This window comes from Fringilla coelebs (genome assembly GCF_963513975.1).
Source record: "Fringilla coelebs genome assembly, chromosome: 19".
Classification (NCBI taxonomy): domain Eukaryota; kingdom Metazoa; phylum Chordata; class Aves; order Passeriformes; family Fringillidae; genus Fringilla; species Fringilla coelebs.
The window spans coordinates 2779210-2844522 of NC_140045.1; the positions used below are offsets into that span (position 1 = coordinate 2779210).

General features: G+C 49.3%; 1 protein-coding gene across 1 annotated transcript; it reads right to left on the bottom strand.

The window, feature by feature from the left end:
* Positions 1-35531: 35531 nt before the first annotated feature.
* AXIN2 (axin 2) lies at positions 35532-60256 on the bottom strand. Its single transcript, XM_084218394.1, has 11 exons — positions 60193-60256; positions 58275-59205; positions 52254-52394; positions 46820-46922; positions 44808-44948; positions 44169-44656; positions 43873-44052; positions 43370-43588; positions 42733-42828; positions 41244-41411; positions 35532-37171 (listed from the first exon to the last, which is right to left on the bottom strand). The coding sequence occupies exons 2-11, from the start codon at positions 59096-59098 to the stop codon at positions 37045-37047; spliced, it is 2487 nt and encodes an 828-aa protein (XP_084074520.1). The 5' UTR covers positions 59099-59205; positions 60193-60256; the 3' UTR covers positions 35532-37044.
* Between the last annotated feature and the right edge of the window lie 5057 nt (positions 60257-65313).

A 65313-nucleotide genomic window follows, 5' to 3' on the forward strand; every position in this document is an offset into this window, starting at 1 on the left:
CAGCCAGAGAATTGCTGGAGATCAGGAAAGCCCACAGTCACTGAGGCCACCGGTGGAGAGCAGGAGGTGACATTTTAGAGTCACCGTGACAGCCAGGCCAAGAGGGGACCATCGGTGACTGCAGCATCCTCTTCCTCACCCCACCAAACAAGGCACACTGGGGCTCACCTGCCCATCCACCAGGGCTGAACGTGATGGTGTGTTCAGAAGTGCCAGCTGTGATCCAGCTGTGGCGTTCCAGAGGGTCACTGCAGTGCCAGGGGGCTCCCATGGACATGTTGCTCTGGACCAGTCTGACTCACAGCGTGTTCCCTGCAGGTGGCCCAGGCAGCAAAGCTGGGCTTCCTCACTGTCCACACTGGCTGTCACCCACCAATCAAACCTGCACTCTGAGGGAGAGGAAGGAGCTGGTTATCTGCCTCCTTATCAGCACTGCTCTGCAAACCCATCCTGTGGCAATGACAGACCAAAAAGCTGCTCTGAGGACAGGATGGAATGAAAGCAGAGCCCGGTGATCAGGAGCTGCCCAGCAGTGCCATTGCCAGGCTGTAAAGCTCTGAGCCACCTCATTTACAGGTGCCTTTACCTTGACATTGGCTGTTATTAAGCTGCATTATGAGAACAACACTTTGTGATCCTCCCTGACTCACCATCTTGTGACATCCTGGCAAGGAGCACCCTTGGCTCCCGTGCTGGGGAGGCTCTTGGAAGGAGCCGTTATTGCAGGGAGTGTCTGGCCTGCATCACAGCTGCCTCTTGGGCCACTTGAGCCGGGCAGGGATGGATTCTTCTGCCTTGGACCCATGGAGACCTGTGGGTGGTTCCAAGGACAACAGCAGGGGGATGTCAAGGACCTCCAAGAAAGACCAATCCCTTTGGCTTGGAGGACACCACACAATTTCTTCTCGTCGCCTTTCTTCGCTCCTTTTTATTTGGGTTAGAATATGAGCTCAGCGTGAGCCTTGCATGTATTTGAGTTAAATCATCTGAAATTTGTGGAAAACCTTATGCAGGCGTGAGCTGATTTCATGAGTCATGCTCATTGCCGTGAATGCTCCATGGCATATGGTAAAGCACTGGAATGGGACACATTCCCCAAGCAGCTGGCTGGAGTCGTGCAAATCCTGTTACTGGCTGGCACGAAGACCAATGAGCAAAGGTCCTGCAGAAAGAAGTCCTGATAATCACCATTTCTTAGGGACTAATCCTAAATGCCTCCGCTCCCTGTCACCGCTTGCGGTAATAACAGCAGGTGCCCATGCAGAAATCCTTTTCCCACTACCTCCTTCATGTCTTTGCTTTCCAAGAGGGAAGTTGAAAGCCTTTCTGACAAGGATACAGAAAAAACACTATCAATTTTTTAAAAGTCTTTTTCTCTTGAATTGTCAACTGTTTGTGATTTTCTTTCTTTCTTTTTTTTTTCTTTGCAGCTGTTAAAAAAGTAATTTTGTCACTCAATTCACTTTCAATCCAGTAAATTGTAGGAGAAGGCAATTGCACTGGAGGCCTAGCTGGAAGGAAGGAGAGATATTTGCTTAATACATGCTTAACTGGCAATCATCTTGGCAGTGTCTTAGCCCTGCTGCAGTCAAGGTGGCTTTCATCACTGGAGGTATAATTTGTCTCTGCCTTTCCAACTGCTCCTTCCTCTCATCTCCTGCTCCAGTTTACCTGAACTCATAAAACTCCAGCTCCTGCCCCAAACTTATGAAGTGCACAGAGACAAGGAGCAGTGCCCTGGGCTGATCAGATTGGTGGCAACTGGTCCACGCTGGTGCCTACTGGTCCGAGCTGGTGGCAGCAGAGCTCTGCCTCTGTCCCAGGCTGGCTGTGATCTTTGTGCCTTCAGGGCTCCTTGGGACAGCCACCCACAGTCAATTGTTCCATTGATTTCAGCGAGTATCAGATGAGATCTTTGGTTCCTGAGGGCAGGATTATCAGCCTGGGGTATTTAAGGTGAGGACTCAGCTGCTCTGAAAGGTGCATAGATAAGGGACTGGATTTTTGGCAGGGTGAGTTCAGGTATTCAGAGTCATTGCAAATTCTTGTTTACAAATTTAGGTAGGGAAATCCTCCTCCACAGGTGTTACACACCGGCCTCAGGTGTGTAACTTGGATCCCCCACTTTGGAAAATACAAAATTATTATCTCTGTGTCTGTCTACAGAAAGCACCTTCTGTAAGGCAAAGAGTAAATCTTTGTCACACTTCTGCGAAGTCACCACAGCACACCTGGCACGTGCCACCTCCACCAGAGCCCAGATCTTGTGCCACCACTCTGTGTATGATGGAAGAGTGTTTTTGCAAACACAGCTCAAGGAATATTATGATGATTTTCATACAGATACAGAAATTGTATACTTTAACTTAGACCTTGTCATGCAAAGCACGCTGAAAAGTCCTAAAAAAGTGCCTTTGAAGAGTGGCTGGTGAAAACCCCCATGCCCTTGATGCTCTTCCTCACCCCTCTATCATCCCAACACCCTGGTCCTTATTTTCTAGGTCATCCAGGCATGGCTTTCTCTCCTGTGAAAATGCTCAGGTCATTTGTTAGTGACAACAGGAGACAGATCTTTTGGTGATGTAAATCAATGTCACTTCAAAGCTTCCATGGAGCAATACTTATTTATACCTTCAGATACCAGATCCTTATGTTTTGCTTTTATGTATGTCAAAGTTTGGTTTTTTTTTTTCTGAAAAGTAACATTTTATTGCAAATTTCTATAATTAATCAACCTCATTTCTATGGCAATAGACAGTATACAAATTAATAAAATAAATATTCCAGCACAGTTTAATTCTGGCAAAGCCATGCTAAAAACCTTTCCATCATTCCTCATTACGAAGGCAGCAAAACGTGCTTAACAGAATATCTTATCAAAATTAGTGAAAACATTAAACTTCCCAAAAAAACCTTCTTTTGAAAAGTTGTTCTAAGCAAGTTTCTAAAATCTCAGAAGTATTAAATCCTCATTAATATAAGCTCAATGTATTTATGGTGTCAAAAATGTGTTTTATAAAAGCCAAAAGCAGAGTTGCACAAGTTGCCTCATTATCAATAATCTAGCATCGTCCCTTTTATGTGTCATTTCTTTACACAATATACTATCATTTATGACTTTTAGCAAATACATCATGGCAAAGGATTACTCTCATCAGAGGCAGTCTTTGAAAAGGATATGCTAATTTCTAGAGAGCAAGAAAACATCAAAACAGTGCCAGCAAATAGCCAAGGGACTTTCATGTCTTAATATCCTTCAGAAGTGCTTTATCTCCTAGTGCAACGTGTATCATAGTATAAACAGGAAATGAAACAGCCAAGGCATCAAAGAACCACCAGTGCATGGCTGTAATTTTAGATCAGGTTTAATAAAGGTTATCTGCAGCAGGCTAATCAAACAAAAGGGTGTATGTTTTAAAGCGCCATTTGATAATTTTCATTTAAGGCTCCCGATCAAAGAGATCCTAACAATGTCTTACTGACTCCAGATAGATCCCTTTGCCTCACTTTTCAAAGTAGCTTCGTTTATTGCTGGTAAAACTGGTTTTGATGTTCTAATTTTTTAGGTGGAGGAGAGATCAGAAACTGCTCTGGTTTCCTGTGCACCTTAATTTGAAAAGCAATAGAAAGAGAGCTGAGAAGGAAATGAGCAAACACAGCGAGGGTCAGGAAGATCTCAGGGTGACTTTTGTGAGCTCTCCATGGACCTTGATGCCCAGGCAGCAGCTTCCATCCCCAACAGGATGCAAAGAGAGGAGACAAACCTGGCCAAGACTGAGCTAGGCCACTGACCAGTTAATGAGAAGGCAAAATACCCTGAAAGTGAGAGACTGAGGGGATGAAAAAAGTAGCTTGATCTGGTTGCTGGGGAAAGGCAGGAGGAGCCAGTTTTTGTGACACTTCTCCACCTTGGCCAGCAGGAGAAGCTCCACTGGCACCATCCACACACCACTGAGGAAGGGAAAATGGCAATTTGACTGTCCTACCCTAGGACAAAACCTGCAGAGCTTTTGCCTTGTGTTTTGTGACTGATTCCTGGATTGCACTTTCAGGCCAAATCTGATTCAAGTTCCTGGAAAAAAAGGGGCTGTTTGCTGATTTCTGAATGTGGAGTAGTCCCACTAGGAGAGACTGAGAGAATCTACTCTCTTGTAGCAAGGGAGAGGCTTCTTTGGGATGCCAGTGCTTCTGTATTCCTGGTTTATTAATTATTCTGTTTGGGGAGCAAAGAGGGAGATGAGAAATTTCTCCAAATGAGAGCTTATCAAAATAGTTTTATTTCTGGCAAGGCTGATATATCCAAGGAGCTAAACATATTTCTAATATTTTGTCAAAGCTTTCTGCACCATTCGAGCCCAGGGATGTTTCAAACTGATTTCCACACAAAGGAGATGTTTCCCATTAAATAGGAATGCTTGTCTTGAAAATAAATATCTCCCTGCCATGGGAGAGTTATGGTGGGATGGCTCATGGAAGAGCAGGAAAAGCTTACAACTATCCCAGTTATCAGGCGCAGGCAGGTGTGACTCTTTGGGGGAGAGGTCTCAGCTTTTTGGGACCCTCAGCTGTGTCCAGAGGCAGGGGCAGGGCAGGCTCAGCACCTTCTTTGCATCACTGGCAGGGAGGGGGCTTGAAATTTGTATGTTTGTAAAATTTGTTGTTATTTTTCATGTTCAGAAATCCAAAGCTCTGTAGGGGGGGAAGTTCTGAAGAAAAACCCAAATAAATAAAAAATTCACCCTTGGGTGCACTTAATGGGGTTGGTAAGAAATGTGCTGACTCCCAAACATTCTCCTTCCCACACACTTCACGAAATGCTAGTTTTGTTCATATACATGTGTTTATACCTCCTGCTGATGCTCTCCTAAATATTTCAAAGTCTCCTTATGAACCAATACACTTTTATCATGGTATTTGTAGGAGCACAAGACCTTGGTTGTACCCATCCAGCCTCAGTTTGCTTCTTTTCCCTTTCAAGTCAATTTTAAATTACCAAAGAAGTGCTGATAGTCACAAAAATCTAGTTATTGGCCATGAAAACTCAACCATAAGTAATCTCCCCAAAACCAGTCCCATGAAATATTCATGCTCTGGGAGCTCCATTCCAGGCAGGGTGGTTGCTTCCGACAGCAAATGCTTTGGGAGAAGAGAAATGGTGATTCCTCTGCTTGCAGAAATGAGGATGCTGCCAAACTGCTCGGCAGGATAATCTGCTAAAAAACAAGAGAATCAGGGCTGGTTTGTTAAAATACCCACAGCAAGTGTTAGGGTCCCACCAGGAGCAGCAGGGAGAGCAGTGCCAGCATCCCGTCAGCAGCTCCGTATCGATCCCGACCTATCTGCAGCCACCCTGGATCCCTCCCTGTGCTGGATTAGTGCCTCCAGCACAGACACCAATCAATAGTGACTGAAGACTGGTAATGACCAAATGTCAGGCACTTTTCAGCAGCTTTTTTGAACTAATATTGGTGCTTCCTAATCCCGTTATCAAAGGATACCATGAAAAACACCATGACGGTGGGTACGAGTTGCCAACCTTTCACAGATTCATAGACTTGAGACCAGAAGAAACCACTCAATAATCTTTTTTTCTGCTGACCTTTATTTCGTGGGCCATTAGATTTCACCCGTATCAAGTGCAATAACTGGCGTCTGACTGAGGTACAACTTGTGCTTGGCAGAAGCATATCTTCAAAGGAGAAAACCGGTCCTGATTGAAGACATTGGAGCTGGACACTTCACCACCCCTTGGCAGTTTCACTTGGTGGTTATGACAGTTTATTTCTGGGCACTCTTCTGCCTGAGGAAGTTAACTCAGGGCGAGGGAATGTGTGTGAGTAAAGACAACAATCCCTTTCTACTTAACCGTCTGCAGACACGAGCACAGGCACAACAGCCCTTCACAAACACTCCACAATGACTGCTGTGTCTACAGGTTTTATTTTGACTTTGTCTGCCTCGGGTTTCATCTCCTGGTCCTTTTCAGAGTGTTCTCCTCCTAAGCAGGGAGCTGTGATTTACACTGACACGCTTTCTCCCGCCTCATCCCCATCTTCTGCTTGGTTATAACCCCCAGAAACACACATGATTCCTCATGGCCCCTCCAAATCTTACCTGTCCATTCTGCCATGGCCAAACCAGAGAGTGGCTAAAGCCTTGGCCCAACTTTAATCAGAGTAATGACATGTTGGAGGTTGGACTTGATGATTTTGGAGGTGTTTTCCAACCCTGCTGATTCCATGATTCTAAATCTTTAGGCTCAAACCTTGCTTGCCTGTCAATGCACTGAGCTTGGAGGGGTTCTGCATCATCAGCCAGACCTTATCACACAGTGGCAAAGTTACTCACAGGTGTCCCTGTGTGCAGGGCTGGGGCTTTCACTGTCCCTGGAAATGTTATTTAAGGAGCTGTGCTTGCCTTGTGTGTGGGTGCTTGAGCTGTGCACCTCCAGCACAGGGGTGGGCCAGAGCTCAAGGTTTTTCCCAGGATTTGTCCTGGACCTCTTTCCTGGACTTTGGGGAAATGTGGACACGAGCTGGCAGGTGGCAAATAAAATATACACAGTGCAAAACATGCCTGAGCTCAGCAAAGAGGGTGCCTTAGTCCTAAAATTATCCAAGACAGTCTCCATAATTTTTATGGGAGAAAATGAAGTCTTCAAAGCAAGCAGGAATTTGAACTATTCCCGGTTCAAAGAAAATTGCCACATGTCGACAAACATTAAGAATGATAATATTTTGCTAAAGCCCCAGTAAATCTTTGTGTGGTTTCTCTGCATTTCCTTTCCCATTGCTGTTTGTTGCTCATACATCCACATTCACACTGGGAGGTGAAGGAGGAAAAACTCCCTATTGAAAAGAGAAGAAAAAAGTCATTTCAATCTGCTGCAGTGCCCTGGCATTGACTGAGTAACTCTGAGTCCTGGGCAGGATGCTGCTTCCAAGCATTTGCTGGGTACCAGAACATCCCAGGAGCTGTCAAACATCTAATCAATCTGTCATACTAACAGCTGTAATTAAAAGCCTTAAGCAAATGCACCAAGGGCTGCTCTGGAAGGGTGCTAACACCTGTGTTTGCCTCAGTGTTAAATTGCTTCAATTGCAGTTTTAGGTCATTAAATATCTGTGTGTGCTCAGGGAACATGAAGAAAAATTAAGACCTGAGAAATGAATTTTGGTGGCGTGTTTTGAAGTACAACAGCTCAACTTTCAGTGCTGCCTTAGCAGTAAAGGAAGAAGGTGGAGGTGATGAGAAAGGAGCTTGCAGTGCCTGTGGGGACAAACACATCTCATCGACACAAGTCTGGAGGCAAAATTAAATGCTGTCCCCTCTCTCTACAGAATTATCTTTCCCCAAGCAGTTTCAGGATGAAGCAAATTTCTGAATGACTTCCTGAAGCAGGACAGAAAGGGGAGACCCATCCCATAACTCCAGCATCTTCACATCCACCAGTTGTGACTTTGGGGTGCCTGGAGGCACCATTTTACATCTGTTTATTAACTGAGAAGTGGATAAGTCTAAACCAGAGCATGTGATGCAAACTCCCCCTCCACACACCCCTCCGTGCATCTTTTCCAGAAGGCTGGAGCTCCTCCCATCCACAGCTTGACCATGTATGTGTGAAAAGGATCCAGGCTTGGAAACCTCAGCTGGAGCAGCCTGGGGGTGGTGTTTGCCTCCCAAGGAAGGGTCTGACTCCAGCAGCAAGGAAGGACCTGCCTCTATTCAAACTCTTCCTCACTCCAATGATTTCCTGGATAAAACGTTCTAGCCCCCGGGCTCGTAGCCCTCCCAAAGTGCTGCACAAACCCGAGCCCTGATTTTAATCCAGAACCAAATTCTGATTCTCTGCCCTCCAAGCAGAGGCTGTGCACACATGCAGCAACTGACAGTGGTTAATGGTTACCACGAGGTTACCACGGGGTTACCACGGGTTGTAAAAGTAACAGTCACAGAGGGATGAGCACAGGGCAGCTGAGCCTGCCCCAGCAGTGCCCTGCTCCCAAAGCTGCTCCAGGGACAGAAAATCAGGAATGCTGGCTCCCATTACCCAGCTTGCCCTGAAGGAGCTTGGCTGCTTTGGCAGTGCAGATGACATTAAACAGATGAAGCACAAAAATGGCTCAAATATGATTATAATACATGTGTGTAGCTGTCTCACACCCCCCATCCCCCTTTCAACTTGCACCATATGAAAATAACCTCATCAAAACAGAAAGGCTTTTAGGGACGAGGTTAATTGCAAAAAATAGCTCTAAATAAAATAATCACGAGGTCCCAAATGTTGTTATTAGTGTGAGCCAGCAGCTTGCTCCCAAATTTACAGAACAAAAAGTTTGCTCTGCACTTGCAAACCTAAATGCCATGAAATAGATAAATCAGAACTGGATAATAGATAAATCATAACTGGAAACAAACATGGAGCTGGGTTTTGATATGCACCAGGTTATTTCCTGCACCAAAACTTCTGTCACTCACGAGTCTGAAGTCAAGCCCCAGATCATCCTTTGACTGCTCAGCACCAGGGAAAGGGGGCACATCTGGACCCAACATTAGGCCCCCCTAAATGCTTCTTCCAGACTGTGCTGGCCAAAATCCCTGCTCTGACCATCTCCTCTCAACTTCCCAAAGGACAGAAGGTGGAGCTGGGTGTTACCTCTCTGTTAGAGCCCTCACCAGAAATCTTCCTACTGGGCTGCACAGGGCTGTGCTGAGTCTTCATCACAAGGCTTAAAATCCACAAGAGGACTCCTGTGAGGAGAGCAGTCTGTGTGTGAGGAGAGCAGACACCTTCAGGGAAATCTGTGGCCCTCGCAAGCACCTCGTGTGGGATTTGCCATCCCCCTGATGGGAACACGGAGCTGGACGAGACTCAGAACTTCTGACAGAGCTTTGCTTTCAAAGTTGGGTTTGTTTAAGTGACTCCAAGGGGTGCTGAGCCACCTGGATGGGAGCCAAAGAAAATGTTGATGCAAATCCTGCAAAGTAAACCTACCCCCTCCTGCAGTCACGTGCCATTTAATTGTTTCGCATTTTATTTCATACAACGGCCCCGATCCATCAGCCTGCCAAGCAACATGGCTCATGTGGCAGCATGGAAATCCTTCTGATTTGCTTTCCATCTCTGGCTCTCCCCTGCCAAATGCCTCATGCTGCAATTTTAGGAAGGTTATTAAAAAGTTTAGGAACTGAATCAGCTTCAAGGCCAGATGTCCCCAAATACCAAAGCAGTTTGTGTTTGTTGCTCCATGTATGACTCAAGTCCCTGATGTTTGACTTGAGAATCCTCTGAATTTCCCATCCCCCAGCCCAAGACAGCTGTAGCTCATCACAGCATCTCTCCATGCAGGCTATCCCCCTAAATCCACTCTCCTTCCCACACTTCCTTAGAAAGACATGGAAGCAAGGGAGTGATCAGTGGGTGTTGTCCTCTCTTTCTTTTCCTTTTTTATTATACCAAAATTTGCTTTCCCATCACAGCTAATTGATTCCTCAGCACTCCAATGTCAAGCTGTGGTGGTTGCCCGTTGGAATCTAAATCTGCTCACAAGAAAAGACAATGATCAGCACCAAGTGATGCAGAGGCCAACACAACCTCACTGAGCATCTCCCCTCGAGCTACAGAGCATCTTCTGGAAGCAGCTCAGTTTCTGGCTGTGACAGCATTCATGGGATTCAGTTTCATCCTTCCAGGATGAAATTCTCTCCCCTGATGAGGGCTCAGCATTGTGTTTGCAGGCTGCTTCCTTCCAACACTTTTATTTGGGAATAGTCCATAGGATTAAGCTGGCATTTGGTTTCCTAGTCAGATTTTTGGGATGTTGTGCTATTAGATGGTCAGGGGGAGGTGGGAAACATAGGAAGCCCATTAAAGATAGGAGAAAAAGGCTCTGGGAAGTGATAAAATAACTCCAGTCTTCACTCAGGCTGCTTATCAGAGAATGGAAGTGCCACCAGCAGCACAAGAACCTCACTCTTCCCACTCCAACATGGGAGGAGGTGGCAGGGAAAAACCAGTTCTCCTGTGAACCCCTCATTGCTGCTCAGCCCCCCCTGGGCAGGGGCAGGCAGGTTTGATGTCAGCCCTCCAGGAGGAGCAGGGGGCAGAAATGCCTCTCTCAGCCCCATGAGGGTTTGTTAATTAAGGTAAATGCTCCCAGAGGGGAGGCAATGAGCACTGCTGGGGCTGCCTTGGGACTTCAGGCAGGGAAACTCCTCTGGCACCTGAAACAGCTGGTCTTGCAGCTCTCTGGGGATTTTCTAGAAGGTAAGATCCTAAATTTGTTCTCTGCTTTAATGAAATTTGGTGCTCCGAGGTGGGGAGTGAGTTCTACCCTTGATGTCCCCATCTTTTTGCTGCTGGATTTGGAGGGAGATTGTGGCTTTTCTGGATCTTGCAGGAGCTGGAGCTCATGGCTGCTGCTTGTTGTTTCCAGTGGGAGTTGATGCAAATAAATCCTGCTGTTCTGATCCACGTGGGTGACAGCAGCCCTGGAGGTTTGAAATAATGGTAAGAACAAACTTCATTAAATTTGCTGTGTGTCATGTGGCCTTCATGCATAAAAAACCTTCTGCCAGCATCCACAATCTGAGCTCTCCCAAACCCAGGGGCTCCATGGTGAATCCATGTTGGGCTTGGAGATTTTTTGGGTTTCATTGCCAGTCATTAGGGTTTTTTTTGCACAAGTGTTGCACACATAGGTAAGTGTAGTTTTTACAAGCCATCCAAACTGAAGTGCCAGGCCTTTTGAAGTTTGTGCAGCAGATTAATTCAAGATTTTTAGGATCTACTTGATAGGGTGCAGGAGGAGGAGACTGGGAACCATCGCTGGGTTGTTCAGAGACACAGGATGTGCAGTGGTTGGTGAAATGAGCTGTGTTGTCTGGGAGTGAGAGGCTGAAGTACGTTTCAAGAGCTGTAAAGAATCTTACAGAAAGATTGGAGTCCAGGGCCTTGGACAGAAGAGATTAAAAATGGTTTTGTGGGTTTGGTAGATTAAGGACGCATTTTGTTTTAATTGAATTTGCTCCTAAATTTGTCTCTCAGTGGTACCTGAAGCATGAAACACACCTGTGGTCTGCGTGAATCAGCTGAGGAGGGCTGAAATGCATTTTGCCAACCCCGATCCCACAGAGTACGTGCATGTTTTGGCTGCTGGGTTATGACAACAGAGGGGGCATTTGAGAGCCATTACTGACATCAGCAGCCTCGCAGGAATGTGTCAGATAGTTAATTATTGTGTTGAACTGTAATTCTATCACACCAGAACATAAGTAGTTTGTTTGGGTACTCTTTCCTCCCCCCCTCCCCCTTTGCTGAAGATAAAGGAGTGAAGTTTAATCATTAAATCTCCATCTTGATCCATGTAGGTCACGCACCGAACCAAAGCCAGATAACGCAGCATTTAGCAACCTTATCTCCTTTACAATAAAGAGCAAGCAGGAAGCCGACTTTGTTGTCTGTTCTATTTTTTAATATACGTTTATTTAAAGAAAAGCCATCTCGAAAATGGGGAGGGGGGATGAGATCTTCCAAACAGCAGCTTCTGTAAACAGGATGAAATCAGATAAAGAAATTACTGTAAAAATATTGCCTCATCTCTAAAGCTCAGAACTTTTTTTTTTCTTTTGCTCTTTTTTATCTTTGAGAAAGATAATGAAAGAGGAAGCTTGAAACCACATTTCCATTGATGTTTGAATACACAACTGCTGGATTTAAGAACTAAAAGAGATCAAAGAGAATGGTTTTCATTCCGATAAAATTATAGCAGTTCTGGTATAGGGTGATGGGCTCATTTATGAACTCTACGACACAAATAGTTGTTCAGGCACCTTTTTTTTCCCTTTCCTCTGCTAAGAACTAAATGAAAAATGCCTGGAATTCCTAAGGATTAATTAGGAGTGTGGCTAATAATGTTATAATAGATACATACTAAGAGCGTACGTCTCTCTTTAGGATATTCTCTGGGAGCACAAAACATCTGTACAATTCAAAGGGAATGGGAATGCCTGTTCCTTGCTACTGTACATTGCAGCTCACATGACATGAAAACTTAGCAGCGTTAGGTTACCAAAGTGTGTATCCTGACACTGCTCTCTGGTGATTTAATTTTTTATTAACACATATTTTGACATTCATTACTGAGCTCAAGCTGTGAGTTAAAGCCATTCATGGATGCAGAGTTAACACAATTATTTATTACATGTTATATTATGTTCTTAAACTGTGCAGCAGAAGTTATCAGGGTCTGTAAAAGGCAGGAGTGATACAGCTGGGATTGAATGGGAGATCTGAGGCTGTGATCTTGTGGAATATCCTTGAGGGCTTCCTGTGCCTGTGGAAGGATCTGTTGACCTGGGATGGCTGTGCTTTAGCTCTTGGGGGTTTCTTAGGTTTGGGTTTGGATTTTTTTTTTTTTTTTGAGAGCTGAGGATTATATCAGGGCTGGTGTCAGCTGCAGCATGGTAACCTCACATTTGCATGCCCTGGGGATGTGAATGTGCTTTAGCACAGTTCATGCAGAAATTAATTTGTCCATGCCAGCCATACAGCCCAGCTTGGCACAGAATCCAGTTTGGTGGATATTGATCCATTTTTTCTTACATTTCCAAATTTGAAGTTTCAGAAAAATCCTATTCCAGGTCGGTCACAGTTCAGTAGGAAAAATATAAACTTTGAAAGTGGGGGGTTTTTTTCTGGTTTGTTTGGGGTGGGTCTCTTGTTTGTTTAAATGTTGAGTTTGGAATTTTGGTGTCTGAAGGAGGTCATGCTCCCTCCAGATGAGGAATGAGGGCAGAGTGCTGGGGGGTGCCTGTCCCTACAGGTCTCAATCCCCATGGAAATCCAGGTCTGAAAGGGTTGGTTTTGATCAGGGGAGGAGAACTCTTACCCCAAGAGGCTGAGTGCTGAGAACAGATTTGATTTATTCATGCTGATGATGCAGAGGGAGAAGTTGCTTTGCCCTGGAGGCACAAGCCAGCTCCAAAGGTGGTGGCCAAGTGCTTGACTAGTGTAGAATCATCATAAATCCATAGAATGGGTTGGAAGGGGCCTTAAACATTATCCTGTTCCAGCCCCCCTGAGAAGGGCAGGGACACCTCCCACCTTCCAATATTTCCTGCTTCAGATTTAGTTCTAAACCTGCTCTCTTGGCAGGAGAGCATCACTTCTCTCCTGCCAGACCCAGCCAAGGGGCTTGATTTGCCCATCCTGGAAAACACCTTGGGGCTCAGAGAGATGGAAAGATGGGGGAATTTTCAGCAGGGCAATGTGGTGTTTGCTCCTGCTTGTGCCACTCTTGTAGGATGGGCACAGACACTCATTACAGGATTGCTGTAAAAGGATTTTTTGGGGTATTTTGTTGAAGCAGACAGAGCCTGATGCAGTCTGTCAGCTGAGCCCCATCTCACCTCCTTTCTCCTTTAGCCTTTTTATTTGAACCTTTAGCAGAATGTGGTTCTTGTGGCCTCATTTCTGCCTTATCAGATGTGGCTTGTACCTCAAAGCAGGACAGAAATGGGTGAGCTCTTACCCTGAATCATTTTATTTAGGGTTTGTGTTTTTTTTCTGGCAGGCTGCCCTGTGTGATGATGCCCAGTGGAAAGGATAATGTTGCTTCAACTTAAAAATAGCCTGTGTTTTCAGGGTGGGCACAGAGGATAGCTTGTGCAATTAAAATGGTGATTACTGAAGTCATGCCTAATAAAGTCATCTGTGACTTGCTGAACTCAAGTTAATGACCATGAAATCCATCCTTAATAACAGGACAGCCATTAGTGGGATGGGTGATGTGCCAAAGGTAGCCAATGGAAGGCAATAAAAATATCAAAAGTTAATGTTTGACAGCTTAAACTGTCACTTGAATATTTTGTCCCCATGGTGACTGTTTGAAGTTTGTATTTTAGTTTTAAATGCCTTTTAAGAGCTTCTTGATAGCTTTAACTTTCCAGCAAGACTCACCTTGTATTTGGAGTTGAGTGCTGGGATTGCTCAGTGGTGCTTGAACCCTTGTGTGTGTTTATGTTCAGTTTTGGAGCTGGCTGAAAATTATCAAAGCACCACCAGGTCTCCATCCTGCTCAGCAGGAACTGGAGGGAAGAGTGGAATTGGGGGCAGAGCAGTAAATTGGGTAAAATGCACTTTGGAAGAGCAGGCATCATGAAAAATCATGATGGGGAGAGGTTAGGATGTGTTCTGACTGTCATTGCTGTGAAATGCTCCAGGAATTGTTGGAGAAATGCACAAATTCACTTTGCAGATGTAGGATGAAATGTAGTATATGTTGTAGGGAGACCAAATCCTTAAATATCTTTCCAAACAGAGCCAGTTAGGAGAAATACAGTCTGGGTAAAAACCAGAGCTTTGAAAGGGCTGGATGTGGTTCCAGTGGTGAGATGGGATCTGGTCCTGTTCTCCAGCTGAGTAATGCTGATACTCATGGCAGTAAAGGAGTAGTAAGGGAGTAGTAAGTGCACTTGCAGGACTTGAATTTTGAACATTTCTGCCTTAAAAGTGATGGGGCTGTTAGAGAAAACACAATGCTGCAAAACAGCTTTAAATTCCTCTTGAAAAGATGATTTGTTTATGACTTCTCAAAATGTGTCAGTCTAGCACAGGAGTGCCAACCACTTCATAAATATTGTAGTGACACTTGGCAATGAAGCTACAGCACATAACAATAGCTGGTGCTCCTCAGATATTCCAAATTACCTGGGATCCCAATCTCTGGGACATCCTGGCAGAGATGCAGGTGTTTCCCAAACCCTTCCATGCTGCTGGCCTAGATCTTGTTTAAATCACAGGAAACAAATTCAGAAAAAAATGCCAATGTGGAAGGAAAGTGGGAAAACTCTTGTGGCTGCTTCTCCTGCAGTGGCAGTGAGGGATGCCATGGCTCCAAGGTTTCTGCTGCCCCTCAGGGACAGGGGGAGGTGTTGAGAGGAGGGCACCACGGCAGGGTAAAGCTCCAGCATAGCAAACCTGAGCTTCCTGAACCCAGGAAAGAAGGTTAATTCCTTCAGGCTTTGCACAAAACAACACTTTTCACCCCGTGGCATGCCAACTACTCTTTCCAAGGATTGGGCTGGTCAGGAATGGGATTCCTGCAGGTACCATGGGTGCTGATGGCTTATGTGAGGCAATGGTCAGAGACATCCTGGCACTGGGGCTGGTTTAGCTTCATTTCCACTGGCATCCCTTGAAACTGTTGTAATCCAAAAACAGTGTTTCCTTCTGGCTGAAAAAATTCAGAACAACATTTCTGGAAACGCTGAGGAAAAATACTGTTCTACAAAATAGAAAAAATAAAAAAGCCAAGGTTATTTAAGTCATGCAGAAGTTACTGACCTAAATAAATACATAACACTGAATAATATAATATCTATTTTATTCCAGGTCAAAGTAATCTATACCTTTTTTCTTTTCCCTGGGAATAAAGTTCATCTCCTTACAAACCAAACCCTGGTGGAGCCATTAAGCAGTCATTAATTATTTTGGTTGTAGGTGGCTGGAATATCATGGTGAATATGCATTTCCTCATGCTTGCAGAGTCATGGCTTTGTGTTCCTCACGTAGGCAGCCCAGGTTTGCCTGCAGAGGGTGGCAGGCATGTTGTCTGTTTGGAAAATGGAGCTCTGGTTTGGCTTTTGGGTTGTGTTCATGCATATTAACACAGTTCACTTCCCCTGGGAGGAGTTCCTGGCGCATGGGGAGGAGGAAGAGGAGGGCAGCAGTTCCCAACAGGCTCGGGTGCCATGGAGTCAGGTTCACCAGGCAGCTCCAAAAACCCAAGGGCAGAGCAACCCCATAAAACCCCAGGAGTGCCCATGCTGGTTCCAGGTGGGACTGAACCCTGCTGTGATGCCCAGGGTGGAGCAGGGCACTGCTGACAGCCCCGGGCATTGTGGCTCCCGTGGCTGTGCTGGATGTGCCCCCCAGGCAAGGCTTGTCCAGCCCTGTGGTGCTGTGCCACCACTCCCAGCTCGGAGATCAGCCTCCAGCACAGTCTCCAGCCCCTGTACAGGACCTGCCACATCCCAAACTTTCCCCTCCCACCCTGGGGCAGGAGCTGCACCAAGCCCAGAATGAGAACCTTGTGCGTTCCCTGGCTCCTCGTTCTCCAGCGCTTCTCCTCTGGCTGTCCCATCCCAGGAACTCTGCAGCTCTGTCATCTCCAAGGTTTTGAAGGGGCTCAGGATGAAGGGGAGATCCAGGGTCTGCTGTGTGAGCTTCTTGTGCCCTGCAGGAGCTGCACAAAGTCAAGCACAAACCTTGCACGTGGGCACTGCCGCTGCTGCTCCCCGTGTCCCCTTCCAGAGGACATCCAGGCACCCAGCTCCTCTCCATCCTCTCCCCTTGCAGGCTCCCAACAAATCCCTCAGGGGAAACAGATGCACAGACTGAGGAGCTGCTGGAGGAGGAGGAGCACAGCCAAGTCCCTGTGTGATCTCCTGTTGCTCTATCTCCATGCTGAAGTGCTCGTGGCACTCTCTCAGAAGCATATTTTCCATATAGATTGTCCACCTGAGGATATGGGATCCCTTTGTAGGCATTAGCTGGTTTAATTGAGTTTCACTGTACTTCTCTGAGGCAGGGAAATGATGCTCCCTGGGTTTTTACACCTATGTAAACTGAGGCATGGAGAGGTTATACATTTTGTAGGAAGGTCCAGAGGCACTTTTGCAAGAGATCTGGTTTGGGGGGTAGTGGTTCATCAGCAAAGGAAAAAAGAGAAGTCCTAAAAATCAGGAGGGAAAAATCCAAAGCCAGAAAAGCCTCAGAATAGGGGGAATAATTTTTCAGAATGCTACACATTGAAGCAATTTTAAATAAAGCATTTGGAAACAAAGCACAGCTCTTAGTATAAAATTAAAATCTTCTGGTGGGGAATGGGTTCTGCTTCAAACACCACAGTCTTAAACACAGGTCAGCCCTCAGTTTAAGAAGGAGCAGGAGGATTTTCAGTGCTAAATTAGAATTGCCAAAGGGGTGAGCAGCACAAACAAGAAGAGAGGGGAAGGATTCTGGGAGCAAGTCAGAGCTGCGGACAAGGAGGCGCAGAGCCTGTGAGAATCCCTCAGCCTGGCTGAGAAAACCAGTTTTGTTTAGCTAAGCCCCAACTCAAACACACTTGAAAACTCAGAGTTTTACCAGGCTGCCATCGAGCTGTGAACAAGTCCCTATTGTCTGGGTCAAGAATGGCTCTCCTGTCACCCAGGTTTTGGGGATGCTGGGGCACGAGTCTGGCTCCTTGGGGTGAAGCAGGCACAGTGTAGGCTTGGAGTGAACTGGAAATATCAACAGCTGTATGTGTAGTGGGCAATGGCAATCCTTGCTCTTGCTCTGCCTGCTCCTCTTCCCACCAGGGATCCTCCCTGTGACCCCCAAAAGGAAGGGATGGCCGCTGGCTGGTGTCCAGCAGGGTGCAAGTCTGGCTCCTTGGGGCAAAGCAGGCACGGTGTAGGCTTGGAGTGAACTGGAAATACCAACAGCTGTATGTGTAGTGGGCAATGGCAATCCTTGCTCTTGCTCTGCCTGCTCCTCTTCCCACCAGGGATCCTCCCTGTGACCCCCAAAAGGAGGGGATGGCCGCTGGCTGGTGTCTGGCACATCCCACACGCCCTGGGATGGGAATGGTCGTGCCATGGTGTGGAAAGGGCTTTTCCCTGCTGAGGAGCTGGGAAATCACAGCTGCCCCCAGCCTGTGCTCAATCCCTGTGCTGCAGAGGGCTCACCCAGCAGGGCAAGGCTGGGTTTTGGCAGCTCCCTTTTCCTGCACGAGCCAGGAGAAGGGAGAATGAAGAGATGAAATTGTGGTGCCACGAGCCCCTGAGCCTCACCTGGGGACTGTGGTGCTCAGTGTGGCTGTGGAATCAGGGGCATCAGAGCTGCAAATGATGTTGGTCACCACTTTGCAGAGCAGGGGGTTTATCTGTGGGCAATTCATGTCCCACAGAAGCTGGGGAAAAGAAAGCAATAATTGGAGCTCGTGCCCATTTAAAATACCTTACATCAGAACTGAAGAACTGAAGCCTGTTTTTTTCCATTGCAGAAATTATTTGGCCTTGAACCATCCAGACCTCACTTGCTATTCTGCAATTGAATAGAGCCTTTTGTGAGGATTTTTAAAAATAATTACTACAAAGCACTTCAAGAGGAATTCTGATTGTCGTCTAGTTTTCATTTCATGCTTTCATGACATTTTTGTTCAAGGATGAATCTTTTATGAAATGTCTGTTTTAGGTTACACCCTCCAGAACCTTATTATTTGCCTTAAAAATTCCATCAGGGGCAGGAGCATATTCTTTAAGCTCTCCCATTAGTATAACTAAATTCATCAGAGTAATATTACTATTCATGCAAAATAGGTGTCGTCTTTCTTTAAACCTCTTGGCAAGTGGTTAAACTGATTTTAACAAGTATGCAGTGCCAACTTCTTAAAGCTTTGAAAAGTCTGAAGATTCCCAGGCTGCAAAGGACTATTTACATGGTTAAAATTATACACATATCCCCTCTACTTAAAACTGTCCCCTCATCACTTAAGACCCTTGCAAATCCATTCTGACTTCAAAAGAAGGAAAAGTTCCTCTTCCAAGAATTTTTTTTCTCCCTCTTAGCACAGTCTAGGCTTTCCAGGTTGTGAGAGCCACCGGGTTTAGCTCGAGGGCCAAACTGAGCTTGGAGTTTCATGGGTGCTTCTGCCATGAGGAGAGAGGAAATTAATGGAAGGTCTTGTATTTTTAAAGTCTATTGAAAATGTAATTGGAGAGAGAAAAGATTTTGGAGCTGCCATTGCCCACTCTTGTAATACATCCCTACAACGCAAGTGATGCCAGGAAATCCTGAGGGACACTTTCTCCCAAGCTGATTATCAGGTGTAGAAATTGCACCTTGGCTCCTTGGCTGTCCCCACCCATCCAAAACCTGATTTCATTCCTCAGCCTCTGCAATGAGTGACTCTGAATGACCCCAGTGCTCACAAAAGGAGCGCTTCAAAGTTGTATCCGTGATGAATTCATGGGAACTAATTGTTTTAATTCATAGAAATGTCAAGGGTGGAGCATTTGCAAGTGTATTCAGGCAAGGAGCAGGAGCCCAGGGCTGTGGGTAGCAGGGGCAGGTGGAGCTACAGGGGCAGAACTCACCCAAAGAATCTGAAACCTCTCCACAGAGCAGTAAATTTGAAATGCCATTAAAAGAGTAAAAGGATTGTTCTCATCTGAGATCTGTAAGTTATTGGACTGCGCTCAGGGAGCTGCTCTGGCCTGAATTATGGATCTTTATTACTTTCCCTCCTGGCCTGGAAACCTCTTGATGAATTCATTGAAATTCTGATTTTCCCATGAAGGTATCCCAGTAATGTCAGGGAATCCTGTATTTGCTCAGGGTCCTGTCTCATCTCCAGTCTCAAGCCTGAGGAAGTTACTGTGCTGATCCCAGCAGGAAAAATGTAGGATTTGATAAAGTGCTCTGGCATGGGAACCACACAAGCTACATGTGTTCCTACTGTGCTTTATTTTATTTTCTAACTGTTCTGAGCTGGGCTAATCTGCAAAATGGAGTGATATTTTCAGGAAAATGCTGCAAGTCATATGCTAGGCACGTTTGTGGAAGTCCTCTGATTTTTACAAACATAAGTCAAAAAACTGAGATGCCAACAAATTGCCTGGAGGTCAAAAGTTGCTCCCATCTCATGTTTTCATCTGGGTCATTGTTGAAAAAATAAAGATATATATATATATATGTAATAGGATGGGGGAGAGGGGTAAATGGTCAACCACAATGCCCAGATGCAGATTGGGATCTAAATACCTTTAAAGTTCAGGAGTGCTCTGTGTCCTGGGAGCAGGTTCAAAGCCTTCTCTGGATTACAAGCCTGCTGCACTTGTTGTTGTACCTGTCTGACTCGCAGAGCGACCAGGGGAATATCTTTCTGGAAAGCCTCTCATTAGAGAAAATATGAATTACAGAAAGTAACTCAGTGGCTCCTTGCCATACTGCTTTCCCACTTTCTTCAAAGGAAAGTTAGCCTGTATTTCGTGTGGATTGAAATCAACACACAAAGGAAAAGATGCACGTTTCTGAGGCCAGCCATCAGCTGGGGATCTGCACTGAGGGAGATGGAGAGAGCCTGACTGCAACAGAGTTGGGTCAAAAAGTCTCCAACTTGATTTGCTGCTAATATTTTCAAGGTCAAATATTATTTGAGTTAAAAAAAAAAAAGTAGGAATTTTATGGAGCACTTGTCTGGCTGTGAAAGGTGTGCAGGCTGATGGGATGGCTTTTACTGGACTTCATGGAGGGTGATGGAGGGTGATGGAGGGTGATGGAGGGTGATGGAGGTGATGGAGGGTGATGGAGGGTGATGGAGGGTGAAGGAGGGTGATGGAGGTGATGGAGGGTGATGGAGGTGATGGAGGGTGATGGAGCTCGGGGCTGGAGCTGTTTTATGGTCCCATCCCACAGCACAACCCCAGCCCCGGGACTCTTCTCAGGTGCTTTTGTAACACACACAAACACTGGGGAGAGTCAGAACTGCCCGTGTGCCTCTGCAAACAGGTGCTGTGAGGTCTCCAGAGCTGAATGACTTTTGTGTGTGTGGCTGAGCAGCCTCTGGGCTGGCCAGCAGAGCAGGATCCGCGCCGGCCCCGCGTTATTGTGTGCGGCACCTCGGGATACCTGGGGGCTGAAAGGAAACTCTTTTATAACAAATCAATCTCTAAAGCTCCCTGCATTTATTTGCAAGGCTTCTGAGGTGTGTTTCATGGCTTGAATGGGGCCATTAGGAGAATCCCCAGGAGCTGCTGGCAGCTGCAGCTGAGGCAGGGCAGGAATCCTTCCCCAGGATGTGCAGGGAGTGAATAGCTGAGCTCCTCTGCCCCACTCCCAGCCTGGAGTGACCAGCTCATGACAGCACTAATTAAGAAGCAGACAACTCTCACCTTCAAAGCAAAGCTGCTGTCAGCAGGAGAAGGGAGAAATCCCTTTCCCTTGGTGGGAGGTTGGTTAGTGGGACAACCACCGGACAAAACCGGGGAAGCACAAAGAGCTCAGCCTGGCTCCCTCCACACAATGGGACCTGGATCTTTGAAATGCAAAAGTTACCTTCCCAAAGAGGAGAGAAGTGGTGAAGAGAAGAACCAAATTGCTCTGCTCTGATCTTTTATTTTTTTTTATAAGGCTGTTTAAGGATCTTTTGATCTGACTGAGGTATTTATTATCGTGGACTATTTGTCTAACGCTAAGCCAGGTGGGACCAGGTGAAGTTCAGGTTGGGTATGAGGAAAAATTCCTTCACTGGAAGAGTGGTTGAGCATTGGAACAGGCTCCCCAGGGAAACAGTGGAGTCACCATCCCTGGGAGTGCTCAGAAGTTAAGTAGACCTGGCACCCTGTGATGTGGTTTAGTGGCCATGGTGGTATTTGGTCCAAGGTAGGACTGGTGATATTGGAGGCTTTTCCCAGCCTTAATGTTTCTGTGAGTCTATGAATGGTGGCATCACTGAGATTTAAAGAGAATTCCCTCTGTGCTGCAGGACCCTGGGGGTTTTGGTGTGAGAGTGGAGGGTGCAGGCACCCATCAGAGGTGAAGGACCATGAGTGGTGTGGAATGTCACTCTTGATAGCGTGGCACTGGGATGGGGCTCCCCAGGACATGGCTCTGCCTCAGCTGAAGGCAAAGCTCTGCTCAGCAAATTAAGTTTTGGTGCAGAAGAGATTTTCCCCTGTTCTCTGGTCTCTCTTGGGGACACCACAAAGGAGCTGAGGTTACCTAGAGCTGTGCTGGCTGTAAGGGCCAAGGACAGAACAAGACCTCCCCAGGAACCTCGGGCTGGAGGGGCTTTGTCCCAGACCTGCTGCTGCACAAAGTGAGGTTTAGGTGGGGTTTCAATGTGTGGTTCAAATTCTTGCCTGGATTTTCTGGAGCATGGAATGCTGCTGAGCCAAATCCCTGCCCTGTGTGCAGGATCAGCCTCTGAGGGTCCTGGGGGGGACAGGAGCACCAGTCCTCCCCAGACAGGTCAAAGCTGAGTTTGCAGGCACCTGGGATCCCATGTTCACCATCCCAAGGGATGTCAGTGGGTCCATCTCCTCCTGCAGCACCAGCCTGTCCTGTGACCTGTGTGCAGCTAATCAGAGAGGGAGGCTCTGTTAATTAACCTCTTAACATGCCACCAGGCAAATTTCACCTGGGATATCCATCCCCTGAGCACCTAAAAACAGAACAATGTCAACAAATTGGGCGGGATTCAGAGAAGAGCAATAAAAATGATGAAAGGGCTGGGCTGATTTATGAGGAAGGATTAAAAGAGTTACATCTGTTCAGCTTGGCAAAATGATGACTCAGGGTGGGATATGGTGTCTGTCTGCAAGTGTCAGAGGGGTGGACATACCCCAGGAGGATGGGAATTGTTGAGCCTGGTTCAAATGGGAGTCGTGAGATTAAATAAAGGAAATAATCTTTGTGGCTGGGTAGAGGGAAGAGTGTTTCAAAGTCAGAGCCCAGTTCCTGTGTGGAATAATCTCCCTAAGGAAATAGGTGAGGCTGAATTGTTAGAGGGGCGTTTGGGGAGCAGAGGAGCAGGGAAAACAGCACAGGAGGTGGAAATGCCAATTCCTGTGATTCCAGCACTGCCATGAGAGCAGTTAGGACACTCACATCCAGCCAGCAGCCAATGCTTTGATGTGGGCAAGAAAAGAGAGGGAACAGAGGGGGAAAAAAACCCAACCAACCCCCCCAAAATTGTACAAATTTTCTACATGCTTAGAACTGTGAATTCAAAAGGGAAAAAATTCAAACCATTAGTGCAAGCTTCCCAAAGAGTGCCACTGCCAGGGAAGGGTTGTGAAATCCCATCCTGGGGAAGGATGGGGGAAGGAGTGACCTTGTTCATCCCATGGTGCTGTGAACCCAGCTCAGGATGGGGTGGGAACAAAAATAAAGCCATTAGCAGGCTCCTGGTTACCCTAATGGCTTCTGATTTGCACAGGGCCTTGGCTAACAGTAATTAAAAGAAAAAAATATTTTCCCCCTGTAATTTGTGAAAAGAAGTAAGGGGGGAAAAAGGTAATAATATGAAGAGAGCAACTCCATGTTACAAACAAGAACCATATGTTGACTTATCATGGGAAATATGTAAATACAGGCTGGAGCTGATCTGGAGCACATGTTGTTAGTCATGAAGCAGCTATTTAAAATTCCATGGCTGGATCATTAACTTCACAGTATCCTTTATGGAGGACAACAGAGGGCAAATAATCAGAGTGGCACTGAAAATAGCCTTTTTCTGAAGGAATCTCCTTTAGCTGGGTTTTATGGGAAGGGTTAAATAGGATCCTTAGTGATCTGTGCCCTGTGCTGGTGAACTGGGATGGATTTCTGCTGTGCCACTGAGGTATCCTGGCTCAGAAATTCCCTGTGGAGCCTCAGGAATGGTCCATTCTCATCCCACCTGGGAGAGAACAGCCACAGGAGGCTCTGACTGATGCCTCAGCCCTGGGTCCTCCTTGGAATGTGCTTCACCTGGAGGGAGGTGGTGACTGCTCACACAGAGGAGGGCTTGTCCTGAGCTCTCTCTGAGGCTGTGGCTGTGCAGAGCTGCTGCTCACTCTTTGCTTTGCTGTGTATTTTCTTAGTCATCCTGGGCAGGTCACTCCTGCCTCTCATCTCTTTCTTTCCTCAGTCGATCCAGACAAGACGAGCTCTCTCTGGGGCCAGCTGTGATCAAAGGAGGGCCAGATTGAAAGAGATTCCATAATTAGGGAAAAAACTCATAAAATGCAAGAAAGAGATCCTGGACCCCAGAGAAGGCTCTGCCTTAAGCAAACGCTTTAGAGCAGTGAAAGGATGGATTTGGACTCGCTCAGTCACTGGGATCAGCATTGCCTCGTCCCTCCTGGGCTGCACAAGGACAAAAACCTCCCAGAGGCTGTGCTGTGCCCCTCTTTTGGTGGTTTTGTGCAGCAGCATCTGCTGAGAGGCTGGGCAGAGGCAGGCTGAGAGGCTGAGCAGGCTGCAGGGGTTAAAGGCATTCCCATAAATTGGGACCAAACCCATCAGCATCCTCAGTTTCCATCCCAGAGCTCCGGCAGGAGGCAAAGTCCTGATTTGCACATGCTTGGGTATTGCTCAATGGTTTGAAAAAATAATTTAAAAAAAAATAAATCTGTTTCTGTGTCACTGTGGACAGAATTCAGAGCCCTAGAGCTCAGCAGTGGCCAGTGTGAGCCCCATCCCAGCAGGGAGGGGGCCCAGGGACAGCCCCAAACAGGGGTCTGGGTTCTGGCTGCTCTCTGGGAGATGCTGAGTTAGTGCTCCATGGGATGAGCTCCTCTTGGTGATAAAAAAGGGCTCAGGAGCAGCTCAGGCCTCCTCACAGCCCGGGGGGTGTGAGCAGTGCCAGCAGGACTGGCACAAGAGACACCCCCTGGTACTGGGAATGACCTGGATCCCTCTCTGCTGGGACAGCAGCTCCTGGGCTGGTGTGGCTTGGCCAGGACACTTCAGATCTGGGGCTGGCATCTCCAGTGAGCGCCCTGACATCCCCAGAGCTGCCCCAGCATCACTCCCAGCCCCTCATCCCAGCTGCCAAACCCTCACCCAGAGCCCCTGAGCCTTCGTCCCCTGCACGGGCCAAGTGCCAGCGATGCCATCGCGGGCAAGGCTGGGATCAGAGCAGACAAGCAGCACGAGGGCAGGGCAAGAAAGGAGGCTGGAGGAATCAAAACCATCAAAAAGTTGTTGGAAAAAGGGAGAGCTAAAGGAGAAGCTTAGAGGAAGCCATTAATATTAATTCAGGGAGATAACAGGAGTTCAATGGCCTCATGAAAGAGCAGAGGAATCACAACTGTGACTGCAGGAGCCACTGAGGAAGAGATGGGAGCTGCTCTGAGATGCTCCACACTGAGCAAACTCTGCTGTTGTAAAGCTGGAGAGCTGTTTTTCAGTTCTGTTATTGGGCCTGTTTTCTGTTCAGCCCTGTCAGCTACCCCAAAAGAAGCATTGTTCCTGTTGTTATCATCATTATTATTATAATTATTATTGATTCGATCTATATATATTTATATATTTATTGATTATATATATAATATATTATATTATATATAATTTTATTTTATTTTATTTCATTTTATTTCATTTCATTTCATTTCATTTCATTTCATTTCATTTCAATTTTATTTATTTATTTCCTGTGCTCATGTAAAAGTCCAGGTGGGGTTTGGAGGAATGATGAATGGATCTGCAGGAGAGGATTTGCCAGGCTGGGGACCAGGCTCTGGTTGGTGATGCTGTCAGGAGAATGTCCCCACATTGTCCCCACATTGTCCCCAGCCTGTGCCAGGCAGTGCACCCACCCTGTGGCCACACCAGCCCAGGCTGGATCACAGCTGGTGTCTGGCTTTATTTTTCTCTCTGTGCACATTCAGTTTAGGTGGGAATCATAAAACTGGCATCTTCTGTCTTGCCAGTGCTGAATTGGCAGCCTAAGCCTGGCTTATTTTATGCCTTTTATTAAATAACTTGAGAGGAACTTTGTTAAAATCTGTTTATATCCAGCACACAAATGCAGAATTCCCCAGTTAGGCAGTGCTGGCAGGGTTCCCATTGTCCCTTCTGCAGCAAAATCCCATGGAAAATGCAGAAAGTTCACAAACATGAACCTTTGGGTGGGTTAGCAAGAGCAGGCAGCCCCAGCAGGGTGCTGCTGTGGGGCAGGACATGTCAGGGTGTCCCTCCAGCCCCAGGTGACAGCAGAGGGTGGCTGGAGTGGTGATGGGGTTGAGATGACCCAGGGGTGATGTGGGGCTGGAATTTGCATGGCAGCCCAACTTTCAGGGGCCTGTGGGGCACAGGAGCAGTGGATGAGCAGGCAGGAAGCTGGAATTGAACCTTTGGGGTCTCCTGATAACAGAGTTTGTTTAAACTTCCATGATATTTTGAGAGGAAGCAATATTTGCTCTTTTGTTGGGGTTGTTTTTTTTTTTTTTTCCTTCTTGTGTTTTGACAGTTTTGTTTCACTGGGGCACTTTTATGAGGAGCTTTTTATTATTTTACTGTGTTATTCATCTGCATTTTAATTGCACACAATAAAACTTGAAAGCTCCCAGCAGAGAAAATCCTATAGTACTTCCCATCCTGTCCCACTGGGGATGAATTGCTGGGGTCACATCGTTTGTCAACAAACAGGGCTGAGTCCTTTCTAAGAAACACTGATTTTCCTGAACTATAAAAGTGATGACTTTTAATTGGTGCTGTCAAATGGTTTAACCTGCCTTCATTTTGGGATGGGGCTGGTATTGTCTGGAGGCAGGATGAGAGGGACCAAGAGCACCAAGAGTTTTTGGTGAAATGTGGCACCCCAAAATCCCAGATCTTGGTGAAATGTGCTACCCCAAAATCCCTGATCTTGGTGAAATGTGTCACCCCAAAATCCCTGATCTTGGTGAAATGTGTCACCCCAAAATCCCAGATCATGGTGAAATGTGTCACATCAAAATCTCTGATCTTGGTGAAATGTGTCACCCCAAAATCCCTGATCATGGTGAAATGTGTCACCCCAAAATCCCTGATCTTGGTGAAATGTGTCACATCAAAATCCCTGATCTTGGTGAAATGTGTCACCCCACAATCCCAGATCTTGGTGAAAAGTGTCACCTCAAAATCCGTGATCTTGGTGAAATGTGTCATCCCACAATCCCTGATCTTGGTGAAACCTGTCACCCCACAATCCCAGATCTTGGTGAAATGTGTCACCCCAAAATCCCTGATCATGGTGAAACGTGTCACCCCACAATCCCTGATCCTGGTGTAATGTGTTACTCCAAAATCCCTGATCTTGGTGAAACCTGTCACCCCAAAATCCCTGATCTTGGTGAAACATGTCACCCCACAATCCCTGATCTTGTTGAAATGTGTCACCCCACAATCCCTGATAAATCCTGGCACCATTGTGCCAAGGGAGGATCCTGCACCAGCTCCACTCTGCATCCTGTGTCCTGCACCAGCAGCACTGCTGCAGAGAATCGTCTAAAGCCCTTTCACACTCACCTGATCACACTCACTTGTTCTCTGACCTCCAAACCCCAAAATTCCCATCTAAATCCTTCTGGGTAAATCCCTGCAAAGCTCCCCAGTGAAGTTCTGGGGGGATTGGAGAGAATTCCCCAGGGGCTGAGCCCACCCTGAGCCTGGTTCCTCACCCACCCAGACCCACACACCAGGGTTCCACCCCACAGTCCCACCAGAACTGCAGAAAACCATCCAAAATTCATCTCTGTCTCAGAGTTTAGACCTGCAGGTCTCTGTGCAAGAGCCATGGAGCTCGTGCTGGTTCCCTCAGAACACATCAGCATCTTGTGCTTGAAGGATTGTGTCTGTAAATCACTTTACTCTCCACCTCCCTGTGGCTCTCCCTTGTCTGAGTCTCTTTCTCCATGTAATTATTAAAGGGAAAAAAAAAAAAAGCAGCAAGTTAAAGTTTTCATGCAGAAAGGGAAGCAGCTCAAATTGCATCCAGAAAAAAAAAAAAAAGTATTCTTCTATGAAAACATCATCCCTCCATTCCTCCTGCCCGCCCCCAGCTGATATTTAAGGGATCAGAAGCAGCATTGCAAGGCAGCATTTAAATCAGCCCAGCTTCATGTATCCCTGCACCTGTGTTTCTCATCAAACCTGCTACCAAAAGGACTGGTTAAAAGTGCTTTGATCTGACTTTAAATATCCCCAAACATCAGGAACTGGAGGTATTTTAATCTGATTTTACTGGAACTGCGCCGATTTAAGGAAAACAGAGCCCAAAATTAAGTTCATATTTTCAGTAAGTCCCTGGAGCTGGGAAGGAGGAGATTTTTGCTGGGAGTGGGGATGGCAGCAGGATAACCCCAGCTCTGCACTGTGGCTGTGCCTGCTTCCAGGAGCATCTCTGGAGCAGCACTTTGCCATCAGCTGGGCACAGGAAGAAATTTTCTGCTCCTTCCTTTTTGAGATTTTTTATTTGTTTGTTTTCTTCAGTTTTTCCCCCCCTCTGCATTTAAGATCTGAGTTTATCTCTGTAGGTACAGAGATGTCGCATGTTCACATCATCCTTCACATCTCAGCCCAGAGGAGCTCCTTGTGCTCAGGTTTGAACATGGGGACTCCAATGCAAAATCCTGAGTGTGATTCAAATGCTCAGGGCCTGATCTCACCTCGGCCTGCCCTCCTCCATCCCACACACCCTCTTCCCTCGAGGCACTCCTAGAAATCCTCTCTCCATCCCGCTGCACCCTCCGAGCATGGAGAGGTTCTCTGGAGCATCTCTCATTAGCTCCCAGCCACGTCTGCAGAGCAGCACCGAGCCAGGAACTCAAACCTCCCCCTGTTTGTTGCCTCCCATCCCCTTTTCCCTCCCCTCTGGAGGGTTTCTGTGGGGGTTTTGACATCACACTATTTTTAGCTCTTTCTCTCCTGCGTCAGAGGCGCGGCCGATGTCACCTGGCAGCACCAGGCTGGGGATTCAGCCTGCAGAGCAGCTTTAATAAGGAGTTTATTCTCAGGCTACCTGCTCAGCAGATGTTTCTGTTTGTTTTGGTTTATGTTGACTTTAATTCTGCTCCTAATGTGCCTTTTATAACATCTTCTGGCAGTACTTCTAGACCCCTCTGTTGTTCAAGGCAGAGCTTGGGCGGCTCTGAGCTTTGTTATCTTCAGATCTCTGCAGTTAGACTTAAAGAACTTGCTAAAACACTCAGCTGCAAGCTTTTTTCCCAGGACAGCACAGGATTTTCCCAGTGCTCCTGTGTGTCTGCTCTCCTTGCCCTTGCAGGAATTGAGGCATCTTGCTGGGAGCAGCCCAGCTGCCCCTTCAAAGCACAGCTCTTCTCCAGCCATGGCCAACAGCACCAAGCTGCAACACGCTGCAGATTCCCCTCCACCTCACCCCTGGATAAAAACCCTTCACTTTAAAGACCAGGATGTTGTTTTTGGACAAATGAGGCTGGCTGAAGGAGAAGAAGAAGTGTGAGCACAAAAAAGAATGAGCCTGCTCTAGGTGTGCTGGTGGGCTCATCAAAAATAAGATGCGTGCCCAGACAGGGCAGGCTGAAGGATTATCTCCCATCCTGAGGGAAAAAAAAAAAAAGACTTTTGGTTTCCCAGTGGCCAATTGTTTGGCTGGACATTGATTGAGAGTTGAGGCTCAGATAAAGGCTGGAGAGTTGGCGATAATATCAAAAAGGCAGTCGGAGTCTGGGGCCAGCCAAGTTGTCATTTCCTAATTCTGCTGCTGCTGTCATCCAGCCTTCTGGGACACTGCAGAGTCTGGAGTGAACTGTTAAAAAAGTGTTTTAAAAATTGTGGCAAACTCTTATTCCAGAGTGGCTCTCTCCACCACAGCCCCAGCTCAGCCTTGGATATTGTGCTAAACTTCAGCAGCTGATCAAAAAAAAAAAAAAGAAAAAAGAAAAGAAAAAGAAAAAAAGAAGATAAAGCACATAGGTAGAAATCAATGGAGCCTTTAAAGGCTGTGCTGTGAAAAAGGCTGCACTTCGCTGTTGTCTTTCTGAACCCTGTGAAATGCTGGGAAACTGTTTTTAATAAACAAGAGTTCAAACAGTGGGGCTCCGTAGCCAACAGTCACGCCTTAAACTCTAAACTTTACATGAAAACTCTCAGATCCCTTTGAACTCTTTTTTTTCTTCCCTGGCAGAGGATTCCAGTGTTTATGCATTTTTTTGAGATTGCTGGCGGGATCATGAGGAGGGTTTTAATATTTTTTTTAAACAATCTCCTGCCTTCAGAAACCATTAATGCCCACTAAGAAACATCAAGGCCTTGCTTTGAAGTGCCTTCTGGCTACAGCCCTCTTACACTCTTTGGTTACTGCGCAATCAAATAATTAAATGGAGCCTAAAAAAAATTTGTTTTACCTGGTAATTAACCACCCCACACTGGACAGTTGCAAGGGGTTGTAAAGGCATTGCAAATCTACAAAGTCCTGAAACACAAAAGCGCTGCATGCTCCTAGGATAAGTGAGTAGACGTTTTCTCCCAGCTTTGGCAACCTTTCACACTGGCAAGGTGAGAGCTCTCCTTCCTCTTCCCCTGTATCCGAGGTCAGGGCAGTGAATCCCAAAGGAGAAAGAGCAGAGTCATAAATTACCAAAGCTAAACTCTTGAACATTTCTTTTTTTCTTCTTTTTTTTTTTTTCATTTGTTTGTTTGGTTTGGAATAAACAGCAAAGAATGAAAAAAAAAAAAAAAGAAAAGCTGGAAATAGTATTTTGGCTACTCCATCAATGCTGGCTGTGGGGCCAGCAGCCATCCCCAGGGCCATGGAGCCCAGCTCGGACAGGAGCTGTGTCTGCCCTGGGGACACCAGAGCGTGGCAGGACCTGCTCCAGCCCGTCCTCCTGGGCAGGGCTGGCCAAGAACAGCTCGGTGGCAGCTTCCAAAGAGCAGGAATGGGTGTGAGGGGCCGGTGGCCAGCAATAATTCCGTGTCTGGGAGGACAGGGACAGGGCGAGGGCCACCTCCTCTGCTCCCGCAGAAACTCCTCTCCCTTTGGATGGGAGCTGTCTGAAACCTGCTTGTTCCACTTCCCAGAAGTTAGCTGAGAAAGTTTTCTCTGGTTCCAACCTAAATTGGCTCTTCCTTCCTGGAGCTCTGCTTTGATCTGGGCATTTGAATCTGAATGCAAACCCCGGAGCTTTGCCTGGTTTCTGCATGGCAGCGCCACGGGGAGGGTTTAACCCCTCCACAGCCCTTCCAGCCCCAGTGCCCTCCTCGCTGACCACTTCAGCAGCTGTCCCCTCCTCATTCCTGAGTCACCTTTGGATACCTGCTGGTGTCACAGCATCGTTCCCAGCAGCAGTGTCCAGTCCCAAAGCTGGCCTTTGCCTCTGTCCTGCTGGGACTGGTGGCTGGTTTGTCCCTGGAGGTGAAGACCCCCAGTGCTGTGGGACCCTTTAACCTCTGTACCTGTAGAGGAGAGATGTTTGCTGTGGGACTTTTTGGAAAAGGATGGTTTGTCTGCAGAGATCCCAGAAACCTTTAGGGATGTGAGGATGGCAGGAAACCAGAGCTCTGGAAAAGGCACAAACCTTCTGTTCCAAGCTCCACCTGTGGACGCTTTGAAGGGCTGGGGGGATTTTGGTGGACTCTGTGCTGCCCCTATTTTAGGGCTGGATGAGACCTTGAGGGGCCAACTGGGCTCAACTGGGACAAAGCTGAGGGTGCAGCTCTGCAAGAGAGGGGAAAGGAGAGAACCGAGGAGGGTAGCACCACCCCTGCCACACATCCCATTTATCCTTTGACTTTGGAAGGATCTGGGGGGAATGAGAGCTTGCTTTGAGCCAAGACAGCAGAAGCAAGAGGAAAGGGAAGGCGAGGAGAGCTGCCAGGGCAGTGGGAGAGGGAGCAGGGAGTGCTGTGACTGCAGATGAGGAGCTGTGCATGAGCAATGACGAGGCGGCGCTTTCAAAGCAGGACCAACTGTGGGGTTCAGAGATGTTCCAGACTCCTGCAGGGCCCAAGACAAATGTTGAAAGCCAGAATTCCCAGAGGGTCTTTCTGTTTTCTTTTTTTAAAAAATAATAATAATACAAAAAAAGAAGATCTACCTGTCAAATCTTATCATGTGAAGAGCTGAATTAAGGAAGGCAAGACTTAATGGGCTTTCTTCCCTAAAAATAGATCTTCTCATGAAAGAGATGAAGGGCATTGCCCAGGGAGGTCAGCCAAAATTGTCTGAAATTATGCTATCACCTAGATCTGATGTCCAAAATTAGCCTCCTCTCTCACTCTGCGAGTTCAGGGCTCCCTGAAGATTAAACGTACCACAACACTCATTTAATTTAAAAGAGAGGCTAAAACATATGGCAGGCCATGGTTTAAATGTTAGAAAAATTCATCCTGGGACTTTTCATCATGATTAGTAACATGCTAATGAGGGCAAGGGGGAAAGGAGTGTGTGCAGGGCTGTGTGGGGAGGCTGGGCAAGGCTGCGGGCAGGAATTGGGGACGTTGCTGGGAGGAATGGAAAGGACCTGAACCAGGGCTGCTCTCACCATCCAGAACTAGTCTGATCTTTTTTCAGAAGAGGAAGGAAGATGATTTGCCTTAAATAATTCTCCAGCCTCCAGTGTGTGGGTGTTTTCTGGGCTCTGTGATTAAGAGAGAGCATTTGAAAGCAATGGGATAGGAACCTCATTTAAAGACAGTGTGCTCCTTTCTTTTTTTTTTTTTCCTTTTTAATTAATCTGAGGTTGCTACCAGGATGGAGTAGTTGGATGAAGGTGTTTGAGGAACATGAGGTTAATGGAAGGTGAAAGAGGAAGGGAATACAGTTGCCAATATGAGGCAGGCAGAATTTGAACCAGCAGATGCTCCAGCCCAGCTGACTGCTGGCTGACTCATGGGTTTGGAGGGAATAAACTCCGGGGGCAGGGGGGAGGAAACAACCTCAGGGGGACCTGGGAAAGGCTGGGGGCAGCTGGACATGCTGGGGGAGGAGGGAGATTTTGTGGTACTTCACCAACGCAAAGCATCCTCCCAGCACTGGTGCCTTTCGAAGCACCGTGTGGTGTCTCTGCTCATGCAGGAATAGGGGGTTTACTTTTTAAGCTCATGGTCTCAGGGGCAGTTTTTGGATGTTTTCCACCCTTTGGGCCTGGGGATGCCAAACATTCAGGACAGAGAGAACACAAAAGTGTTTCGCTGTGTCTGCTGTGATCAACCCAGGCTGGCAGAGAGGCCCAGGAGCAAGGGCTGGGAAGTTTTGTGCATCCAAATGCAGCCTGGTTTTTGCTGAAGAAAACCAAATGCAGGCTTCCAGGGTCCTTGTCCCCACTCAGAGAGGAGACCCAGCCCTGCAGCTGTCCCTCCCCACTCAGCCCATCCCCACTCCCCGCTGCTTTCAGCCTTGATTTGGGATGGAGCAAGACCATTGTGGCTGATGGCCACACGCCCCAACAAATTCCAGCTGTGAAACACTTGGGAAAGTGTTTCTTTCTCCCAAAAAAAGCACCTCAGGGCTTGCTTATGATTCCCAGCCTCCAGGCTTCACATCCCAAACGCTCCCAAGGACTGTTAAAGGTCCATCAGCACATTTGAGTTGGGCAGTGAGTGGGGCTGGTGTTTTTGTTGGATGGTCACACACGGCTTTGAAGCTCCTCTGGCCACCACTCACCCCGGCAATTATCCACCACAGGCTGAGGCCACCTACCTCTGTGGGTGCTCTGGGGCTTCAGGAGCGTGTCCAGGGTGCTTTGAAGACAAAAAAAAAGCCCTAAGTGTTAAGAATTAGTGTGGTTTGAGCGTGTGGAGTGGTTGGGGATCGCCGGCTGCAGAGCTCGAGCCCTGCTGAAGTTTGCTCCTGCAGAGCAGAGCTCTTGTTATTGATGCTTCTCCTCTGGAAAGACCCAAATCAGGACATTTTGAGTCCCACCTGTGGGAAAGGACACAGATTTGGGACATTTTGGGTCCCTCCTCTGGAAAAAGACCCAAGCAGGGATATTTTGCATCCTTTCTCTGGAAGAGGACCCATGGCAGGATATTTCGGGTCCCTTCTCTGGTAAAGAACCCAAACTGGAACATTTTGGGTCCCTCCTCTGCAAAGATCTAAAGCAGGATATTTTGACACCTAAAGCAGCTCTGTGGGCACCTTTTTTTCTGCATGAATTTACAAGGTTTTTGTTAAACCTGATTAACTTCAGCTAAACTTAAAAAAAAACCCCACTTGGGTCAAAATAAGGTTCTTACTCCCTCTCAATCTTCTGTACTGTGTAAAAAAAAATTTGGTTGGATGTTACTTTCAAGCTGTAAGAGCAGAACTTTCCCACGCTGCCTCTCCATTTAGCAGGGAACATGCCAGACCTGTAATCACCATCTTTATCCCGAGACAAGCTAAAAAACAAAATGTTTCTGAACTGCTGAAGGTAGGTGAACATTTTTCAGAGTGTCACATATTAAGGTGGTTGTCTAACGAGCTCCATGTCCCACTTATAATTGAAACAGAAGAGAGTATTCACTTTTCATTCATTTTAAAAAGACTATTCAAATACCCTTTCATCTCCACTAAACAGCCTGCCATGTATTTGAAGCCATTTTATATATTGTTTCTACAGACATCCAAAAAAACAGAGGTGAGTATTTTGGAACATTGATAGAAAGATGCAAAGGCTTGTGAGGCACTGAATGGCTTCAAGCTGCCTCAAACACATTCATCTTCCCAAGAAGAATTAGGCACAGTGTGATTCATTTTAATAGCAGAAGAAAAATAATACTACGATGTAGTGCTAAGTTCCCAACCTTTGATGGTAGACTAAAAAAAGAGAGAGAGGGGGGAAAAAAAAAATCTTTCTTCCCTTATGTTGTTGAAGTCTCCCTACACCCATCCGTTATGTCCAGCTTATCAATTAAGATGAACCCCATGAACTTCAGATGGTTTTTTTAAAACAAGGCACCATCCATTTAAATGTGTAAAACTGCCTGCAGCTCCCTTGAACTGCAGGATTCAGTCCCCAGCTCTGTGTACTCAGTGTGAAGTTGAGCCCTTTGATACAAGTTTTACTGATGTTTTAAATGAAGTCTTCTCAAACACACAAAATAACCCAGATAATTTAAAACCTCATAGAAAAAAAATAGGGTGGAGAGAGGGGAGGAAGGAAAAAAAAAAAAAAGCCCTAGTCAGTGCCATTGGTGAGGCAGAAGCAAAGGGCTGGCTCTGGTTACCAACAGGACAGACCAGAAGCAGCTCCACAATCACCTTCACTGGAGCCAGGAAGGTCTGGGTGACAGCTGGGAGACAAATCCATGCCTGCTCTGGGCAGCTCCCCTGAGGAACAAACTGAGCTGTTCAGCTATCAAATGGGTGCTGTACCCCAGCAGGGAGGGAAGGAGCCCAGCAGGAGCTCCCTGTGCCTGCCCAGCAAACCTCACCCAGTTCACCTTGGCCAACCTGAACACCTGGGCTGGGCTTTACAGAGCTGGGCATTGCCCTGGCTGCCACAAAGCTGGGTCTGCTCGGGCATGGGATGCAGGGGGGCAGTCCCAGCTCAGTCTCACCTGGGCAGGGCTGTGACCATCCCCAAAGCCCAGGCTGAGCCCACCCCGTGTGCCACGACAGCAGCTCCAGCCTGGGGACCACCACAGCCCTGTGCCTGTCACACCCTGGCTCCACCAGGTGAGCTCTGGAAGCAAGACCAGGGTAAACCTGCAGGTGAGTTACCTGAAGGAGCTGTACATTATTTAATCCCCACACTGAAGAGCAGCTCCAGCCTTTGCCTTGCCTCCTTCCCAGCAGGAACAGCCCCTGCCAAGGCAGGGAAGCTCACCAGCTCACCAGCTCTCCACCACAGAGAAGAAAAAACCCTTTTAAGGCATTAAGGGTGAAAAAAAAGTCAAGACAATATTAATTTGAAAAATATAAAATTTTAATAAAGGCTACATCTCTTAATTACAATAATTATTGTACCAAGTAATTTTTTTTTTTTAAATGAAACTCTTTATAATGCATAATTTACAGTATAAGTAGAACAAAATGCCATGGCAAAAGTCATGAGTACAGGACTTGTAATAAAAGGCATAAAATATATTTATACATAAACCCCTTAAACAAACAAGGGAAAGCTTGAACCCTGAATATAGGGCGAAGCATGGTCTGTAACACCATGCAGGCACAGGTACTGTACTGATTAAATTTAAAAAACACTAGAGATAGTGTATTAATATTTCCACCATACATTTTCTACAATATATACAGACTTACACAAAGTAGCAATGGCAAACAGAATGCACAGATTAACTTAATCAACACAAAACCCAACTGTTGAAATGCAAGGTCTTCCTTGGGAAAAGGCTTGTTCTGCCCCAAAAAAACCCCACCCCAGGGAGCTCCAGAGCCTTCACCCACATCTCCCACGGCCTGTGGGTGCTCAAGGTGAGGCAGAGGAAAACCCAGCCCAGAAAAACCCCCAAGCAAACCCCAGCACACAAGGACTCACATCTCCACACCGAGCCGAGCACGCCCGCGGCCGTGAAACACGAGCAGTGCTAACACTGAACAGCTAAAAACCTTTAGCTCTGTGGAACCCACACGGGCCTTTTTAACCTTCATAACCTCCAGCTGTGCTAAATATGGAATGGGAATGGGATGGCTCCTTCTGCAGCCCTCCCAGGCTCGGGGTTGTGCTCTACCTTGGGCACCACTGAGAGCAGCGAGGTTAAAACCTCACCCCGCCAAAATCCATGGACAAAATAACCTGTTGCTGTTGTTGTTGTTATATTGCATCTAAACAGAGTTAATGTTTAAGACCTTTATTTCAAATTAGAGCAGCATAGATTAAAATGCACCGGTCTCTAGGTGAATGGATTTTTATTTCGGCTTTTATTATTATTATTATTATTATTAATATTATTTCTTTAGGAAAGTTTTATCTTCACTTGGAGAAATACTGGGCACAACCTCACTCCTTCCCTTCTCCCCCTTCAAAAAAAACCCAAAAAAAACCATCACGAATGTGCTCATCGCCAAACTCTTAAATTTTAGATAGTGGGAAAAATGTAAAAAAATAAAATTCTCCTTCCTCCCCTCACCCCACTTCCCAGCCCCTCTCTTCTCCATTGTTAAAGCAGCATATCCAAAAACTGGACTTAAGGGAAAACAGACTGTTCAATAAATATCAATAAGGATTACTGTTAAGGTAAGCTATACACAGTTTCTCTTAGTCCATAGATTTCAGATCCCCAGGAAATCATATATTATGTATGGAAGTCTCTCAAACACGGTCTGCATCTCCAATAGCCAACAGTGGTCATGTTTCTAATAAATAGTCCAGGGTTTTTATCATCTCAGTACCCAACTCATGAATAATAAATGCCATTCTTTTCCTCTAAGGCTAATTCAGCAAAGTCTTCATAGACTTCACTTTTTTTTTTTTTCTTCATTGGTTCAAAACTTTTCCTTCAGAGTGGTTTGTTTCTTTTTTCTTCCTCTTTCCTTGTCATCACTACTGTTGTGTGTCCAAAGATTTTCCTAGGTTAAGCTCTCTTGAGGAACACAGATGCCATCAATCAATCCTCTCCACCTTCCCGAGGATCCTCCCTTCATACATGGGCAGGATGGTTTCATCTTCCCAAACCTCCTCGAACACCGCCCCGCAGTCAAACTCATCACTGGCCTTTTTGAAGTAGTATCTGTGGCAAAGAGAATTAAAACACAGGTTAAAAAAAAAAACAAACAAAAAACAAACAAATAAATCAAAAGGTAAAAAGGCAAAGGATGCTTTGCCGGTTCTTTTGTAACCACGATGTTTCCAGTTCCTCCAGGAACACCTCTGGGTGCTCGGGTCTGGTGGTTTGAAAGCAACCCTGGGGCCTCAAGGATGGGGTGGGATGGAAGGAGCTGGGCTGTGAATGCTCCTCGGGGGTGACAACAGCTTCTCCAGCGAGCAGATTACACACACTGGCAGTGGTATCCCCAGCCATACAGAAAATTAGAAAGCACGGTGATTTCAGTCAAATATCTCAGTTAAAAATAAATAAATAGGATTTCAAAGCCAAGCATTCTTAAGGTTCCCCTCTCTCCCCACCTTCTTTCTTTCATGTGTTTTCTTGTTTCAAAGCTGAAGGCCAACATTAAAATTAGCAACTGTTATTAAAAGGATGGATGAAAAGCCAACCATCCCAGCTTCCTGCAACGCAGGAGCTGAAACTCCGCGGTGCTCCCGCTGGAAAAAACATCCATGGACTTGGAACAGCCCCGTTCCTGGGTCCAAGCTAAGGGACACAAAGTCCTGCCTCTCCTCCCGAGGCTCAGGAGCACTCAGAGAGAGCCTGGTCCAGCCCCTGGGCCGTGACACGGGGAGGTCAAGTAGCAGTGTCCTGCATTCCTGCTCTTTTGCTCCGGGTCGTTAGATCATGAAGCCAAGGCTGCAGAGACAAAAAGCACCCCCACCCCTCCTGTGTCAAACACTAAGGACCCCTCTATTATCCTGAATTAGACCGTTCAGCTTCTTGATTAAAGGTTCCTTTTATCCCGTTTGGAGCTTTCTTCCTTCTAAGGCTGCTTAATTGCATATGCACAAATGAAGGGCTTCCATTCAGAGGGGTAGCATTTAGGGAGTCTGTCCGTCTGCCGCCCAACACCTCCTTGGAGATTCCTGCCTTCCCTTGGAAAAGGGCTTTGCCATCTGATTGCCAGGGATGGAAAATATTCCAGCAGATGGATTACAAAGAAAAAAAAATATCTCTCTCTCTCTCTATATATATATATAAAAATATATATATAAAAAATTAACCCCTCCCCTGTAGCTTCCAGACAATTTGGGTTGGCAGATGTTTGTCAGGGAGAAAGGGGTTTGTAATTATGATTTTCTTTAGGATGGCTAAGGAGATCAAATGAAGTTCACTTTAACTACTAAAACTGGAAGAGCCACAGCAGGGCCTTGGAATCAGACATTTCTATTTAGTGACTTGTTTTATGATGCATTTTTGAAATATCTATTTATTTTCAGGGACATTAAAATTATTTTGGTAGGGGGATAAAAGACCCCTCTTTTCAATGAGATAAAATCACCTCGAATTAGTCCAGGTATGGTTAGGATGTATTTTTGTGAAGTCATTCCAAGCAGAATTGACACATGTTGAATCTTTAATGGCTCAGCAAGGAAAAAACATATTATTGGAGTCCTTCAGAGCCTGCACTCAGGGAAGTCAATGGCCCAACTCCCACCAACTTCCGTGCTGCAGGTCAAGGCCACAACTCCCCAGGACAGCAGCCTTGAAATAAACCCAAAAACCCCAAGGAAAGTTTGAATGAGTTACAAAGAACTTTCCCTTCCCTCTCCCCTGTCCAGATAACAGCCACTCTTCCCAAGAACTTCCTCCCCAAGCCCAAGCCCTGGCTGTGTTTACAAAATTTTTATTTGAAAAAACACGCTATGACCTTTTACATAATTACAATCTAATTTCGCAGAGAAATGGGGAAAAATAAGAAAAGGAGGAGGCAAAGCAGAAAGAAAAAAAAAAATCCACCCCCACAACATCTTCAAACAAGTCACTCTGCTCTTATTTGCTCAGCAATGGGCTTTCCATTGAAACATATTTTATGTGGCAAGCTTTGCTCCTTTTTTTTTTTTAATTTTATTTTTTGGGACATCTGGCACCAATCGAGGCACGCGGGCCCGGCCTTGCAGCTCTGTTTTGAACCACTGCCATCCCCAGATTACCCAACACCACCCACTTTTTTCTGTGTGTGTATGTTTGTTTTTTGTTAACGCCATCAGTATTAAATCACTGCTTAATTCCCTCTTTTTTTTTAATTTTTTTTTTTTTTGGGAGGGGGGGTGGAAAGCCGAGGCAGCGCTTCCCCGGCGGGGCTCTGGCATCGCGGGAGCCCGAGGTACCCGCCTCGCAAACTGATCCAATCAATAAAGAATTTGGAGAGTGGAGCATTTCTGCATGTCTTTGTGCATTAAATGAAAGGCAAGGGCTTCAAAGACATGCTTATTAAATGTGCCTTAAAAAGAAATCAATGCCAGATGTGACCAAAGCAGCCTAGTTAGTGCCTCCCCGTAACACACGCGCTACTCCGGGCACTGCGGACCTCTCCCCTGAAGGTCACCCGCAGTTTCACTCAAAGTCCAGCCAAAAGTCAAAGCTTAGATCAAAATGATTCCCTGGAGGTACACACATTTGTGTAATTAGTTTCACCTTGTGTCTGTGCAAGATAAAATACTGGGCACGTACCCAAGTTCCTTTTATAAATTTCTGTATTGTCTTTACCCAGGTGTAAAGGGGTGAGATCTAAGCAAAACGTTGTTTCATCCTTGTCAGTCACTTAAAAACATTTTCTAAAGTAATTACAGTCCGACAAGGCACAAATAATTGCACCTGGAGGGGCTTTTGGGCCACAGAGGTTTCAGGAGCCTAGCCTCGCACTTGGGCATCACATGAAAAATGTCACAGAAAACCAACAAACATTAAAAAAAGTTGGGTTTTTTGGGAGGAATTGGGACTACACAGCCACTGGGCAGTGGCAGAGCAGCGGTGAGGCAAGGAAATTGTTTTGCAGATGAGGAGGAGCCAGTGGGACAGGCTTCAGGGGCTGGGAAATGGCACAAGGGTGCCAGAAGGCCAGGGATTATCCTGCAGGGTGTCCAGGTTGGATGCACTTGCTGCTTGGTGCCATCCAACGGCAGCTGGGTGGGCTGCAAAGATGGTTTGGAGAGGAACTGGAATATTTCAGCCCTACTGTGCAAGAGCCATGGGGAGGTCCCAGCTTGGCATCCCCAGCCTGGCAGTGCCCAGGCTCACCAACCCCTGGTTTGTACAGGTGGACTTCCCACACCTAGAGAGAGGCCAGTGATGGGGCAGCAAGCTGGGAACTCCTCGTACCAAACCAAAATGAACACCTGCAGGTTAAATCAGAGGCTGCCAGCTACAGGGCAGGACACACAGCTCTCTGAAGCACCACCAAATGCAGTGAGAAATAAAGAAAATAAAACAGCTGGAATGTCCCTGTCCTGCTCACCCTGCAGGAGAAGTGACCAACAGAGCATGCCAAGGGTGCCCAGATCCACTGGGAAAGAGCAGCCAAAAAGAGCCAATGTGAAGCTATTGCCACAGCTGGGCCAAGGCAGCAAAGTGAGCAGAGGTAGCAGCAAACTGGTTAAACTGGGAGATGGGAGCTAGAAACCAGAGCAGCAGGGTTTGTTGGTGTTTCTGAGGAGGAACTGGGTATTGCTGGTGGAGCTGTCCCCGCAGGGCAGGGGTTTTCTACCCCTCTAATGAAGGGAAAAGGGAGCGAGCTCCATCTCCATGTCCCTCACCAGCACCATCCCAGCCCATCCCTGACCCCATTTATGGCCACAGCATAGCAAAAAATAACCAAAAATAAAACAGTTAAGCAGTAGGCAAAGCAGGAGGCCAGCACCCAGGTGAGACCTGACCCCAGTCTGGAATCTGAATCCCACTGCTCCCTGCCTTTGCCACAAAGCCATCCCTGCTATGGAAGCTTTTTGGAGAAGGGCTGGAGCACAGGTCCTAATGCAACTGGGAAAGGGTTGGGGTGGAAGGGAGGAGGTGGCCCTACAGCCAAGGCTCCTCTCTCCATCTCCACATTATTCCTACTTTGAGTGGGAAGAGACTAAGAAGATCCACAGCCTCTGAAAATCCAAAGTGTCACTGCAGCAGCCCTGCAAAATATCTGCTAATTCTTCTGACTTGCTGTAACACACTAAAGAACAAACAAATCACACATTCTTACCTGTAATTTCCCTTTTTGCTCAGCTGTTCTTTAAAGTGCCCAAGTGTCAGGCTCTGGGCCTTTAACATCCTCCTGTAGGGAATTTCTTCTCCGCAAAAAAAATAGGTGACAACCAGCTCACCAGACTGAGAGGTGTGAACAAGTGGCAGTTTCTTTGGCTCTTTGTGGCTGCAAAACAGAAAACACACACAAAACCTTCTGGTTTTCCATTTGAGAACAGGCTGTTTCACCTCACTCCAACCAGCAGTGGAGTTGGGGAATGCTGCCAGAAATACCCTGAAAATCAGAAATTCCTGTACTGCATTTGTTGGGAATTGGCTGGGATGTGTTTGCACAGCCCTTTGCTGGATTTCCACAGTGGGAATCACAGAATGGCTTGGGAAGGAATGGACCTTAAAGATCATCCAGTTTCCACCCTCTGCCATGGCAGGGACACCTCCCACTGTCCCAGGTGCTCCCAGCCCTGTCCAGCCTGGCCTGGGGCACTGCCAGGGATGCAGGGGCAGCCACAGCTGCTCTGGGCACCCACCACCCTCACAGGGAACAATTCCTTCCTAATACCCAACCTAAATCCACCCTCCTTCAGCGTGAAGCCATCCCCCCGGGGTCATGGCATGGCAGAGGGGGAGCTGAGGGATGGAGGTTGGGCTCACCCTCCCCAGAGAGCCCCAGGACTGCATCCCCAGGATTTTAAAGGCTCTTTTCATCTGCCCTCACATCAAACATCTCCCAAGCTTCCTCCTCATGCCCAAACCCACCTGGCCCCAAAGCAAACCCCCTGCCAGATGCTCCACCTCAAGCACACCCAGGTAATCTTATTTTTCTCAGTGAGGATAAAATTAACTGGATTCTGCCATTTGCACCCAAGCAACGCTTCTTAAAGAATAATTAAAACAATATTACCCAGCAAAATGGCAACACTCTAGTGAATACCATGCAGCCAAATCTACAACTGCTTCTGAGGCAATGTACACTTGGCATGTCAAAAGGTCACAAAGTGTTAGTCCGCAGTAATTTAGTCTTCCTAATTTGTTCTAAGTCTTTGTAGAGTGGTTTCAGAAAAAAAGCTGCTAGCAAAGACAGCTGGTGGACTTAAGGTCAACCAATTAAAAATGAAAGGCTCTAGTCAGGTGGCTCAGTCTGGACTTCAAACATTACTCATTGCTTAAGATGAAGAGGGTAAGAAAGAAAACTTTAATTATTTAGGCCATTTTAGACCTCTCTGTAGCAGATTTCTTGTTAAAAGAACCATCCTGTAATTAGACTAATCCAATCTTTGTCCACTTTACAGGAATGCAAGTTAAAAAGAGCCGGAGACAAGATTTGAAAATGTTTTGTTCTTTCTTTAAGAAGAATGTTTGAAAGGGGAAATTTCAGATATAAGAATTTCCTCTCCTTTCAAAGTGCAATCCATTTAATGAAAATATAATTATTATATATATATATATTTATTTATTTCCCATTCCTTTTCTGCATGTGCAATACTCACTCTTCTGTCGTTAGACTTGCATTGCAGAAAGGGGAGCTTCCCCCCTGAATGGCAGCGGAGTGGTTTCGGTCCCTCTGCTGATTTGAGGTTGAACATCTGAAGTGGGGAGGGGGAAAGCAAGTGGGGAAGGAAGAGAGGGGAGGAGAAAAAAAAAAAAAAGAGAAAAAACAACTTTAAGAAAAAAATTGTTGAAATACAATCTCCTTAATTGAAGTCTCCTGTGGGTCATTAAGTTCGCTCTTTGTATCAAGCCTCACATGTTGTAAACAATCAAAGGAAGAATTAAAAATGCTGTGGGCTAATTTATCCTTCCATACCCAAATGAACGATAACCAGTCCAATTCCCCACTTGGTATGTAGCTGGAGCCCGTCCCAGAGGAAAAACGGGCAAATTACAGCCATCAAAAGAGTGGAAGTAATAGCCTCGGATTCCAACTGTTTGTGCCGGTGCAGGGTGGGGTTGGAACACAGAGGCTCATCCTCTGGGCTCAGGAGGCTGGCTGTCACACGTCCCCACGGCCGTCACACGTCCCCACGGCCGGACAGCAGGACACATCCCCGTCCACCCTCAGCCAAGCTGCCCCAGCCCCGTTTGTCCCCGGAGCGGGACAGGCACCGTCCCTGCCCCGGCCGTTACCGTGGCTTCTGCGGCTTGGAGACCTCGGCCAGGCGGCGACACGCTTCCTCCAGCTGGGCCAGGGTGTTGGGTGGCGTCAGCGGGGGCATGGCGGGGTCCTGCACGAAGGGGTGGGCGGGCTGTGCCCCGCGGGGGTGGCTGCCCGTCCCCCACGGGTGGTGGCGGCCGGGGGCCCCCTTGGCGCAGTCGGAGCTGTAGGCCTTCTTTGTGCTTTGTGTGCTTGGGGAAGGGAAGAAGTCGGGTTAGAAAAGCTGGAAAATATGACTTTAATAGCAGCTCCTATTCTGCTCGCTCCCTCTCAAAAGTCTGTCATAACATGAAAGGAGGTTTATTGCCAAAAACATGACATTTTTGTGGTTTTTCTGGTTCTGCAGAACAGCTTTTATATTAAACCGGAGGAGCAAAGAGTCTCATTTGTTTTTAGCGATTGTAAAAATAGACAGCCCGTGTAATATATAAATATTTACCGGGAGCGATATTGCCGTAGACAGCTGCGTATTTACCTATGGGTCTTGTGCTTATTTTGTCTCTCGCTCTCCAGCATCCACTGCCAGACGTTCTGCGCCCGATCCGCTTCGCCCCCCGGGAGCTGCACCCCACCGGGGCCGGGCAGCCCCCCGTCCCCGGCCGCCGGGGCCGCGCTGTCCCCTCCTCGGCCCGGCCTCTTCAGCAGCGTCCCCGTCCTGCTGGTGGCAAAAAGGGACACGAGCCCACGGTCAGCCCCATCCCCATCGGCCCCACGGCAGCGGGACGCCGGGTGACGTGCGGGGCGGGTGCCGTGGAGATGCTGGTGACTTACCCGAAGGGCTCCAGCGGGGAGAGAGGGGGGTCAGTGTTTTTGGGGTGGCCCTTGCACTTGGGGTAGCAGTAGTAGTCGCCGCCCGCCGGGCAGCAGCACTGCACCCGCTGCGCCGCCTCGGCCTCGATCTGCTCCTTCGTCTTGGGCACGGTGTGGTGGTGGATGTAGTGGTGGTGGACGTGCTTGGTGGTCTGCTTGGTGATGAAGCCCTTGCCCAGCAGGGCGCAGGCGGCCAGCGAGGCCGTGCCGGGCGGCAGCTTGCCCGTGGGCAGGCGGTCGGGCGAGCGGGCGCGGGGGCTGTGCCGGCCCACGCCGGGCGATTGGCAGCCGGGGGTCTTCAGCACGCGGGAGAGGTGCTCGTCCAGGATGGCCTGGGGGTCCTCCTCGTAGCTGCCCGAGGGCAGGAGCGACAGCGGGTGCTGGGGGTTGGCCGCGTCCCGCCCGCTCTGCAGGCCGGCAGGGAGCTCGGCGCCCTCCTTCTCCTCGTCCTGCCAGACAGGGGATGGCAGGCAATGAATGGCAGGGGCCGGGAGCTGGCGAGGCGCCCCCGGGACGTCCCCCCCGGGATGTCCCCCCGTGGGCAGGGACCGGCCCCCTCCCGCCGGGTGGCACGCGGAGCTCTGGGAGCGCTAATCCTACCTCCTTGATCTGCTGCAGCCTCTCCTCCAGACAGTCCATGGTCTCCTGCTCCTGCTTCAGCTTCTCCAGCCGGGAAATGAGCTCGGCGGCGAAGGCGGCTGGCTCCACCGGGGTCATCTCCTTGGGAAGCCGGTGGGTCCTCTACAAGGAGCGGGGACAGAAGGCACAAGGCAATGTTTAGCGGGCGGCGCGGGGCGCGGGCGCTTCGCCGCCGCGGCATCGCCGGCCCCGCCACGCTTGTTGTGTCTCCATGTTTGGATGAAAAGACGACCGCAACTAGGCATGGTCTGCTCTGGATTTTTATGAGCTAGTGCTGTGGCCTCATGGAGTGACATCCTCCCCACCAGTGTTTGCCTTCGGCAGGAGCAGTTGGTCGCACTCTGAGGAACCCCGCTTGTTCTCTCTGTAGTACAACCAGCCCATCAGTAGCTACTCTGAAGTAGAAAATCTTCAAAGACTGTTGTCAAACATCAAAAAAAAAAAAAAAAAAAAAAACCTCTGAGGTGGGAGGGAGAGAGACTTTAACTAAAGGAATAAAGTGAGTATAAACAGAAAGGAGTTGGAAATTAAAAAAAATAAGATGGGGGAGAAAAAGGGAAAGGAGGGAAGAAAAAAAAAAAAAAAAAAAAAAAAAAGAAGTCAAACGGTTGCAGATCAGAGAAGTGCTGGTAATTTATTTCCTGGCTACACACTGGGCACCTTTGAGGTAGTGTTGTCTCAACAGTGTCCTAGATCTCTTCCCCCCCCCCTCCATCTCTTTGTACAGAAAATGAAGAAAGCTGCTGCAGGCTAGCGGTGCTACACTGCTGAGCTTGGCTGCCTCAAGCAGATCTATCAAGGGAAAAAGGGAACATCTCCAAATCAAGTGCAGAATATAAAAAGGCAAAATGCGAATTTCTGCCAAAAGAAGCAAACATGGCAGGAAAAGGGGAGGAAAGGAAAAAAAAAAAAAGGAGGAAAAAGAAACCACCCACTTGACTCTGCCCTCCCTCCTGCCATCCCCACACACCCCACTCCTCACCCCCACTCTCCCTCTTTCTCCCCCCCCGAAAGCAGAAAGCTGAACTGCCAACTCTTTCACATACTACCCACCAGATGAGGTGGGGCCTCTCTCCGGCAACCACTTAGCTCCAGAAATGATGTGAGGGTAGAAAAAGGCCACTCTGCTGGAAATTGTCACTCTTACACAAGCTGGCTCTATTCAGTCCCTGATCAAAGCACTGCCTTACAGAGAAAGTCGATTTGCACGCCCTGGGACAAAATAATCTAATTTACAAGCTCAGGCTATAGAACTTTCTTTAGGAAGGAAGGGGAAAAAAAAAATACCAAAAAGAAAAACCACATAAACCACCCCACGACCTTCCACCAGAAATATCATCTATGACTTCTTGCTGCTTAAGACAGCAGAAAGAAGAATTTTAGCATATTAATCTCAAGACAAGATAAGTTTACACTTGTCTGTGTAAACAGTTTATTCACTGCAGGAATCGAGAGGCTGCAAGTCAACTGAATTAGCAAGTGAGCAAGTTAATTTTGAAGAGCAGGGCAGTACCATGCATCAGATTCCCTCAAAGCCAGGCAGGGATCTGCTGCCAGCTCTCTCTTTTGGGAGCTCCTGCTCACCCCCAGCTCACACAGCCACGCACACCAGGCCAAGCCTCGCTCAGCACCACAGGAGCATCAGGGTGGCAGCCAGAGCCAAGGCTCCCACTAGGACATCCCCACTTGGGATTTAACCAACAGGACAAATTCAGTGCCCCTGCAAACTCCTAATCAGCAGCTGGTCTCAGGAAGGACCAGGATGTGACCATGCACAGGCAGGGTTTTGCAAGGATGCTGCGAGCACGTGGCTCCTGCCCAGCACCCAGCAGCGCCTCTCTCCTCCGGCACCACCCTGGGATGGAAGCGATGGAAATGCTCTCCTGCCCTGCTCCCTCCCCTCCACGTGTGCCTCCCCAGCCCCAGCACCTCCCCAGGCCCACCCAGCCCCTGCAGCTCCCTCCTGCACTCACCGGGAAATGAGGTAGAGAAACTTGGCCGTTGGCCTTGACGCTGCGGTGCATCTCCCGCTGGAGCTGCTTCTTGCTCCCGATTCTGTACGGGGGGATCCCATCTCTGCACAGGGAAGAGAGGCCACGTCAGCTGGGGCTGTCCCCACGCCCTGAGACACTTCTCCATCCCCTCTGGAGCCGCCCAGGCAGCCGCAGGCGCTCGCTCCCAGGGGTGCTGAGCCCTCTGGATGGCACCCGAAGCCTGGAGGATCCGGCGGTGTGGGAAGTGCCCGTGTCACCAAAGGATGCACATGGATGTGCAGTAATTAAGCAAACTCTGACAAGCTGAAGGCAACTCCACACGGGCAGACGTCCAAAGATCCCATCAGCTTCACTTCCAAGGCCCTTCCAACACCACGTTTCTGCTCATGACCTTTAATTTCAGGTTTTCCCCCATCCAATTAAGCTCTCCAGGACCACAACGTTCCTCAGGCTTCTGAACACCCCACGAACTGCTGGCACAGCGGAAACAAGGAACAGGCTGAGGATGGACAGCCATCCAGAGGCTGCTCCCCACCTCTAGTCCCATTTAAATCCAGGATCAGCAGGATTTCCCCTGCCCTGGGGCTGGCCAGTACAGCACACCCCAGGGCATGAACACGGTCACAGCCTGTCCTCTGGACAGGACACTGCTGCCCACAGCCACCCCAGCAGCTCCTGCCAGGAAGCCACAAGGAGAGACCAGGCCAGGAGCTGAAGGCTCTCCAGTGGGAACACCCCCCTGCATGTCCCACTGCAGGCATCTTTACCCAGCCACACAAAACATCACCCCAGAGAGGATGAAAGGGCCTTCCAGAGGCAGCAGGGCCAGCAGGAAGAGCACGCCTGGAGATCCTGAATGTCTCATTCCACCACTTCCCTCAGACTGCCTGGAGAACCTTGATCTCTGGTGCTGTCCCTTTCATCCACCTGCCCCCACACCTGACTCATCTCCTGAGAGGAGAAAATAACTCCAGCCCAAGGAGGAGCAGACAGTGCTGGCCCCACGCTGCTGCCACAGGAGCCAGCGTGGCACAGTGTCCCTGTGTGTCCCCTCCCGTGGCCACACACCACAGCACCTTCCCAGAGGCACCACGTCCCTCCCCTGGAGGAGGATGATCAGATGCCACAAAGCTCAGAGGAGGTGATGGCAGAGCTTTGTGAAGATCTTGGCCAACCTTCAGCTGCCATTAATGACTAAGCTGCAAAGCCAGGAATGAAGGATCAGAACAATCCCATCTCAATGAACCTGGAAAAATCTTTATAATAAAAACAAGCATGCTGGGAGGCCCTTGAGGCCACAAGGTGAGCACCTCCTCTAAACACACTTTTTGAGCACATGTGACACAGAAAGTGAAAGGAGCTGATTGTCCCATGTCCCCGCTGCACAAGATGGGGCTCCAGGAGCTTTCTGGAGGAGCAGCCCAGCACAGAACAGCCAAGAGAACCACTGGTGGCCACCAAGCACCTCCCCATGAAGTATTTCTGCTCCACAAACCCATGGGGCAATGGGGCTTGGGGCACAGGACATGTCTTAAGTTTTGGGGGAGGATGGGGGAAAAGCAAATCTAAGATGAAGACAAAACCACCTGTACCTTCAGAGATGTGTTTGTAAACTGGGACCTCCTGAGACAAGGGTCTCTCAGGGAAGACCTTCAGCACAGGGAATGCCCAGTAAAACAGGCATTTCAAAGGGAAGTAAAAGTGCCAGCATGAGCATATGAGCCCGTGGGATGAACCCCATCAGCACACCCAGGGGGAAAGGAGGTGTCCTCTGTCCATAAAGTCCAAGAGGCCAGATGGGGAGGGGAAGGGAAGCAGCTGGAAGGTTGTGTGTCCACCACAAGGACACAACCAGGCAGCCCCACTGCATTCCCCACCTCCCTCCAGCTCTGCAAGCTGTCCCCAGCCCCTCTGCTGTGGCACACATCTCCTTGTGGGGCATCCCCAAGTTCCCAGCTCCACAAGGATCATCTCTGCCCAAAGGGACAGGCTATGGAGCAGGAGTTGGGACTTATAAAGGAGGAGGAGGAGAAAAGCAACACTGACCCAACAGTATTTGCCCTCATTGAGGTTGGTACAAGAACTGCTCCTTCCCCCTAACATTCCTCAGGTTACAGCAGAGAGCCCCACATCAAACCTCCAGCTCCCTGCTCCCACAGCCCTGCCCTGGCAGAAGAGCTCTGCAACCCGTGAACACGTGCAGAATTAAAAAAAAAAGAATGATAAAAACCCAGAGGTATTTCTCTGGGATGGGAAGGCTGTGGAGCAGCTGGGAAAGTCATCCTGGGGAATGGGAAGGGACTTCAGCAGCCACTTTGCTGGGAGCTGTCTAAACCCTTTCCTGGAAAACAGGGGAAATGGACAAGGCCAGGGTTGAAGGGGTGACCAAGTGACCCCTGACTGCAGGAGGGACAGAGAGAGGGAGCTGGAGCCACCAACCAGAGCTGGGGGGGGCAGGGGGAGCCCTAATGCTGAGCAGATCCCCCAAGCAGGGGAAAGTACCTTGGAAATGAAAGGGCTGAGCTTGGCCTGAGGTTTTGGACAGGCCAAGGGTTAACCCCAGCTCTCCAGGTGCCACCTCTCCCCTGCTCCAACAGCCAACACTCACACTCACTTTCTTGTCTACTAAAAGCTTTGGGGCTGAAGAGCTACAGATTTGAGGCACCAAATAGTAGAGTTTAATTATAAACATTTCAGCTAACCAGGCTGGGGCTAAGCCAATCTGTTTCTGGGGGAAACACTAGTTTGAAGTCTTCTACCCAGTCAGCTGCCATTTAAGCTGAGCCAATTATCTTAGCCTTTTGACTCAGATGTGCCTGACCTAACCTGAATGTAGTTTTACTGCTGCTTTGAAATATCAGACTCATGCGCATATGCATTCACTCCCATCTTCATTTGGCAACGGCTCTGAAACAAGCCTCTGATCTTGCCAACATCAAAAGCCTGGTTTGTAAGATAAGGTAATATTTGAAGTTTGCTCAGCAGCATTCCCCTGTGTCCAAAGTAAATCCATAAATAAGATATAAGCAAATAAAAAAAAAAAATCCCCTTTCCTCCCCCCCCCCCCGCCCCCCAATCAAGAAATGGAAATAGAAATTTGCATGATGCTTTGTGGCTATTACAAAATATATAGGGACAGACTGATCACTGGCTTCTGGAATAAAATAAAAAAGGCAGATTATGCATTATTTGGAGATTTCTCCTAATCCCAGTGCAGTTCTCAGATTTATTTTAAAAAAAAGCTCCAAACTCACTTTACTGCTATGTCTGACAGACTTTTCCAGAACAAGTTTTTCCTCTTCAGTTGATACCAATATGAGCCAAAAGAACTAATTTGCATTCACGCTGCTGGAACAGAACAAGGCCTCCTGTTCCAGGGGGATCAAACCTGACAGGCTGAGCACCTGGGCTCAGCCAGGCTGGGTCTGTGCCCCTCCAGCTTCCAGCAGAGCCTCTGCCAGCAGCACCCAAAAATCCCAACTGCTCTAGAGATGCTGGCAGCAGCCCAACTCCTCTGCAAAGGAAGTTTTACACCAGCCTGAACTTTAAGCCCAGCTTCCAGAAGTGCCAGTTTACTTCTCCCAGCTGCAGAAAGCTGCAGTGTGCCCGCTGCCAGCCCCAGGGATGAAGAGTGGCACGAATCTGCCCCTTTGCCAGCTCCAGGATGGAAATCTGCCCCTCTACCACCCCTGGGGCAAGAAATCTGCCCCTCTGCCAGCCCTGGGGCAGGAATTCTGCCCTGCTGCCACCCCTGGGGCAGGAATTCTGCCCTGCTGCCACCCCTGAGCTCCAGGCAGGAAACTGCCCCTCTGCCAGCTCTGGGCTGGAATCTGCCCCTCTTCCCCCCCCAGGGAGGAAATCTGCCCCTCTGCCACCCCCGGGCTCCCTGCAGCCCCCCAGCCTGGAGCTGCAGGCAGTTTAATCAGCCAAGCTTCCCCAAACTCTCACAGCCTGCACGGGCCATTGTTACAGCAGGAAAAAACAGGCAGCTCCTTTCAGGGCTGCTTTATGGGGAGCTCCTATTCACTTGTTCAAGCAAATTTCAAAGCGGGCTGCTGCCCTCTCATCCCCGCTAAGCTCCCCTGGACTAACAATGGGCTGAAAGCGATTCAGTTAAGCCTTTCATCCACCATGCACTTTATTTCTCACTCAGTGCTCTCATCTGTATAAGGCCTACAATTGGCATTGCTGTGAAGAGAGGGTATAATCCTAGCCCTGTGAATCCCAAGTGACCCTACACTGGTCCAGAAATGACTAACCCAATGAATGCTCTGTTGACACATGATCACATACAACCAGAGCCAGTAAGAAGAAATAAAGAAGTCACCCTATGATTCAGCTCTTTTATTTAATGCCAATATTGTTCAATAAGGGAATCTGCTGGGACAACAAACTATTTTTTTCCCGTAATATCAGTTCAAAACACACATGTGCGTTTTAAAAAAAATTTTTTTAAAGGGTTTTTTGTTTATGCATCGAGGATTTTTGGTAAATCTTGTTTTCTGTTGTGCATCTTCACGCATGTTGACTTCAAAAACCCAGCATGAAAATCTCTCTGAGGAGCACACAGGGACCACTGGACATGTCTGACAGAGACACTGGGGAAGTTTCAAGATGAAAAACCAGCAATGCAGCACTCTGCTTACAGGTGGGCTTTTCTAGAGCACTTAAGGGAAGACCATGAAACACGAACAGCAACATCTGCCTTCTCCTAAGCTGAAGAAAATGGTCCTTAGGAGCACTAAGTGAGCCTCACTGTCCCCTCTAGAGAAACAAAAGCACCATTTCTGTCCTGCTAGGGAAAGCAAACTGACAGTCAAACCCTGCTCCCAGCTGCACACGCCTCAGCAGCCAGGAGAAGACAGAGCCTGCAATTCCTGGCCTCAGCCACAGCATCATCTCTCATGCCTGTATGCTCCTGAAACACCCACACCTGATCCATGCAGCTCCATCCAAATGGCTCTTTGAAGACTGCCCCAGCCACACTAGATGAGCAGCTATTTGCCCCTTCAGGTCACCGGCCCTATTAATGTACATTCTGACACTAATGACAAACGTTAATTACAGAAAGTACTTCCTACAGGAAGTAATCTCCTCTTTGATGACTGATAACTAGTTAAGGAAGCCTGGCCTTAAGACAAAGGCTCAGGGAGGTTCATTCACTCCTTGGGTTAGTCAGGCAGCACCATGAGGCAGGGCAGAACACGTTTGCTCAGCTGCAGTTGCAAAATGGCAAGAGAGGGATTCGTTATTCCCCCGCATCCGATACCTGCGGCGACGGCGCGAGGGACAGAGGCTGCCATGGCCTGGTTGGGGCACACCCCCCTTTGGGTGATGCCCACCACTCCCCTAAGCCCCACAGAGCTGATTTACAGGTGTCCCACCCCAGATGTGGCCAGCAGCAGGTACTCACACGCTGCTGTCCGTCATCGACATGGAGTCGTCCGTCAGGGCATCGCTGGAGATCTCGCTGTCGTTGGCGCTGGTGGCCGGCGCGAAGACATAGCCCGAGTTGACGTGGTAGGGGTTAATGGGGTCGTTCCTCTTGAAGGACCTGGCACAGGCAGAACAGGAGCACGGTTACCACACAGTCCTGGGCTCCATGGCAGCACCATCCTCGTGGGAACCACAGGCAACCTCTGCAGAGCCAACCGACCCCGCGCTGCTCAGACCTCAGCCAGCACACCGCCTAAACCACCACACTGCGGCTAAACACACCCAGAGCACAACCTTAGAGACTTTTAGCATCTTCTAAAGTGCTCTGGAAAATCCCAGGAAGCGCCTCTGCATCCTTTGATACCCTGAAAAACCTCAGGCCTTAAGGCTTGATACTGCACTGCTGAGGTCAGCAGCAGTTTTGCTGCTGGCACCAGCAGGGAAAAGTCCAAGAAGTTCACAGCTCGAGTCCCACTGAAAGGCACGAGGAGCCAGCCAGCAATGCTTAGGGTTAGGAGAATGCTTAGGGTCTGAAGACAAGGGTTAGGATCCCTTTGGAAACACAAATTATTGGTATTTCTGAACGAGAACTGCCTGCAACTGCAGGGGCAGGACCCCCACGTATCAGAGGCACAGGGCAGGGCTGAGAGCTGGTGTCCCAGGCCTGGCCTCCCCAAGACAGCTGCACTACAAAAACACTGGCACTGTAAAAACACACACCAAAAATCCCAGCTTTTAGCAGAACCTCCTACTCGTGTTTTTTGGCGTGGAGTTGGGTGGGGAAGAGGAGCACGGATGGGAGAAGTGAGGAGAGGCCAGCACGTTGTACTGATGGGCACGTGGGTTACTGACCCCAACACCTCCTCACCCAGAACAGCAAAGCCTAAGCCCAGCCTGGATGTTTGAGCTGAGCACCCAGGAGCAGCTCTGTGAAGGATTCACAGGCAGTGACACAGGCTGTGATGGAGCAGGGCCAGGTCACCACGGCAGGGTCACTGCATGGGGGGACCCCGGGCATCCCCCTGCCTCCAGCACTCCAACCTCCCAGCCAGGATCAATATACACATCCTGGCAGGTGATAAGGGGATTATGCAGGGAGGTTTGGAAGCTGCCTGTTAAGGTGCACATTTTGTTCCTCTTCCAGGGCAAGATGGGGTTGTTAAGCTTCTGCCTTTGTATATCAAAGCAAAAGGCCTTGTCATCTGATAAGGACTGCTGATTTTAATAATTAGGGCCACTTACCCAGGACTTGGGGGCCTAAGGAATGTGCCAGCAGGCTCAGCAGGTTTTTTTTAATGGGCTTTCCATCTCCCTGCCCCCCTGGGGCTGGAGGGACCAGCTGGGTTGAAGTGACAGCAACACCCTCCCACTGCCCCCTCTCAATCTCCATCCTCATCCCTGTGCCCCATCACCCCATCCCTCCTCCTCCAGCACCAAAAGCAGCAGCCTCAGCAAGGCTTGAGTTTTTAAAAATTAAGGAGAAGGGAAAAAAAATTAGAAAAAAGGAGGGGGAAGGCTGGTGGGGAAGATGGGCCTCCCTGGTATGAGCAGTGCAGGGCTGGCTGCAGGCAGGTATTCAGCCCAGCCAGGGCTGCATTCCTTTCCAAGGAGGCCAAGGCATTTCTGATGGGGAGATCAAGATGTTAAAAAATATATATCTGGGAAGAAGAAAAAGGAAAAAAAAAAAAAGAGATAGTAAGGAATGCCACAGGAAAGAAGTTAAATCTTCAAAGACAAATTAATTCCACATGTGGGTGAAAGCAAAGTTATCCTGCTGCTACGACAAGAAAGTCCCTCTAACAGCCATGGAGTCTTCTGCTCTGGACTGGGGGATGTGCAGCCCCAGAGACCCTTCCCAGGGCTTTTGGGTCAATGTGGAAGGGATGCAGCTCTCCCCACTCTGCTGTGAAACCATCTCAGCTCCTGGAGTGCATCAAGGACCACAAGGCTGGGGATGCCCCAGCAGGCTCAGGGGTGCAGGTGCTGCCCAGCACAGCCCCAGCACCTTGCTGGGAGGTGTCTGTCACCCCTGGCACAGCCAGGCGTGGATTTGCCAGGCTGCTCTCACAGGAGGATCCCTGCAGAGGCTGAGCTGGGGGCGGAGGCAGCAGCTCCGTGTGGGTAAGGCACAGGGAGAGGGAGGTGTGTCCAAACATGTAATTAGAGAAAGTGGCCGGAACTCACTCATCTCCCCAGCAGCACTGCAGCATCATTCACCTACCAACACCTCGTGGAGGAGAAAAAAAATAATAACCCCTAAAGCTGACATAGTTTTAAAGTCCTCATCCCTGCTCCACATCCAACACCACCCCACAGAAATCTCCCCATCCTTTCAATAAACCAGTGGAGGCTGTTTTGCTACATTTAATGGTTTTGAATTTTCCCCCCCCCAATGTTAATTTGACCACCTTACTCCTGTAATTGCACCCAGATGCACCAAGTTGCCTGCGAGGGTTTTAAATTCCAGAGAGAGTGGTGGTCTCCTGCCACAGATGCTGCACACACAAACACAGCCCAGCTCCAAACTCAATATGCAAAGTGTTTTCAGCTGTCAGGTAGCAGTTGCTCTGGAGCTTCAAGGAGAATGTCTGATGCTTCTCAGCCTATTCTTATCTTGATGTGATGACACACAGCATGTAACTCTCTCTCTCTCTGCTACGTTAGGCAATGGCCATATCAGAGGTATTACAATGCCATGAAAATTTCAGAGGGGCTCCTGGTCATAGCCCCTGTTATGAGGGTGCAGTTTCAGAGTGTGGGGGGTGGTTTTTTTAATTATCAGGTTGCTTTTAGAAATAAAAGCACTTGGGCAGGTCAAACCAGACTTGTACAGAGGGAGAAAAACTGTACAAGGAGCAGTTGGAGGCAGCACTGAATCTCATTAAGTATTTGCTTGGGACAAACATCACTGGGCAACTGTGGATTTAAAAACATTTTTTAAAAAGGCAAAAAAACCCACACATGCACAAACCTGAAAAAAAAAAGAGAGTATATTTTAACATAACTATGTTAATCACAGCTTCCACGCTCTAATTGTAGAACACTGCTTGGAGCATAGCTTTACAATGGCATCATTTACTTTGATAATTGAAGCCAAACTTGGTTCCAATAACTTCACACACAAGGAGCTGCACCAGCGGGTCCTTTCAAAGGCCAGGAAGCACTGGGAGCAGGCAGAAGGCCATCTGCAAGCCCCAGCCTTCCCCCAGCAAGGCCAGTCCCACTGATGTTGGAGCCTAATGGGAGGCAGATGAGTCCACCTTGGGCTGAGCAAACCCACGTTACCCCGGCGGCACAGCAAAGGAAGAGGAGCTCCCTGTGTACACAAAGTCGTGCGTGATAAATTTAGAAGCGCGTATAAATAATAGCTGGAATTCCTGGAGCATGGGGCCAGGTCCAGCACAGCAGCCTGGGGAGGCCAGTTTTAACCACACCACAGCCCAGAGGGGAGGGGAGTCGCCTGGGAGGACAAGAGGGAGGTCCTGCTTTTAAAATATTCCCTGTATCAGGGCTCCAAATACACAGCCAGCAGTTTGCAAGCGCCCGCCTGCTCCCCAGCCAGGTGCAAACTCTGTGTTTTCACTTGACTTCTCCTGTTCCTGTCCATCACTGGCACTGGGGCCAAACAAAGTCCCTCAGCTTGTCTGGTTCCTGCTGTCTCCCGTTTGCTGTGGGTTTGGCCGTGGCTCCGTGCCCTGGCATTTCCAGGTGGTCTCCCCTGCAAACACCAGGCTGGCCTGGGACTGCCGGGCTCCCCCAGTCAGGTGGGCTCAGCCCAGGGCTCAGGGCTTTCGCTGGGATAATCACATTGAAACCCACCGAAGCGAATGGCCAGAGCCTGCACAGCCCTTCAAAACCAGAGCACACTGAGCAGAAATTCCTTAATTCCAACACACACATGAGGGAGGTGTGGTTTGGCCACTCACCAGGAAAGACTTTGTGCAAGCTTCAGCTCCAATCCTAGCTGCGATCCTAAATGCTGAGTGATGAGAGATAACCCATCCATATGCTCATCAGCTCCGAGCACATGCACGCACAAGTGGCTTCACAAATGGGAGGAACTGAGCAGCATCTCAGCTTGACCTCCCCTCTCTTTGCATTGAGATCTCTTGGCCCCGTGGAGAGCAAAAGCTCCTGGAAATTCAACAGAAGGTGATCAAAGCAAAACGCACTACCTAATGTCCTAGGAGGGTAGATCTGACATGTGAGGAGCAAGCTGCATTAATCCCTGGACAAAAAAGAAAAGAAAAGGGGTGGGGGGGGAAGGAAAGGAAAAAAAGCCCAGCACTAATCAGGCAAGCAGCCATGGCACTGCAAGAGCTCTCCTGGACAAGGCACATGTGGGTTTAGCAGGGCCTGCAGCTCTGGTAGAACATACAGCCAAGCCCTTCCAGCTCTGAATCCCAACAAAGGCTCAGAGATAAAAGCATCAAACATCCCCCTCCTGGAAAGCCAGCGAAGGGCAGCAGTTCAAACCAAGTTCTGGAGAACAGCAGATGCTCAGGCAGAAAGGCTCAGGCACGAGATGAGCATCCCAAAGCCCAAGTCCTGCACAGAGCAGCTGCCAGCGCTGCCCCCCCGCAGCCCCCGGCAGGAGGGGTCCGGAGGCCACGCCGGGATGCAGAGCATCCCTTCTGTCCCCACGCCCAGCATCCCTTCTGTCCCCACGCCCAGCACCTCCATCCCGCCCCATCCTGCGCTGGCAGGACAGCCTCGGGCACGGCAGAGCACCGAAGAGGCTCCGGAGCACCCTCCGGGGCAGGGGGACCCTGCCAGCACCCCACGGCCCCGGCAAGCCCGGCACAGCTGGAAGCTCTCCGGGGGCAGCAGAGGAGCGCTCCGGCAAAGCCTCTCCGGGAGAAGCCTGCTGCCCTTTGATGTCCATGAATCACAGACACACTCTCAAAATTCCTGTAAACGAGATGTCAAACACTCACCATACCAACCCCCAGGCTGCCGGGCCGGCGGAGGAGAGCACACATCTGCAGCAGAGCCCTCTCCTCTCAGCCCTGATTCAACAATCCACATTTATGGCAAGGGTGGGGAGAGGAAAGAATACATTTTCAGAGGATTATACAACTCATCATTTGCTCATCAGAGTCTCTCTTTCCCATCCCCCCCTGCACTTCGAGATGGCTCTTGCTTTCCTCACCCTCGCACAGCTGTGCCATCAACATTTCCAACAAAAGAGAAGGCTCTGGCAATGCAGACGCACCCCAGGACCAGGGCACAAGGACAGCCTGTCACCACATCCCCCTGGAGACAGCCACCTCTTAACGAGCTTAACCCCGAGCTCACGGCCAACAGGAGAGCACCAAACACCGACCAAAGATCTGTTACTCCACACCTGGAATGCCTCTACCACCTTAAACGCCCAAATTTTAGGTATCCTCCAGCATGCACTGGCTCAAAGCCACCCTAGATGGCTCTGACATGACACCGACACCCCACGCCATGGAGAAGCTGCACATCACACACACACACACAGAGTCAAAATAAAAGCAGATTCTGCCCAAGTTGCAGAGTTTGATGCAGTCAGTGCACACATTTCCTCTTCCTCGACCGCACAATTGCTTCCCACATAACCAACATCGTTAAACACCGGTTGATGGTGGAGTTGGGGAACTGGTAGGTTACATTATTCATGTGTCTCTGTGATCCACTCCACTACTGCTCTTAATAGGTTTGAAAGTTGAACCAATAATTAACGTATGTCCGGAGGACATAGTTGCTATGAAGTTTTTGATCTATAAAAGAACTGAAAGAGCCAATAGGGCTTCAGAGCACAGGATCTTGTTTTCCTCTGTAGAGGGGGAAAAACCCCACACTCAGACAACACCCCACAAATTCCAGTGTCTGGAGGTGTGGGGAAGCAGCTGTGCTCCCAGCCCTTCAGGAAGCTCTGCCTCCCCTCGATTCCCACCCCAACAGCCTTCTGAAAAACACTCTCAAAGTCCTTGAAGTTAAAACAAAGCTCAGTTTCCAGGGGTTCCCTTACCTGTATCCGTTCTCGATCGTTTCCGTGGCTCTGACATTCGCTGTAACCCTCAACGTCTTGCTGGATAGTCCAACTACCGAAGGCAAGATTTTGTTTTTAAAGTCTGCACAGCTCCATTCCTCTTCTTCATTCAAGGTCGGGAGATAGCCACAGACAACTTTTAAGCTCCCCAGTCCATTGCTGCTCATGTAAGCGGGGTTCTCTCCTCCACTCCGTACATATTCGAGGTATATATCAGAAGTTAAAAACATCTGGTAAGCATTTTCCTCCATCACAGTCTGAATCTCAGTCTGTGCCTGATCAAACATGATGGAATCTATCTGCTGCTTCTTGATGCTGTCCCTTATGTAGGTCTTGGTAGCAGGTTTGAGCTGCTTGGAGACGATGCTGTTGTTCTCGATGTACCTTTTGTAAATAGCTTTGGCTACTCGTAAAGTTTTGGTATCCTTAAGGTCCATCTGCCTGAAGCCATTGCAGGCGAACCAGAAGTCTAAGGTATCCACACATTTTTCCCTTTCCAGAAAGGTCCGAAAAAGATAGGCACCATCTTGATCTCCCAGCAGGGAATGCAAGGATTTGGTCCATCTGGCCAGAGGGGAGTCCGGGGACGCGCTGCCCTCTGGCTCCCCGAGTCCGTTCTCGTTCCTCCGCGGGGCAGGAGGCACCGGCATGGCCTTGAAGCTTTGGCTTTTGGCGAGAAACGAGCTGGCGAGTTGCGGGCATGGTGCTTCTCCTTCCTCCCCCGGGACAGGGGGTCGGGGGGCGTCTTCCCTGAAGCTGCTGCTGGGGTCTGGGAGGTGGGCGAGGACCACGGCGCTGCTCATGGCTCCGGAGCTGGCTGGGGAGAGGGGCTCCCAGTGGCTTCAGGAGCTGCCTTGTGCCTCTGCCTGCCTCTGCCTGGAGTCAGCAGGGGATCCTCGGAGCCTCCTCTCTGCAAAGGGGAAAAAAAAAAAGGGGGGGGGGGGAAGAAAAAAGGAGTATTGATCTAATCAAAACCAGATCCTCCCAACATCAAAGGCAAAAAAGTAAACAGGCTTTTCAACTCCTCACAGTCAAAAAAAAAAAAAAAAAAAAAAAAAAAGGAAGAAAGAAAAGGAGAGAGAGAGAGAGAGGGAGGGAGGCAGGGCAGAGGGAGCGCGGCTCTATCGCCAGCCCGATCGCGACTATCAGATCCGCTCCGCTGAACTCCCGGCTCACTTTGAGCGGGGCCGGGGCCGGCGCGGGGGTGTCAGCGCGGCCCCCCCGCAGCCGCGGGCAGCTCGGGGCGTCCCTGCCCCGGCATCTGGTTTCCATTTGCCCCTCAGCCCAGCCCGCTCCCCCCGCGCTGCCCGACCCGCGTGTCCCGGCTGTCCCCCCCTCCGCCGGGAGCGATGTTGGGGCGCTTCCCTGCGGGAGCCGGGCTGGAGCAGGGACCCCGCTTCCCAAAAAACACCCCCGAGAGTGGGTTAAGGCGAGGCGGCCGTACCTGGGCGCTGCGGGGCATCCCGGCCCCCCCGCATCCCCCCTGGAGCCGGGGACAACAACCCCGGCTCTGGAAAGGGGGCAATAAATGGGAAGGGGGAGTCGGAGGGGGGCAACCCCCAGCCCCGGGCTTCCCGGCGTGCAAAATAATAATGATAATAAAAAAACCTGCTCCAGAAATGGCGACGGGCTGGGAGGAGGGAGGTCGGAGGGGGAGGCAAGGGGGGAAAAAAGTCCGGAGCGACTTGGAGCCCTCCGAGCCGCGAGCAACAGCCGAGCCGCGGCGGGCACGGGCAGCGCGGAGGCTCCGCGCCCGCGGGGGCGGCAGCGCGGGCACCCCACGGGAAAAAATATATATATTGAAAAAAAAGATTTAAGGAAATAACTGAAATGAGGAGAAAATTCCGTATCTCAAGCAGAAGAAGCGGCGGCCGCCGCCCCCGAAGTTGCCACTCACCGCCGAGCCGGAGCTCGCTGCGCGCCCGCGGCCCCGCCGCTCCCCGCCGCCGGCAGCGCGCAGGCTGCACCCGCTCCCCCCGCCGGCCTTCCTCCTCCTCGCCTTCCTCCTCCTCCTCCTCTCCTCCCCGGCGGTGCAACCGCATCGGAGAGCATCGGGAAAGAGGGGGGTAAAGGGAGGGAGGGGGGGGCTGCGAGGGAAGGAGCCCACTGCGATCCGCGCCTCCCTCCTCTCCCTCCCTCCCCTGGTTATTTATTTTATTTATTTTAAATACAAAAGCGCAGGTCCCGCCCCCCCCTCCCTCCGCCCCCCGCCCCGGGCTCCCCCCGCAGCATCAAAGCGCAGCCCGGCGGAGCGGTCCTGCAAGGGCGATAGCGCACTAAAAAAAAAAAAAAAAAGAAAAAAAGAAAAAAAAAGGAGAAAAAAACAGAAAAGGGGCCCAAAGAATTTTAAAAATTGAAAAGAGAAAGAGGGAGAAGCCGGGGGAGCACCCCTTGCCCCTCCCGGTGCTCCGACCCTCGGGGCATCCCCGGTGCGAGGCGTGCGCGGGGGCGGCCCCAGCGCGGGCGGGGGCGGCAGGAAGGGTGCGTACATCAGCGCTGGTGAGGAAAATCAAATTATTATCTATTTTTGGGGGGCAGGAGTCATTTTTTGCGCCCATCCCGCGGCGGCTACAGAGTTGCCAGGACCTTATCAAAGGGAAGCGATCGCAGCCGCCGCTCCGCCGCCTTAAAGGCGCAGCGCCCCTTTTCCTGCGCCGCCCCGCGCATCCCCCGCGCATCCCTCGCGCATCCCCCGCGTATCCCCAGCCCACCGCAGCGCTGCAGGGCGGGGGCGACTCCCCGGCATTAAAAACTTTGCTAAAAGTTTTCATGTCGGGGAGAAAACGGGGCGGGTCCCTGAATTATTATTATTATTATTTTATATATATATATCTATATATATGTAAAATCCGCGGGCCTGTTTTCGCTCTGCAGGCTAATTAAACAATCCCTGATTGCAATAGAACTGGCACAGCAGCCAAAGCCCGGCCGCAGTTGTGTTCCCATCTCCGGCCCCAGCTGTTAAATATTAACCAGGCACGGAATGGAGGGTTTGGAACTTCATACAAAAGGTTTTAATTAGGGGTTGGCCCCCAAACCTGCCCTCCAGATCCAAGGAGCCTCCTGCCTTCCTCCTCCTCAGCCTGATCCGATCCTGGACCCGAGGGTCCACGGTTCCCCCACCAGGAGCTGTCCCTCTGTCCAGAGCCCACCTTGGTCTGGCTGGCAGAGCTGATGGGGTCCAGCTTGGCTTGATTTTTATCATTATTGTAGAATCACAGACTGGTTTGGGCTGGAGGGGACCTCAAAGCCCATCCCATTCCACCCCCTGCCATGGCAGGGACACCTTCCACTGTCCCAGGCTGCTCCCAGCCCTGTCCAGCATGGCCTTGGACAATGCCAGGGATCCAGGGGCAGCCACAGCTGCTCTGGGCACTCTGTGCCACCCTCCCAGGGAAGGATTTCTTCCTAATAATCAATGTGACTCTGCCCTTAGTCAGTGTGCAGCCACTGCCCCTCATCCTGTCACTCTGGGCAGGGCAGGTGGCAAAGCTTTTGGCCAAAGAAATGTCACCTTCCACACTGGCTGTGTCTGAGCATCATCAGGGCCCCTCCTGGGAAATGCCAAGGCACAGTGGAGCCCCTCACTGGCCCAGCCCTTGTCCCCAGGCTGTGGGGGTCACACACTGCCCTGTCCCACATCCAGGGCACACTCCAGAGCCGCCCCTTCCAGCCAGCACAGAGCCACTACCCCAGAGCTGGAGCCCAGGCTGAGCCTGCTCCCAGCACAGAGCCAGAACTGGGAACTGGAGCCCAGGCTGAGCCTGCTCCCAGCACAGCCCCAGAACTGGGAACTGGAGCCCAGGCTGAGCCTGCTCCCAGCACAGCACCAGAACTGGAGCCCAGGCTGAGCCTGCTCCCAGCTGCTCCCAGTGCCTCCCCCCTCCTGCTGCCCTGCAAAAGGAAACCCCAGGGGAAGGATGGGGAAGGTGGGACAGCAGCAGTGGGACAGCAGCACCCCAGGGACGCCCCAGTGCTGGTCCCAGGGCCAGCCTGATCCCAAATGAGGGTTCAGAAGCCCGGATCACAGCCAACACACCTGTCCCTGTCCCTGTCCCTTCCCAGCCTTCTCTGGAAGGAAGAGCTGCTGGTTTGCACCATCCCCAAACCCAGAGCTTGCATTCACCCACAGCACAGAGCTCCTCCTGCTCAACCCCCTGTGCACCAGAACAAAAAGCAGAGGTTGAGTGTGGTGGTGGCCCTGGATGGGATGTCCTTTGGAGCCACAGTTTTGTCACCCATCCCATGGCTGACTCCATCCTGGAGCCTCACACAGCCCAAGAACTGACCGTGCCTGGGCTGGGCAAGCTGGACTAATAATCAAAGAATAACAGGGTGAATTTGTTGTTGCTGCTCAGTTACACATTTTCCAGGCCTGGGAATGGCCACCACTGGACATGGAAAGCCAATGTCCTGCCAAGCCCACGAGCTGAACAGTAAAAGCCCTTTCAAACACAACAAGCAGTTATGGATTATTAGGATTATTAATATTTTTGCTGTTCAAAATGCCAAATATCAAATTGCCACCATGCCAGATGCTACTGAGCCAAAACAGTCCTTTCCTGGGAGGATGAACAGCCTGTGTCCCTCTGGGCTCCTTGGGATGGTGACAGTGGTGTCACCTCCAGCCCAGGACCTCCAACCAAGACAAGGTGCCTTGAACACCTCTTTCTCCTTACAACTTTCTTTGAAACAATGTTGGATAAAACCCTCTCCTTAGTCCCACTCACTGCGACAGCACAGAAAATTAAACCTTCATAAAGGAGGCTGAAAACCTCGGTCTCGTTCCCTTTGGAAGAAAATCTCATTAAGTCTCATTCATCCCATTTCATAAAAATGTCATTTAACCAAGTGCTTGTCTCCAAATCCCGTTGTGCAATAACACCACCCTGGGAGAGCAACCAGAAACTCAGACAGGGACTTCATTTACCAAATGATGGGGATTGCAGAGGGGCAGCCCACCCAAACACCTGCCTGAGTCCCCATCCTCTCTGTGCCAGCCACAAAGGGGCTCTGAGGGGACAAAAGCAGGGCAGGGCGAGCCCCTGGGGCTGTGGCTTTGTGGGGAGGTGCCCAGGAGTCCTGGATTGTTATTCCCTGCTCCCATAGTTTTTGCCTGAGAGCCCCTTAATTTAAAATTTATAGCAATTCTGGGTCAGTGAGGGGCTCCACTGTGCCTTGGCATTTCCCAGGAGGGGCCCTGATGATGCTCAGACACAGCCAGCGTGGAAGGTGACATTTCTTTGGCCAAAAGTTTTGCCACCTGCCCTGCCCAGAGTGACAGGACAAGGGGCAGTGGCTGCACACTGACTAAGGGCAGAGTCACATTGATTATTAGGAAGAAATCCTTCCCTGGGAGGGTGGCACAGAGTGCCCAGAGCAGCTGTGGCTGCCCCTGGATCCCTGGCAGTGCCCCAGGCCAGGCTGGACAGGGCTGGGAGCACCTGGGACAGTGGAAGGTGTCCCTGCCATGGCAGGGATTCAGAAAAAAAAAATTAAAATTTACATTTTCCATTTCAGGGGAAGCTCCTGCCTTCCTCAGCAAACACCTGGCTTTTGAAAGCAAGACAGCAGGGAGCAGCCTGTCCTGCCCAGGGAGCAGCCTGTCCTGCCCAGAGCAGTGGTGGCCCTGCTCATGTCCAGTCAGGGAGTCTCTTTTCTGCTCCTGCCAACGGGGAAGAGTCAGGTCCTGCCTGGGATTTGAAAGCAATCTGGTGAACGAGGCAGGCGGTGGCAGGTACAGGAAGGTCTTCCAGAGTTTTCTTCATCTTTAGCAGCTTCTGGAAGTCCTTGTTCACAGATCTACAGGGAATCTCTGTGTTCAGGTAGCAGCTGCAGTCATCAAGAAAGCAGAGGATCTTTGAATTTCCTTCTGATTTTCCTGTCTAAACTTGAATCTGAATTCCCAGGTTGAGCAGAGGGAAAATTAACTATTTATATTTTATTTGTTAGCCTTTCTCTGCATCTGAGATAAAAACTCAGTCAAATGAGGGAGAAAAGGACTGCAAAGAGCCGTTTAAAGCAGTGTCCTCCAGCCGTGCTCAGCCCTCCTGGTGCCCAGCAAAGGCCAGACACAGCCTGTCCCTCCTCTCTGGCTGCTGCTGTGTGTCATGTTCACAGGCAGCAAAGAAGCTTGAAGTCAGATTGTGGCACCAAAAAGGAATAATTTTAGATTAAAAGAATCAGTTCACAGTGAAGCCGCACAATAAAGAGAAATTAATTTTTTTTTTTTTTTTTTTACTTTGAGCTTTTTTTAGAGCAGGTAGTAAAAAAAAAAAGTGGGAAAGAAAAAGGCAGAGGGGTCTTTAGGAGCATTTCAGATGTGCCAGTCCACAGTCCCTGGGCTCCTCCTGACTGCCCCCAGCTAGGCTGGCTCCTGTGTGCCCACCAGGCAGGTGCTGTGCTCCAAAAGAGATGGCTCTGGGTTGCTGTCTGCACCAGCTCACACCCCAGCAGCATGCAGGCTCTGGGGGCTGCACCAGGGCTCCTCTGTTGGTCCCTGCAAGGGCTTTGTGGAGGTTATGGGGATCCAGGAGCTCAATCAAATCAAATCAAATCAAATCAAATCAAATCAAATCAAATCAAATCAAATCCTGCAGCCCCAGCACATCAGAGCAGTGCCCACACTGTGCTTATCAGGAGCCACAAGTCCTAAACCAGGGGACAAAGTCAGAGTCCTTCCCTGTGCAGAGGGACACAGCATGGGCCAGGGAACTGCCTTCTTCATGGGGAACCTCAAAAAACCCCAGAGATGCCAGCACAGCCTGTCCAACCCCACAGGAGATGCCACCACAGCTTGTCCAGCCCAGGAGATGCCAGCACAGCCTGTCCAGCCCCACAGGAGATGCCACCCCAGCCTGCCCAGCCCAGGAGATGCCAGCACAGCCTTCCAGCCCCACAGGAGATCCCACCACAGCTTGTCCAGCCCAGGAGATGCCAGCACAGCCTGTCCAGCCCCACAGGAGATGCCAGCACAGCCTGCCCAGCCCCACAGGAGATCCCACCCCAGCCCATCCAG

Coding starts and splice junctions, on each gene's coding strand:
- AXIN2 (XM_084218394.1), bottom strand. CDS start 59,098: ATGAGCAGCGCCGTGGTCCTCGCCCACCTCCCAGACCCCAGCAGCAGC. Junction 52,395..58,274: donor ACGATCGAGAACGGATACAG/GTAAGGGAACCC, acceptor TGCCTGTGCCAG/GTCCTTCAAGAGGAACGACC. Junction 41,412..42,732: donor GCAAGTCTAACGACAGAAGA/GTGAGTATTGCA, acceptor TCTGTTTTGCAG/CCACAAAGAGCCAAAGAAAC.